General features: G+C 37.6%; 7 protein-coding genes across 9 annotated transcripts; 6 read left to right on the top strand and 1 right to left on the bottom strand.

Moving 5' to 3' along the window:
* The first annotated feature begins 3,132 nt into the window (after positions 1-3,132).
* Positions 3,133-12,738, top strand: LOC120720569. Its single transcript, XM_040010294.1, has 13 exons — positions 3,133-3,275; positions 3,461-3,778; positions 3,861-4,217; positions 4,313-4,426; positions 4,663-4,712; positions 5,088-5,202; positions 5,506-5,510; positions 10,273-10,327; positions 10,494-10,823; positions 10,904-11,260; positions 11,350-11,466; positions 11,782-11,831; positions 11,923-12,738. The coding sequence occupies exons 1-13, from the start codon at positions 3,233-3,235 to the stop codon at positions 12,037-12,039; spliced, it is 2,028 nt and encodes a 675-aa protein (XP_039866228.1). The 5' UTR covers positions 3,133-3,232; the 3' UTR covers positions 12,040-12,738.
* Positions 12,739-16,477: 3,739 nt separating this feature from the next.
* Positions 16,478-19,441, top strand: LOC120720514. Its single transcript, XM_040010244.1, has 6 exons — positions 16,478-16,544; positions 16,685-17,014; positions 17,098-17,454; positions 17,563-17,673; positions 17,881-17,924; positions 18,025-19,441. The coding sequence occupies exons 1-6, from the start codon at positions 16,499-16,501 to the stop codon at positions 18,139-18,141; spliced, it is 1,005 nt and encodes a 334-aa protein (XP_039866178.1). The 5' UTR covers positions 16,478-16,498; the 3' UTR covers positions 18,142-19,441.
* A 10,022-nt stretch (positions 19,442-29,463) lies between these two features.
* On the top strand, positions 29,464-31,511 carry LOC120720500 (signal-regulatory protein beta-2-like). The gene is made up of 5 exons (XM_040010226.1): positions 29,464-29,923; positions 30,110-30,454; positions 30,555-30,668; positions 30,934-30,980; positions 31,088-31,511. The coding sequence occupies exons 1-5, from the start codon at positions 29,464-29,466 to the stop codon at positions 31,199-31,201; spliced, it is 1,080 nt and encodes a 359-aa protein (XP_039866160.1). The 3' UTR covers positions 31,202-31,511.
* Positions 31,512-33,807: 2,296 nt separating this feature from the next.
* LOC120720568 (signal-regulatory protein beta-2-like) lies at positions 33,808-36,733 on the top strand. The gene is made up of 4 exons (XM_040010293.1): positions 33,808-33,847; positions 33,897-33,998; positions 35,852-36,175; positions 36,250-36,733. The coding sequence occupies exons 1-4, from the start codon at positions 33,808-33,810 to the stop codon at positions 36,621-36,623; spliced, it is 840 nt and encodes a 279-aa protein (XP_039866227.1). The 3' UTR covers positions 36,624-36,733.
* Positions 36,734-41,412: 4,679 nt separating this feature from the next.
* Positions 41,413-44,393, top strand: LOC120720520 (signal-regulatory protein beta-2-like). The gene is made up of 6 exons (XM_040010249.1): positions 41,413-41,451; positions 41,590-41,910; positions 41,999-42,355; positions 42,459-42,575; positions 42,857-42,906; positions 43,003-44,393. The coding sequence occupies exons 1-6, from the start codon at positions 41,424-41,426 to the stop codon at positions 43,099-43,101; spliced, it is 972 nt and encodes a 323-aa protein (XP_039866183.1). The 5' UTR covers positions 41,413-41,423; the 3' UTR covers positions 43,102-44,393.
* A 1,895-nt stretch (positions 44,394-46,288) lies between these two features.
* On the bottom strand, positions 46,289-68,429 carry LOC120720505. Of its 3 annotated transcripts, none has more exons than XM_040010234.1 (6): positions 68,342-68,429; positions 50,406-50,744; positions 49,980-50,318; positions 48,367-48,477; positions 47,032-47,105; positions 46,289-46,632 (listed from the first exon to the last, which is right to left on the bottom strand). In XM_040010234.1, exons 1-6 carry the CDS (start codon positions 68,382-68,384, stop codon positions 46,507-46,509), a joined length of 1,032 nt encoding a protein of 343 aa, XP_039866168.1. In that variant the 5' UTR covers positions 68,385-68,429; the 3' UTR covers positions 46,289-46,506. The 3 variants fall into 3 exon arrangements, with proteins under 3 accessions (XP_039866168.1, XP_039866167.1, XP_039866169.1); XM_040010233.1 differs by lacking the exon at positions 68,342-68,429 and adding an exon at positions 50,906-51,171; XM_040010235.1 differs by lacking the exon at positions 68,342-68,429 and adding an exon at positions 50,906-51,171 and having other exon boundaries at positions 46,516-46,632; positions 47,040-47,105.
* Positions 60,758-63,010, top strand: LOC120720525. Its single transcript, XM_040010256.1, has 5 exons — positions 60,758-60,900; positions 61,046-61,366; positions 61,455-62,056; positions 62,142-62,182; positions 62,290-63,010. Exons 1-3 carry the CDS (start codon positions 60,858-60,860, stop codon positions 61,865-61,867), a joined length of 777 nt encoding a protein of 258 aa, XP_039866190.1. The 5' UTR covers positions 60,758-60,857; the 3' UTR covers positions 61,868-62,056; positions 62,142-62,182; positions 62,290-63,010.
* Positions 68,430-70,143: the final 1,714 nt, after the last annotated feature.

Raw genomic sequence — 70,143 nt, 5'->3', positions numbered from 1 at the left:
CAAAGTTGATTTCAGCAAAATGTTCTGAGTCAATACAAGATGCACCATTTGTTAATCGTTTTCTACAACACTGGAAAAATCCAGGACATTAAACTATGCTGCTGTTCAGGAGAAGATTGTCACTCTTTGAGACTCAGTGACTCATCAGTGTTCACTGGTCTTAACATATTATTATCTTTGTATGTTCTTGTTTTGCTTTTTCTGTGTGAGATTAAAATAACCAAATTGATAGTATTTTATTCTTTCATAATGATTATGGTAGTAGAAAGTTAATCCCTCACCCTCTGGATGATCTTTGTCCTTCAAGCTTGACCCTAGGAGCTTGAGGCCCCTATGCAGAATCTTAGCTGTTTGCAGGACTGTGCTCATCTGGAAAAAGAACTCAGATATTGTTTCTGGAATCTACTGGAGCCACTCTCTCAGTTTGAGCATCACTGCATCGAGTGGTCCAGTTAACACGGAGACCACTGTTGCCTTCACTTCCACATTTCTCTAACTATATTTGAAGCTCTTGGTATTTCCTGAGGTTCATGTGGTCCTTTCTAATGTTGCCATCATTTGATATTGCTACATAGATCACTATAGCCCTTTCCTCTGCTTGCTTCCACTATTATGTCCCACTGGTTAGCTTTCACAAGTTTGTCTGTTTCTGGAAGTCCCACAGCTTGGTCATTCTGAACGCCTTTGGGGTGTATCCCATTTTCTAGGCCATGCTCTGCACAAATGGTCCTCTATACTATGCTGGCCCCTTGGTTATGGTGTTCCATCTATAGCCTGCCTGCAAGCATCTTGCACCCTGTTGTTATGTGCTGGATCATCTCATGGGAACAGCCTGCATCTGGTAAACCCGGGTCTCTAATGATCTTGATCTTGTGCTTAAAGTACTTAGATCTTTTGCCTAGAACTTGTTCCTGTGCTGCCGTGATTTGTATGAAGAGATTAGTTTCTTTGTCCAGCCATTGGTACGATCTTCTTTGTCATCTATTTTTTTCCACTTGCTGGTTGTCTTGCAGGATTCTGTCTTTCCACAACGGTTCCTTTTTCATGTGCCTCTTCTTTTGTTGGTTTCTGAAGCCTGAGGTATCACTTAGCACACGATCAGTTGTGACCAACTTTCTTATGTACTCATGGATCTTTCTTGTATCATCTCAGATAGTGTTTCTTTCTGACAGTCATTAATCCTCAGTGTTAGGGTGCTGGATTAGGGGTGAAACCCTCCTTGCATGTTAAGGAGCTTCCTTGTCTTGAGATCAGTTGCTTATATTTCTTTTTTCAATGGTCAGCTTATTGTCTCAACAAGGTTTTTGATGACTGGCAGGTCTTAGGTATTGATTGGCTGGATTTTGTTCATCCCATTCAGCTGAATCTTCAGAACTCACCTTACTCTCTGCAGGAATTTGACGGTTGAGTCATTCATAGTGGTCTCTTAGTAATTTCTGTTTAACTGTGGAATTCCAAGGTAATAATAGCTATTTTATCTGCAATGCCACCTTCTGTCTTCTAACTGCACAACTGAATTGGATTTCACTCAATGACCACAAAATTTGCTTTATTTTTCCTCCTTCCTGCAAGGGATCTCAAACACTGGATTAGAGATGGGAGACAAGAGCCACCTCAACAGGACAATGCTCTGCATCTAAAGGACAAAGGTCACTCTTTCCACGATGCCATTGTTCACATTTTGGACAGAGAAGATATGTCACAGCCTGGCGAGGGCAGACTGTGTGAATTGATGAGAAGGACCCAAAACGCAGACCCCAAGGAACAGGGAACAAAACTTGAATGTTAACAAAAAGCGAGCCGTTTAATGAGGCTGGTAAAAGTTACAAACAAAAGGCAAGGCAAACTGAAGCAAAATTAACACAAACCTAAACTGGGAAATCTAAACAACAATATGAAAAAAACCTGGACATGAAACCTGGAGGAAAGAACATGGCGTGAACAACAGACGACCTGACAAGGAATGAACAGAAACACACAGACTAAATACACACAAGGGTGAAGGGGGAAGTGGAAACACATGGGGAAACAGCTGACACTAGTCTGACATAACGAGACAAAGGAAGCAAAGCTGACTACACTGACATAGGACACAGACCTTCAAAATATAACAGGAAACATGTGACGCAGACAAGACAATATAAACTTGACAACATAAGACACGCAGCATGAAACACATGAAGGGCAAAGGGAAAGGGAGATTTAAATACAGCGGTAGAAAACACAAAGGGAAACTAGTAAATAACTTAGCTACCCTAAAGAACTCAAACATATCATCCAAATAAACTAAAACTCAAAACGCTGGGTCAGACCCAGGAACGTGACAGGATAGATAGTTGACTACTAACAAATTCCTGCAGAATTGCTGCTTTGCGAAGTTTTTTTTTTTCATTCGTCATTTCATTTTTTATCATGTGTTTTCTGCAACACGGGTATCTCAACAACTGCTGTGTTGTTTGCTATATAATTCGACCCACGACTTACTCATTATCTCTTTTTGTCAAGAGGCTAAATCATCTCATGCGTGCAAGAGGCATTGGTTCAGCTTTGCTCTTCAGCTCTTCTTGAATTTTGAGGTAGCGTTCTTTCTCCCCAGCGAATGATGAGTCTTAAAACTTTGTTTTCAAATGCAAAACATGATATATATCTGTACCTTGCACTACATGCCACCAATTGCAGTGCTGACTGAACTGAGTCCTGTTTGAGTGTTCAAGGTTTAAGGACAAGAATAAAAATCAAATAGAGGCAACATAAAAAAAAAAAAAAACTTAAAAAAAGTGGGGGGGGCAGGATAGCTCAGTAGGTAGAGTGGTTGCCCCGTGATCGGAAGGTCGGGGGTTCGACTCCACTGAACAGCTACCCTGAGGTACCCCTGAGCAAGGCACCGTCCCCACACGCTGCTCCCCGGGCGCTGCATTGGTGGCTGCCCACTGCTTCACTGGGTGAATGGGTTAAATGCAGAGGAGTAATTTCCCTATGGGGACTAACACATACACATTATACATTATACATTACTATACAGTGTTATTGTTTGGAAAATGGACAGTTGCAACAGAAGATGAAAGAGAGGTGATAGGTTTTGCAAAGCCCAGGATGAGGCAATTGCGACAGGAAATGTACTTTTGAATCTATTGTGTGTTAACCAATCAGATACCGTCTGACCTAAAACAACCATCTTGCCTCCTCCACTCACTGAAATACCAGTGTGGTCTCCAACAGAAGCACTGTCAAGATGATCATCTTATGGATTACATTGTTTTTAATTCACCAAGGATGTAAGTGCTTTTTTAAATTTGTCTAAAAATGTTCTTAAGAATTTACTTGTCAAACAGATGCATATAAATTGCTGTAACAATAGTTTTGCACTTATAAGTTACCTTGCACTACATGTACCTTGCATGTAGTGCAAGTTAAATATATATCAAACAAGATTTTATTTTTCTGCTTTCTCTTAATTCAGATACTGTAGTTCCAGTGAAAACTGTTCAGCTTGGTGAACCAGCGACTATAACATGTGCTATACCCAAAGAGCTCAGCAGTAGAGGAGTCCACTGGTACAAGCAGAGTTTTGGGGGAACTCTGAAGTTAATAATGACAGTATTCAAATCTACAGAACCTACTTTTGGTCCTGAATTTACTAGTTTGAAATTTGACATAGGTGATGATTTTGCCAGCCTGACCATTTTGAAAGCAGATCAAGACGATGAGGGAATCTATCACTGTGCAAACACAGAAAGGATTGGAGTTAAATGGAGTGGGACGTATTTGTTGGTAAAAGGTAAAAAACTGACATACTTTTGCAAAGTTTGAAATTGTTTTAAAACGTGTATTTTGAAAAAAAATCTTTTTTTATTACACAGGAAACACTCAGAGGACATCAAACTATACAGTGAGTCAGCTGCAGATAGAATCAAACCCAGTTCGTTCAGGAGACACGATGAATCTTCAGTGTTCAGTCTTCTCTGACTCTGACAACCAGACATGTCCAGGAGGTCTCAATATTCTCTGGTTCAGAACTGGAGCAAATCAAGCTCATCCCAACATCATCTACACTGACACAAATAGAAGTAATGACTGTGAGAAAAGTTCTGACCCTCAGGATAGATGTGTTTTTCAGTTCTCTAAGAATGTCAGCTCCTCTGATGCTGGGACCTATTACTGTGCTGTGGCCACATGTGGGGAGATATTATTTGGAAAGGGAATTACACTGGAACTTGGTATGATTTTCTATTTAAAAACTGGAAGTTCTGTTTACAAAATCAGCACGAGTGATAAAAATGTTTGAGAACTTTTTGTTTGTTTGTTTTTGTAGAATCAACTGAGTCAGTATTCATTCAGAGCACGATATTAATAGTTTGTTTGGCTGTTTCTGTGATTGGAAATGCGTTCCTCATCTTCAACCAACAAGTATGTAAATCACATAGAGGTAAGCGTTATAAAAAGTAAAACATTTATACATTTTATATACAATATCATAAGTTCTACAGAAGAACGATGAATAGAATCTGCAATAATTGAGGTGTTTATAGTGGTTAGTAATTAATCAATCTAATATATTTTATTAGAACAATGTATTTCTATGCATGCGATTTTTAGGTTCTAAGTCAAATGACACAGTTAAGTTCATTTCACTATTTATTTATTTATTATTTTTATTCTTAGGAAATGAAGGTGCTTTATCAGATATACAAACTGAAACCTCGCACCAACTTGTAAGTAATAATAATTATTGGTGTTAAAAGATGTGACAATTGTTTTTCTATCTAACTGTCTGTGAAGGTTCTCAGTCATCCAGGTCATCGTAGTCTAAGGAGCTTGGAAAGAAAAGCGTCTGGACTTCTTTGAGTTGCTTGAAGACATTTCATCTCTCATCCCCAGTGGGGGAAACTCCCACTGGGTTTAAATCTGTGACTCTCCACCATTTGACTCTTAGAACTGAAGAAGCTTCTCGGATGAGAGGTGAAACGTCTTCAAGCAACTCAAAGAACTCCAGACGCTTTTCTTTCCAAGCTCCTTAGACTATCTACCTAACTCTATCTCAATTATATAATTTTATTTTTATATAACTGTTTTTAACTACGGCACAGACTGAAGAAGCTGATGATGAACTAAACTACGCTGCACTGAATTTCTCTGAAAGAAAAACAAGAGGAAAAAGGAAGAGAGAGGGTGCTGAACACAGTGTCTACTCTCAAGTTAAACGCTGATGCCAGTAACAATGTCGTGGAAGATTGCTTTTTTTTTTTTGTATTGATCACATGTTTTAACCATATAACTTTAGTAATTGTAGAATTACATTTTCACCAGTTGTATGCATGTGCACCACAAGTGGGCCTTATGCTCTATCACACATATATACACACACAGAAAGGAGCCATTATTAGTTCATGGGAGACGTTAAACAGATGGTGAGACTCCTGCTAATCAGGGATGTAAATCTCGAGGTGACGGCTCGGCAAAAACATGTGTAATTCTTTACCTCTCTCTCTCCCTCTCTCTTTGAAGGGAAGGTATAGGCCTGTGAGATTGGGCAACATGTAGGAGTTGTGGAATGTCTTTGTCTGTTTGTATATAAGATGTAAGGGCGGCAGCCATCGTCAGAGACTGCTTAGGTATTTGACCAGAGTCTCTCCATATTGCAGTATGTTATTAAACTCACTTTAAATCATGCTCACCAAGGTGTTTGCAGGTTTATTTAAAATGTCCACGACAATCTCCTGAAATTCTATATTTGTGACCCTTTAGTCATGTTTTTTTTTTCCCTCTTCATTAAATATTAACTGTTAACAGTTTATTTGCTTCATTACTGACTGGGTCTCAAAGCTAGAAATTTAGTTTTGTCGCATTTCTCAAATCCCTGATTTTAAACTGTATTCAATGATTGTCCTACTTTTTGTAATTAAAAATATATTTTTGAGGTGTCAGTTGTTTTTTTTCTTTGTAATTAATGCAATACAGTACAAGAAAAAAATTTTTTTTATATTTTTGCTTCCAAGATATTTTATTTCTAAAAGGAACAATCCAAAACACACATTTTAGTGCTTATTTTCCTATTTTTTCTGTATTTGGACAGATTCTATACAATATTTATTGTTAAATCTCATCTACATCTTTAAAATAACAATTTAGAAAGCCTTTAATGCAAAAAAAAGTCATTATGTCAGCAATAACTTTGCTTATAGAAATATGGTTGGTATTGATTTGAGAAACAATATTACAATGCAGTTTTGTCACATCAGATGCCAGATGAGTGGACTCAAAAGGCGGATTTCACTAAACAAGTTTGAAGAGTTTATTTACTAGAAGAATACACATTTTTCCCAACACTTACATTTATTTAAATTTACTTGAGTAGGGTTATGCAGTCACGTTCTATAGGATCTTGCTAATTACTTACTAATTTTATTCAGGTGTGTTGCAGCAGAGACACATGTAAAAGAGTCAGGATACCTGGAGTTTGACACCCCTGCCATAGATCCAAAGAGGGGGGGGAGCTCATGGGCAAACAAACAGTAAACATGAAATGGTTACTCCATGCCTTGTTATTCAGAATGACACGATAAGGAACTGAAACAAACTGAGGTAACAAAAACACAAGAGGTGAGGGAAGAGTGGAGACACAATGGTAACTATACACAGGTGAAATAAATCTAAATAACAAGGCATGGAGTAAACTAAGAACAAGGCAAAGGACAAATGGGTACCAGAATCAATACTAACAGGGTGACAGAGACTTAACGAGTCACAGGGAACACAGGAGAGACAGTGTAAAGTAAAATTAGGATTACAAGCAAATTACAACTATAAACTACGGAGCCCCGCAGGGGACATGGGAGGAAAAAAAAATTAAGACGGACTTTTGCGAGATCTCGCAAAACAAACTCGGCATCTCGCAAAAGTTTTGCGAGATCTCGCAAAAGTTTTAGCCGCATTCTTCGGAGGCCGCCAGCTCGAAGCCGACCGGGAGGTCGAGGCACGATGTGCCGGGAAAGCGGTGTTCCTCCCGGCTGTAGTAGGTCTCGACCTCCCGATAGCTTCGAGATGGTGGGTGTCAGATCTCTGAAAACGTCGCAGCACTTTTGCAAATATGTGATGTCTTGTAAACCGAGCAGATGCCTGACGTTTACACAACTACATTCACGCCTCAAAATATCTTAAAAGTGTATTTTGTGACCCAGAAAGAGTAATATTACAACTAAGTAGCTGCCGCCATTGTTGGAATTCAACTTTTGCGAGATCTCGCAAAACTTTTGCGAGATCCCGAGTTAGTTTTGCGAGATCTCGCAAAAGTCTGTCTTAATTTTTTTTTCTCCCACGTCCCCTGTGGGGCTCCGTAATAAACAGATTTTAGAAGCAAAACTAAATCTAAGAAGGCCGGAGAATATAATATAGGAACATGAACCAGGTGATATCTGCTAATTGGTCAAAGATCCAGAATCATGTCAGGGATAACACAAAAATTTTCCATCCATCCATCTTCATCCGCTTTATCCGAGGCCAGGTCGCGGGGGCAGCAGCCTAAGCAAAGAGGCCCAGACCTCCCTCTCCCCAGCCACCTCCTCCAGCTTATCCGGGGGAACACCAAGGCATTCCCAGGCCAGCCGAGAGATATAATCTCTCCAGCGTGTCCTGGGTCTGCCCCGGGGCCTCCTCCCGGTGGGACATGCCTGGAACACCTCACCCAGGAGGCGCCCAGGGGGCATCCTTGTCAGATGCCCGAACCACCTCAGCTGGCTCCTTTCGATGTGGAGCAGCAGCGGCTCTACTCTGAGCCCCTCCCGGATGGCCGAACTTCTCACCCTATCTCTAAGGGAGAGGCCAGCCACCCTTCGGAGGAAGCTCATTTCTGCCGCTTGTATCCGCGATCTCGTTCTTTCGGTCACTACCCACAGCTCGTGGCCATAGGTGAGGGTAGGGACGTAGATCGACCGGTAAATTGAGAGCTTCACTTTTACACTCAGCTCCCTTTTCACCACGACGGACCGGTGCAGCGTCCGCATTACTGCAGCTGCAGCCCCAATCCGTCTGTCGATCTCCGGCTCCCTTCTCCCATCACTCGCGAACAAGACCCCGAGATACTTGAACTCCTCCACTTGGGGCAGGAACTCATCCCCGACCCGGAGTGGACACTCCACCCTTTTCCGGCTGAGAACCATGGCCTCAGATTTGGAGTAAATTTTCATTTATTGATATTTATTCCAGAGAATATGTGATTAATATAACTGACTTAGCTTTGATTTGGCTAAAAAACAACTGCTTTGGGCTGGGAGGTCAATTCCTTAATCATAATTATGCAAATTCTCATGACCATTGAGGGTTTATACTTTAAGAGCTCTTTGGAGCACACAAGTTGCAAATAGGTGGTCCACTGACGGATTGGTTAGCACTGTTTCCTCTCAGCGAGATGGCTTATAGTTCAAGTCCTTGCTGAGGCCTTTCTGTGTGGTGTATCCATGATCTCTCTGTGTGTGCATGGGTTTCCTCCAAGTACTCCAACTTCCTCCCGCAATCAAAAGACATCCAAGTTAGTTGAATTGGTAATTCTAAATTGACTGTGAATATGAGGCAAATAACGTACTTTAAGTGTATAGAATAAAATGCTATATAATGTATGATTAAAATGACATCTTCTAAAGCCCTTTAAATAAAAAACATCATAAAAACGAATGTATTGCAAAATTGAAAGCAGGTAATGAGAAGGCATCAAGGTAAAAATAGATTTTATTGACATGATCATCAAATATCTTCACAATTTTTATCTTGATACTTTGTGTTGAAATATTTTTGAAATGTGTTTCATTGATTTGTATTACCTGTTCTTGACTGGAATAGGGGGCATTTAGTTGATTCATATTGCCCAGAAGAAACTTTTAACCCTTTAAAGCCAGTTGGAGCAGGGACGCTCCATTTCAAAAAAACACTTCCTACGTCCATCAGCGCGAACTATCGCATGTCCGCCATGACCTGCCCGAAACCGGAAGTGACGTCATTTTGCGGAAATGTAGTTTTTTACCATCAGGGCCTCATGAGCCTATACTGGTGTTTTTAAAAGTTATGTTTGACTTTATGACTTTCTGTGTTGTTTCTGGGATGCTTAGGACTCATATTGCACTGCTGGAAATAGTTTATTTTGATGCACATGCTGCTTTTTTTGCAAATTTGCACTATAATATTTATTTTCGTTTTTCCTGCAGTATATAAAAATTGGTGTATTTCAAAAATAAAACTATGAAGACATTAAAAATAAATTTCCTGTGGTGGGAAACTATTTTGTGCAACTTTTTTGTATTTACAGTTTTGAGGGATAAGCCTCTTAAATTTCTCTAACTGGAAATATATGTTAAAAAAAACAAAAACGATTAAAAAATTTTTGTAGTTTATTGCACTTTTTTGCAATTTATGTAATTACTATACACTTAATGCAGACATATTATTAACCTTTGGACTATAATGGTTGTATTGATGTATATCAACTTGAAATGCTCCCAAAAATGGCTCCACAGCATGTAAAAATATAATATAAGCTCTGGCGGACTTGGTCTTAAAGGGTTAATGATGCATAAAACAATGAGTTTTCAATGAGGCAGATAAAGATGCCTGCATTTACAAATAAAGGCTTGATTTCATAATTATTATCTGAGGTTGTAGGTTTTCTCAATCCAGCTGATGCAAAGAAAAGCTTTCTATTTTGATTTAGTCAGTAAAATGCTGCAGTATAAGTTTAGCATCATTCTGGATTTACCTCTAGCTCCACCATGGGGTTAACATGTGTGATCGTTATTAAACTACTTCAGTAATGTTGGTTGATTCGCAATGAATTTTGCTGCAAATATGGCAGTTCTGATTTTGAAGAGGTTATACCATCTTCTTTAGGAGGGGATATTGGTTTAGTCAGTTCTTCAGTGCTCCTCAGGAGTAAACTGTCATTGCCAGCAAAACAGCCAACCAGGAAATTTCCTCTGAAATGCAAACCATGATGAACTAATATATTTCTAAGACTATATGGCACACATGCTTAAGATTCACTGACAAAAATAATAAATATCCAGGGATAGACGAAACTGTACAAAACAATAGCTAAAAAAGGATTACTTCAACACTAGATAAAAGAGAGGTGGCCGTTTTTTACTATGCCCAGGAGGAGGTAAATGTAACAGGAAGTGTAGATTTGAATCTTTTCAGAGTTAACCAATCAGGTGCACATTACAGTCTGACTTATTGTAATCATCTCACCTCCTTTTCACTGAAATACCAAAAAAGTCCTTAACATAGATCAGTGTAAAGATGATTGTGATGTGGATTACAATGTTCTTTCTTCATCAAGGATGTAAGTACTTTTTTCTTCTTTTGTCCAAAATTATTCTTAGTAAAAAACTTGTCATGATGATTTATATTGTGACCTGCAGGAACAGAAACCAAATAAATATAATTTTGCATTAAAAATTTTCCACATCTTACAACATTTTATTTTTCTGTGTTTTCTTTTTCTTCAGATTCTCTGGTCCCAGTGAAAACCGTTCAGCTCGGTGAAGCAGCAACATTAACATGTGCTTTGCCCATTAAAGAATTCGGCAGTATAACAGTCCACTGGTACAAGCAGAGTGCTGGAGATGGTCTTAAATTAATTGTGACATTGTCAAAATCAGCACCACCTGAATATAGTCCTGAGTTTTCTAGAAAGAGATTTAATGTGGAAAATGCTAATAATGTTTGCAACCTGACCGTTCTGAAGACAGTCCAAGAGGATGAGGGAATCTATCACTGTGGAATAGCTGAGTGGATGTATCCCATTCAGTGGAGTGAGACGTATTTGTCAGTAAAAGGTAAGACTGAGCTACTTTTACAAACTTTAAAGTCTCTACTATAAGCTTTAAAGCATCTCTGTATCTTTTGTAATACACAGGAAATACTCAGATGACATCAAACTATACTGTTGTTCAGTGGCCGCCAGTATTAGACCCCCTCCATCCAGGAGAATCAGTGACTCTGCAATGTTCGATCATCTCTGTCTTTGACAAAGCAACATGTTCAGAAGATCTTAGTGTCTTTTGGTTCAGAGCCGGATCAAATAAATCTCATCCAAACATCATCTATACTCATGGAAATACACATGATGAATGTGAGAATCGATCTGAGACTCAGAAGAGATGTGTTTATCGCTTCTCTAAGAACGTCAGCTCCTCTGATGCTGGGACTTACTACTGTGCTGTGGACATATGTGGGGAGATATTATTTGGAAATGGAACCGCATTGAAACTTGGTATGATTTTTCATTAACTGTTTTAAACAACAAACAAGATATTTTTATACCGATTTGAGTGCTAAAACTTTTTCTTTGTGTTTTTGTAGTGCAACCGGCACAATCAGTATTCACTCAAATGCTAATATTAATAGTTTGTTTGGCTATTTCGGTCATTGGAAATGTGTTCCTCATATTCAACTCAAGAGTATGTAAACCATTTAAAGGTAAGTGTTATAAAACATTACAATTGTTTAAACGTCATAAATGATCTCATTAGACTTTAATAATGGAAAGACCAATCATTCATGGATTTAAGGTACAAAATCATATAATAAGTTATTCTGTAAAATCATCAGGAGTCAATCACACCATTGTTAATAAACCTGCTTACAATGAGTGGCTGTCACTGCTTAGTGTACCAACTTATATTTTTGAATAATACATTCGTATCAGCAGGATTTTTATTAAGGATCATGCAATAAATAAAAAAGTGCACTTCACTATTATATATTTGTTTTAAACATTTTATTTATCTTTAGGAAAAGAAAGTGCTGTATCAGAATCACAAACTGACAAGTTGAACCAACCAGTAAGTAATGAAAATAAATGTTATTTAATTAAAATATTGTCTACCTGGAAAGCTCAGCATCAGTATTTTTCTTCTAATATTTAATTAACAGATTGAAGCCGATGACCAGCTAAACTACGCTGCACTGAATTTCTCTGAAAGGAAAACAAGAGGAAGAAGGAAGAGAGACATTACCGAGGACAGCGTCTACTCTCAAGTTAAAAGCTGATGCTGATATCAGTGGTGAAGAGCCCGTTAAAAATTAAATTGAACCTGAAACATGATTGCAGATCCTATTATTTGTGACAGGTCTTGTTATTTTGCTGCCTTGATTAAATACTAACTGTGAGCAGTTTATTTGCCTCATCGCTGACAAGTTTGGGCTCTCAAACTAAAACAAAGTCTTGTCACATTTTTGAAATCCCTGAATTTTTTATCTGTATAAACCTGTTTCCTTGCTTCCGTTGATTAAAAACTATTTCATTCAGTATTTTGGATTCTTTTTTATGTTTAGGGTAAGATACTACAGGGAAAAGAACTGGTCAGTTTTTTTAGATTTTGGGTGGTTTTGCTAATAGTGTGTCTTCTTTTATGTTAAAGGGGAGAAATTATTTTATTATCCCGTATCTGTTTGATATGTAAACAATCTGGGCACAGCCATTTTTTTCAGTGGTTGATTGTAAACTGTGGTAAATAATTTATACTATATATATGCAAACCATTATGAGTTATACCTTATTAATGTTAGAGAAGCCGTTTGTGTGTTTGTGCTTCATTTACTTTATACAAATGGAACTGTAGCTAAAAAAACACAGATTAGAAGAATGATTAGTCTGTTGGTTTTCATCTCAGAGAACACATTAATAGAGTAGAATAGGCTTTGCTCCCACTAATTTGAGTGTAAATTTGACAGTTGATGGAACATTAAAATCCAGTGTGATGATAAATGTGGACAGGCATTTTTTTTTAAAAAAACACACACATAAATTTGTATTTTGAACTTCAGTTGATTTTTTCTTTATTTACCTTTGATTTAACCTTACATTAAGGCTCCTCTGAACCAGTCTAGCTTAAAATCACTTCAAAAATTTGTTGCAGCATGCTTGATGTAAGCGTTTCCATGAGGTGAGTGGGAACATTTCTCCAAGTGGTAAAGATGGCCGCACAAAGGGCATCTACTGTCTGGAACTGTTGTTCTTTAAAAAAAAAAAAAAAACTTTCCTTGCCATCCATCCCCAAAGGTTTTCAACTGGATCAGGGCAACATGCAGGACTGGCCAAAATAGTGATGTTTTCTTCTGGAAGAAGATCCTTATCCTGCAGGCATTGTGTAATGTAGCGTTGTCCTGTTGAAAAACCCAGTCGTTACCACACAGACGGGGGCCCTCAGTCATGAGGGATGCTCTCGGCAACATCTGGACATAGCCATCGGCCGTTTGATGCCCCTGCACCTCCTGAAGCTCCATTGTTCCACAGAAGGAAAAAGCACCTTAGACCATTATTGCGCCCCCTCCACCGTGGGTTGTAGAAAACATCTCAGGTGGGATCTGCTTGTCATACCAGTAACATTGGAAACTATTGGAAACATCAAGTTTTTTTTCTCATTAGAGAATAAAACCTTCTTTCACCTTTCAATGTCCCATGTTTGGTGCTCTCTTGCAACTTTCAAAAGGTGAGCTTTGTGCTGTTCAAGGAGACGAGGCCTTTGAATACGTTTTTTGTTTCTGAAGCCCTTCAGTCTCAGATGCCATCTGATGGTTATGGGGCTGCAGTTAGTACCGGTAACATCCTTAATTTGGGTTCAGGATCGTCCAGTGTCTTGATGACAGCCAATGGGATCCTCCGACCCCAAAAAATCTGACCAGCACTGTCTTACTACATCCCACCTCAGCAGTGATTGCGTGCTGCAAGAGACCCTGCTTATGCAGTTTAATAACCTGAACATGTTCAAAAATGAAACATTTTTTTTTTTGCCTTTGCCATCAGAACATCATGACAATGTGACTACCTGACAGAAAATGACAATGAGTCCACATTTCTGCACAGATTTGGTCCTAAACTTTAGGTCAGCTGTAGAAGAGCCTGTTTCATTTTAAGCATTGTTCTCAATATATTGCATGCTCTAAACAAATATTCTGTCTCACTCCCATTTCTTCTTGTCGCATGTTGAAGCTCTACTTGGAACTTTGTTAAGATTTAACCTTGCAAAATAATTTTTTTTTGCCATTTTTCAAGTGGTCTTAAACTTTTGATAGGGATGTATAATGAGAACTGCATAGAAACAGTTTATTTAGGTGATATACTGTTCTGGATGCATTTACACTCATCATAGGCACGAATGTCATGGCAATTTGGAGCTTTTAATGATTTCTTTCAAGGTAGAATGATTACATAGCATAAATACAAAAATACCTAGAATAATAGGGTTTATAAGTTTTCATGTATTTTTTGCATTCTCTTCTATCTACACAAAGTCAAACGTTTATAAACAGGCTTTGATATATGCATACACCTCCAATGATATTTGGTTTTATGCTCCCAGATGCTTTTGGGTACTCTGAATGGATACTGGATCACTCCTCTTGGCAGAATTGGTAGCGCTGACTTAAATTGACTGGTTTCCTTGCACTGTCATGACTTTTCACTGTCTACAAATTTTCAATAGATTTAAGAATGTGCTTTTGCAAAGACCTTCTTGAAGCTTTATCCATTCAATAAACAGTTTTATCCACATTCAAATAATTTTTACCTACATACATTGCTAAAAACAAAACAAAAACCAACAAAACAACAACAACAAAGAAACACCTTTCAATCAGCGTATGGCATCAAATCAATTATAACTGATAGCACAATTTTTCAATTACTACTGGACACTACAGGTATTACACAGGTAGTCCAACTCCTCAAGAATAGCACATCACATATGATTGCTGTATCTCCCAGCACAGTCTCAAGAATATTAATGCTGGCTCTTTTTTAAACTCTGTCTCTCTTCCACAGCATGTCTTTTATCCTGTCTTCCTCTCTCAACCTAACCAGTTGCAGCAGATGGCCCCGCCCCTCCCTGAGCCTGGTTCTGCAGGGGGTTTCTTCCTTTTAAAAGGGAGTTTTTCCTTCCCACTGTCGCCAAAGTGCTTGCTCATAGGGGGCCATATGATTGTTGGGTTTTTCTCTGTATGTATTATTGTAGGGTCTTTACCTTACAACATAAAGTGCCTTGGGGCGACTGTTGTGATTTGGCGTTGTATTAATAAAACTGAATTGAACTGAATTGAATTAAATTGATTCTAGGAGACAGGCAGTTAATCTAGGAGAGCTGGGCAGGGTTATAGAAGGTCCTTATCCATCAGCAGGACTGGTATATACTCTTTTGTGCAAGGACGAACAGGATCCACCACTGGTGACCTGTGCTTCTTACATGTGAGAGCAGGTTCACCCTGAGCACATGTAAGAGATGGAAAAGGGTCTGGAAAAGCCATTTAAAACATTCCTGTAATATCATTTAGCATGACCAGTTTGTTGTTGGGTCACTGGTGGTCTGAGGAAGGAAATCCGTGGAAAAATTCACAGACCTCAAAGTGATAGGCAACAGTACCCTTACTGCCATTAGATGTCCTTGGATCCACTGACAGACTATGAGAATACATGGCCTCATGTTGCAAGAGTATGCAGGCAAGTCCTGGAGGATAAAGGAATTGAATGGGCCCAATGTTCAAGTGATCTATATTCATTAGAACAACTCTGAGACATTATGTTTCAGTCCATCTGACACCAGCAGGTTGCACCTCAGACTGCTCAGGAGCTCGCTGATGCCCTGATCCTGATCTGGGAGGAGATGCCTCAGGACTTTTGAGGTCTGATATGTTTTCAAAGTGCCTCTCTGAAGTTTTTGAGCAGTGTACAATTGTTGATCTTGAAATCTGCAATCTCAAAGGGGACATGAAATCAGTCCATGCTGTGCAGAGTTTGCTCAGACTAATAAAGGAAAACTGTCTCAGAACATAATGATTTGATTTCATAACTTAGGTCTATACCATATCTTTGTATAGAGGTTTTGATATTCTTTATACAGCCAGCTGATCTAAAGAAGACATGCCATTTTGATTGAGAAAGTAAAACAGTGTATACCAGCTAAGGTCTTGGAGGTAACATTATTCTGTCTTTACCTCTAGCTCCACCATGGGGTTAACATGGGTGACATTCAATGCAAGTGCTGATTGGTTTGTTATGAAAAATGCAAAAACATATAAATAAATAAAGTTGCACATTAGTTGGGCAAAAGCCTTCGCTTCATCCTGTGCGCCAGCTTTTCTCCAAGTCAAGATGTCAAATTTCATCAGAAATTCAATATGTAATGTTTTTGTGTTATTTCTTGCACTACACACCACAAACAGAAGTGGTGACTGTTCCACTGTTTATGTCCTTCAGATGAAAAGAAAAGGAAGGAATAGAATAACGAATAACCACCAAGAGAGAAGTAAAAATTAACCAAATGGATAATTACAACAGAATATCAAAGAGATGTGAAATGTTTTACAGAGCCCAGGAGGGGACCAGTGTGACGTGAAGGGTACTTTTGAATCTATATGTGTTAACCAATCAGAATCATTTTACAGCCTTACCTAACATGATCATCTTGCCTCCTTCACTCACTGAAAGACCGTGTTCTCAACAACGAGCAGTGTCATGATGATGGTGCTGTGGATTACTTTGCTCTTTCTTCATCAAGGATGTAAGTGCTCTTTAATTTTCTCCACAACTATTCTATGAAGATAAATTATGTCAAATAGAAAATATGTGTTGAAAATAAAATAAATTATTTTGCATTTGAACATTTTCACATCATTTTTTTTCTGTATTCTCTTAATTCAGATTCTCTGGTTCCAATGAAAATCGTTCAGCTTGGTGAACCAGCAACGTTAACATGTGCTTTACCCAGCAATAAAGAGCTCAGCACTTTGGAAGTCCACTGGTACAAGCAGAGTATCGGGGATGAGCTCAAACTGATTTCAACACTGTATGGAACTACACCACCTCAGTATGGTCAAGAAATAGTTAGATCAAGATACGACGCATGTAATACAAAAACATTTAGCAATCTGACCATTTTGAAGACAGTCCAAGAGGATGAAGGAATCTATCACTGTGGAATCATTGAATGGCTTAATCCTGAATGGAGTGGGACATATTTGTTAGTAAAAGGTAATAAACTGGCATACTTTCAAAAAATGTATTAGTGTGTTGGAGCATGTTTTGACGATTGTCTTTATATTTTTAATAAACAGGAAACACTCAGAGGGCATCAAACTATACTGTCGTTCAGTGGCCAGTTGTATCAGATCCAGTCAATCCAGCAGACACGACAGCTCACCAGTGTTCAGTCTTCTCTGACTCTGACAACAACACATATGCACGGGATCGTGATATGTTCTGGTTCAGAGCTGGTTCAGACAAATCTCATCCTAGCATCATCTACACTGGCAGAAAGAGAAGCAATGAATGTGAAAAACCATCTGACCTTCAGAATAGCTGTGTTTATCGCTTCTCTAAGAACATCAGCTCCTCTGATGAAGGGACTTACTATTGTGCTGTGGCCACATGTGGGGAGATATTATTTGGAAATGGAACCGATCTGAAAGCTGGTATGATTTTTTGTTTACTACTGGAAGTTATAGTCAAGGTATGTTGGCAGCATATGAGTGACTTTTTTTGGAAACTTTGATATATCTTTCTGGTTGTTTGTTTTGTAGTGGAAAAAACACAGTCGGCATTTATTCAACTGGCCTTAATAATAGTGTGTTTGGTCATTTCTGTCACTGGAAATGTTTTCCTCATCTGCAACCAAAGAATACAAAATAAAGGTAAGTGTTGTATGATGATTTCCAAAGCTAAGATTGCCCCGTTATTCAAGTAGCATTTCCATTGTTTAAATATGAATATGAATACATATTAAATGTTTTGTGTTATATATTTATATGTTAGGCAATACATTTTGAAATAGTTGCCACATCAAATGCATTTTACTATTTTGTATTTGTCATAATAATTGAATTCATCTTTATGAATAGAAAATGCTATATCGGAAGACCAAATTGACACCTCACACCAACCAGTAAGTAATGAAAATGCTTGTTATTCAATTAAAATATGACTGAAAAGCTCATTATTATTATTTCACCTGGTTGTTATTATTGCATATCTTTATTACACAGGCTGAAACTGATGGCCATGTAAACTATGTTGCACTGAACTTCAGTGAAAGAAAATCGAGAAGCACAAGGAAGAGAGACTTTGCTGAGGACAGTGTCTACTCTCAAGTTAAATCCTGATTTCAAGTGTTGTGTGTTTTCTTGAAAAAACAAAAACACAGAAAATAAAAGAAAATTAGGAAAAAATATCAAAGAAAAGAAAAATCAACACATCAACTTTAAATTTTGCAAAAGAAAAACAAAAACAAAAAAAATCCTCAAACTACTATGTGATTTAATCAGTGGATTCACACTCCTGTTGGAGAGGAGACGTGAGTCCCGCTCACTCCATAGGTAGCTTTCTGCCTTTGTAAGAGAAATTAAGTTGAGTGCTGCTGAATTAGAAGCTTTTTTTGTAAAAACAAATTGTTTTTGTTGGAGATAACTGTAGTGTGAGAAAACACTTGTGCAGACTGACAGTATCAATTCAGGAATGTGAGAGTCAGGATCAACTGTGTTGGTGAGTTTATCTGAACTGAGCCTTGCAGCCATGTTGTTTGTTACTGCAGTAGCATTGTATTGCCTGTTTGTCTTTCCTGTTAGGTGAGCTTGACTTTATATTTGCTGCTTTTAATTTTTTTTAACATTAGATAATGTAGTTTGTTTCTACCTTAAATAGTTGAATGGAAATTTGAATGTGAATTATAGCTTTCGTTGTTTTTATGCTAGGTCACCTAGTCCCATTTTAGTTTGCATGTTAGTGTTATATCATGCACAGCTGCACGGACCGCCTTGCAATGCATCATCTCTGCTAATAATCACAACAACAGCAATAATAACAACAATAATAATGACATGTATTATGATGAATATGACTTGCTTTGAGGGTCCGGAGTCTAGTGACTCCCAGTTTATGTTTATTAATATTCATTGATTTTGTTAGTTTATTAGTTATTTGTAATTATTTCCAATGTTTAGGTGTTCTCTGTGCCTCCCTTGTGTTACTTGTCTAGTGTTCTTGGTTCTATGTTCCCCTTTCCTGTTTTACTTCGGAGAGTCCTGTGCATCAGTGTATTCTGTTTTGCTTCCACCTGGTCTCATCTCGTCTGATTATTGTGAGCTGTGTTCCCTGCCTGTCTGCCATTTCCTCACTTCCCTGTGTGTAATATATAGTGTGCGCTTGCCTCTGTCAGATTGTCTGCATTTTCTCCTGTTTGTCATCCCCCGTGTTTCATCCTGCATTTCCTCCTCAAGGTTTCCATGTCTTAGGTTCCGCGTTTCCAGTTTCAGGTTTTTGGTAATGTTTTCTATGCTCCTCATGTTCTTTAATTTAGCTTTTCCCGGTTTAGATTTTTGTTTGTTTTTTCTCAGTTCCTCCGCCACCTTTTGTTTTGTAGCTTTTTGTGCAGTCAAGAATAAAGGCTTGTTTTTGTTAAAGATCCACATTCATCTCCATTGTCTGCGTTTGGGTCCAGTTTATGTTTGCATCTGGGGATGAATATCTGTGTGTTTTATGTGTCTTTGTGCCTTGTCTGTGTCATTTCATTACATTTCAGTTTCTTTTTTAAATGCTTTATAAAACAAAAATAGTCTTTACTTTCGATGAAGTCACGCAAAATACTTAACAAATAAAAACTGTCTAAATAAACATAAAATATGGAATTAGTATAAAAATGATAAAATCTCGACTACCACACTCTCAAACAATGAACTCATATCTTACATGTACAAATGTACTAAATATCTTGTTAATCACATAGACTTTCTAAATGGCACTATGAACATGCTAGTTGCTGGTAGGTCTTGGGCTACACAAGGGGTGCTTTTTGTTAATTGTTCTGTTTATAATTATATCCATAACTTTTAAGGATATAATTTTTAGCCATAGTCAAATTGTCAGAGGTTTCCAGTTCAGAGATCATGGGAATATTTTTCTTTTTAATTTATATTTTATGTGGGCTTTCTGGCTTCAACAAGTGCCCACTGATTCCTGCTGGGAAGGTTTGTTGTTAACTGGGCTCTAGTACCTCCAAGTCTGAGAGTGTGTTTACTTGTATTTATTTAGCACCAAATTACAATAACATTCAACCTGAGGCATTTTGTTTTGTAACATGAAGACCCTACAATAATAGAGAGATAACCCCAAAAATCAATCTTCCCTTTTTGAGCAAGCACTTGGTGACAGTAGGAAGGGAAAACTCCCTTTAACAGAAGAAACCTTCAGCAGAACTAGATATACTTTCATCTAAAGACAGAATAAAGAAGATACTGTGGAAGAGAGCGATAGTTTAATAATAACTAATGATTAAATGCAAAATGTTGTTTAAATACTTACATAGTGAGTAAATAGGATAAGTGAAGTCTGTCTCTTGAATCAGGAAGCTTGTTTAACAAAAACAGGGCATGAAAGCTAAAGGCTGATTCCCATTCGACTTTTAGGTAAGTAAGTGAGCCAACAGTCAGAGATCAAGCAAACCATAAAAGTAAAGTTTGTCAGTTTACTGTCAATCTACATCCAAGCAAAGACTCACAGCATTGACCAGCAGCTCGAAGCAATATAGCAGCTTTACTTCATGGAATCATCAAAGGTGTACTCTCAGTGGCCGGGGAACAATATATGAACAGCACCACCAAGGCCGTGTCCTTCCAGAGCAATACGAGAACACAACCCACAAAGGCAATGCTCAGTGGCTAGCAGTGTTGGTCAAGTTACTTGAAAAAAGTAATCAGTAACTAATTACTGATTACTTCCCCAAAAAAGTAATCCCATTACTTTACTGATTACTTATTTTCAAAAGTAATTAATTACTTAGTTACTTAGCTACTTAGTTACTTTGTAAAAACACGATTTACAACCTGAAGAGGTGATAAAGCGATAGATCTTTCAGCCCAATTCTACTTTTTCTGCATAATCCATCATACAAAATGTAATCAAATGGAAAAGTCTCTTTTTTTAACTTGTTTTATTAGTTTTAATCTTTTAACTTTATGCATCAAGCAAAAATTTAATTATCTGCAACATTCTCTGACTTGAATGAATTAGTTTAACCTTTAAACCTATTTTCTGCACATTCCAGCACATAAAATAAAATATTTTTTGTGTTTACACTCAGTCTTTCAAATAGATGCAAGTAAAACACAGCAGAAAATAAATAAAGTCAAAGACTCAGCGGTCCTGTTGCTCTATTTTCACCTGTAAAGCAGGAGTGGGGTAGGCAGAGGTTTACCCTGGTGCAGGTGTGCCGCGGTCAGTTGAAGAATCCGCGAGTTTCTCTGTGAGTTTCCCATTACGTCGTAGCTACTCGGTGCTTGCTCGGAAGTTTAGGGTTTTTTTCGCTGTAAAAAGAAGTTTTCTTCCCACGCACAGCGGACGCTAATGTTTTTGTCACTTTTTATGGAATCAAACTCAAAGTAAGGTCAGTACTTCCACGCTTTAAACGCTGCACGCTCATACTCTCTCCGCACTCGATATATGATCCATTGTTGATCTGCACACAGCTGTTGTCAGGAATGTCACACTCGCTTACGTCACTGTCATGAGACATTCTCGCAAAAAATCACGGTTTTAATAAAGCAGTAACGCAGCGTTCCTACGGGAAAGTAACGGTAATCTAATTACCGTTTTTGCAATAGTAATCCCTTACTTTACTCGTTACTTGAAAAAAGTAATCAGATTACAGTAACGCGTTACTGCCCATCTCTGGTGGCTAGTGGATCTAAGAGCAGACCACAACAACGAACCTGAACCAGTAACCACAGTGCCAGACTTTTAAGAAGGAAGCTTTTCCAGTATAAAGAGCTGGACTGTACCAGGCCCTGACATGATTCACACCTACTGGCTGAAGAAGCTGACTGCACTCCATGAGCATCTGGCAGCACAAATGAACCAGCTGCTGGTCAATGGAACACACCCAGAATGGCTAGCTCAGGGGTCGGCAACCTTCACACCCAAAGAGCCATTTCCATGTAAAAAAAAAAAAAAACACTGGGAGCCGCAAATACTTTGTGACATCTAAAATGCAGATAACACTGTATATATTGTTTTGTTGTTTTTTTACCTTTATGCTTTGTATAATCAATTATAATGTGTTGCTTATGAAATCCATGAAGAGCTACAGAGAAAATTAGATTTTATTTATGTACTAAACACATTTTGATCATCTTGAACTCTTAAAAAAATAATAACAAAAGAGAAACACGCTGAGTTCAAGGTGTCTTTCAAATGAATTAAAAAGCTGAACTTAAATTATCCATGTAGCAGACAAAAAATATTGTGAGGGGTCATCCGTATATCACCTTTGGGCTTTTGGAGCCTTGACCTGAATTAAAAAAATAAATTGGAAAAAAACAATATGTCACTAAACAATGAAAAACAAATATTTGCATAAATATTTATTTTAACTGGTTAATGGGACTTCTGTTCCTGAACCTCTGCGCACAGCGTCTGCAAATTTGGGCTGTACAAAGCAACTTTCATCTTTACGCAGAACTGTGAACTGTCATCTGTGAGGCATGAGCAGTTTTTGTTTTTAACATAGTTCATGGTGGAATAGCTAGTCACATACGTATGCGGATCAATAGGACTCCAAATGTATATTTCTTCATGTTTATGTAGGTGCTGGGGATGGCATTCCATGTTTCAAACACGAGTTTGTGATTCTGAACTTATTGGCCTGCTATTGGCAACATCCTCTGTCAAGTGTTTGAATTGGGACACCCACATATCTTTGTCAACTATGTCAGCCAGCTCGATCTCCAGATCAGGTTGACTTACACCTGCAGTCACATTTAATAGAGATGGATCGATGGTCAGAGGAGGGACAGGGAAGCATAATGTGGGTTTTTCTCTCTGAACTCACTGAATCGTTTCCCAAACAATGCTTGCATTGTGGTGATTGCAGACTGCTAATACTCAGAATTGATCAACTCATGAGCTTGTTTGCACTCCCTTACAGAGGGAAGTGAGAAAGTGTGCCTCTCTGGGCTCAAATACTAACACTGTCATGTCCACCATGAAGTGCAGCTTTTCCAGCCACTCTGGCTGTTCCAGCTCATAAAAGGTGAGCCCTTTGCTGCTCGTGAAAGTTTTCACCTCTCCCAGACATGCAGCAAAGCGTTTCAGCACCTCTCCTCTGGACAGCCACCAGAATCTGTTACAAAGCAGGAGATCAGAGTACATGTGCTCCACCTTAAACAGCAACGCCATTTCTGTGGTTCTGTCTTTGACAGTCTTCGCAGAGAGAGGCATCTCTCTTGTTTTTAAAGTCCGCGATTAGGTGAATGAATCCTTCATATATTCTCCGTCCATGGACAGCTTCCCATGCCTGACTATTTCCTGAGCTGCCACAAAACTTGCATATATAGTTGAATTTGCAGACTTCATCCACTTCTTGAATTGATTTTTACTCAGATCAGCCTTCTCCATCTGCCCAGGCATCATTAAATGTTCTATTTTCTTAGGATATTTTTCTTTTCTTACATTTCCTCATACTTGGCCTACCCGGGGTTGAAAGTCTCGATAAATGCATGGACTTTTGGCGGATATACAGGCTTCTGTGAGTGTGACACTTATTTTGAGCAATGAAAATAATAAAATATAATTTTATTTTAATATTTCAAGATCACAATAATCTTCCAAGTTAGAATTACACTTTTTAAAAAGAACTAACACTTCAGTTAAATACTTATAATGTATTTTTCCCATTCACACAGAGCTGCAGTATAAGGATGAAAGAGCCACGTGTGGCTCTGGAGCCGAGGGTTGCAGACCCCTGGGCTAGCTGAAGGCAGGACACTCCTGATCCCCAAGGACCCACAGAAGGGACTGGTCCCATCCAACTACTGGTCAGTAACCTGCCTCAGTACCACATGGAAGCTCCTGTCAGGCATCATACCCATATGGAAAAGAAATAGTAAAAACTTATATGTGATTACTCATGAAAGTGGCCACTTTCTCATTACTTTCATACATTGTTTTAGTAAGTATCCAAAACATACAAGTTTCACTATATAATTTTTCAAGGGATCTTATATCTGTTTTCACTCTTATATGCTTTTCATACAAGTTTCACACAAGACAGATACAAACTTTATAAGATTTATATATATCTTTTCCATATGGGTAGGGCCTTAGAGGAACAGGCACATGGCTCAGTATATGAGTGGGGCACAGAAACGAATTAGTAGGAATACCAGAGGAGTGAAACACCAGCTACTGGTAGACAGAGCTGTCGCCCGAGACTGCAAGACCAGACTGACCAACCTGTGGACTGCCTGGATTGACTACAAGAAGCCTATGACTCAATACCCCACACCTGAATACCTAGAACTATACAAGTTCAACAGGACCCTGAGAGCCTTCATCAGGAGCTGAATTGGGATAAGTAAGTAAAAAAGTAAGTAAATTTTTATTTATATAGCACCTATAAAGATAAAAATCCCAAAGTGCTTCACAGAAGCTTATTATGGAAATTTTAACAATGACCTGCAACACACCCAGTGAGCTTGATTTGAAGTGAGTTTAATAAACACATTGCAATGTGGAGAGAGCATCCCAGTGAAACACCAGGGCCATCTCTGAATTGTGGTCACACACACATTCACCACTGGTCACCAGTGTGTGAATGTGTGTGTGACTGGGTGGATGACTGACTGTAGTGTAAAGCGCTGTACAAATACAGACCATTTACCATTCAAGCTGCTGTCCTGCAGAACAACTTCAGCTATCAAAAAATACAACAGGTAAAGTTCTTAATGCTATAAATTTGATCGTAATTTTGAATTTTCTTTTAGCGATTTTATGTGTTTTGATATTTATAATATTTTTATTTACTCTATTATCCTAGAATATGGATACGTGGATGTCTTCTGGTGTTGTCTTTACCATGATGAAAGCTGACAGATGTACAAAAAACAACACAAAGGCAGCAAAGAGGCAGCAAATCTACATGGCTGCCAAGGCTTTTGGGCTGAATTAGGTCTACGTATCACTCCTTGGTATGTTGTTCTGTTCATGTTTTTGTCAGTGTTTAATACAGCAGCAGTTTGGTCATGAATGGCTGTTGTTTTACTCTGTCTTTTATCTCATTTACATTATTGCACAAGCACATCAAAAACTATGTACGGGATTGAAAATGGACATTACTAAAATCACATAAGAAGTCAGGATGTCTACCAAATGGGAATTTAAATATGTTCATATATATACCAGTGGAGTGTGTTAATATTTGTAACTCTGCAACAGTGAACTGTAAATAATACTTTTATTACATCATATGTAATGAAATGAATGCATTTTCACCATTTTGCTGCAGTCTTGTAATAAATTGTCTTAATAAATATTGTGTTTTCTTATTGTGTATCAGCATGTCCCACTGAAGTTTTGATAGAGCCCCAGCTCTCCCACAAAATCAGGTGAGCACCAATTTTTAGAAAACAGAAAACATTTACACAGGGAAATGGATTTCTAACATTAACCCAAACTATCTTACTGTAAATTAACACACCTTAAAAAGTAGCTCACAAGGTAGAGGTCATCATAACGGAACGATTCTTAGTTCAATCCCCTGCTGCCAGTGTATTTTGGGGCAAAACGGTGAGCCCTAAGTTGTTCTCTGATGCATTTATTGGAGTGTTAATATGTTTAAATATCAACTAGAAAGAACTTAGCCATAGAAAACATGAATGTATATCTTGCATTCTACATCACAATAAAAAATCTAGAGTTGGGTGCACAAATTTCCATTGATTTTTGATTTTTTTCTAATACACACAAGTTGAACATCTACATAGAGGCTCAAATATATATACAACCACAACTACATCTTTATTATGAACTTTAAATAAAGAATTTCCAAATTTAAACATAATAACAATAATAATAATAACAGTAATAATCCCAGCATTCCCAAGAATATAGGAAGGTTTCAAGGATGAGCTGAACTGGGAGGTATAGACCTGCGTGATGTGCTGTGGAGTTTCTTTGTCTCTGTGCTTTTTTTGTTCATACATAAGACACTATAGTGTCTTATATATATATATGTTATATATGTCTTATAGGGTGGCGGCCCATCTTCAGAGATGACTTTGGCATTTGACCAGCGCGCTCTCTCCATGTTGCGACATGTGAATAAACCATTTCGAACAAGCTCATCGGGTGTTTGCAGTTTCTTTTGAGTTTCCATGACACATCTCAAACTTTAACAGCACAAAATGCTAAAAATTGAGAAATATTTTGTAACAATAGAGTTTTCCATGTCAGAATCATTAAAGCAGACAGCAATCTGCTTTAGTCATGGAGTTTTTCTGCAAAGGGTCATCTGCAGCTTTATTTTACCCACATACGCATTTCTCTGAACAGAGAATAAGGCAACGCTGTTAAATTTACCGAGATCATCAGGACATTTTTGGAGTCAAAGTTGATCAATACCTAGGTCTGTAATCTGTTTTACAGCGTCATGGGCAACAAATCATAACTTGTGAATAGCAGTTGTGGTTAATCTTTTTGCACAGGTGTGGTTGCTCGTCTCTGTAAGCCAGTCATAGGTGCATTATTACTAGCAAAGCCAAAAAACATACATGTAATTTCTCCAGAGATGTCCTTCATAACTGCAGAATGTCAAAGCAGCCTTGGTCTGCAGCTGCATTTTATCAAGCTGAAAGGAGAGGCCGGACCTCTCACCTTTGTAGGGAATTCTAATGTCAACAACCAGGCAGGTGGAAAATGTACATTTCTAGCTGACTGTTTTCACACTGAAATAGTTGTGCTTAATGAAATGTTGGAAATAGGATGCATCCAGATCATCCCGCTATAAAATATCATCTTTAACAGAATCATGATTGTTGAAAGAGAAAGTCCATTTCTGATTTCATTGTCGATTGTGCTGTAAACTCATGATTAAGCACTTAAAATCAGAGGGCCAAGTACATTTTTATCTCCACCAGGTATAAAAAGAATTTAGCAGAGGCAGGCAATATCCAACAGATAGGGGAGAATGCGGGTTATTCAGATAATGGAATTAGAACATTTGTTAGTCTATTGATTACGTTTGTTCTTAGTTTAATAAGGACAGTCTGTAATCACTCATCTGCCTGTTTCCTCAGTATTCAGTTGGTATTCTCTTCTTTACATCTCTACTTTCCCACAGTGTCAAAATCAATAGTGACATCATTACACTAGTCCAGTCATCTCCTTGTTGGCCTTCTTTGAGCCAATCAGCCACTTTGCATCCTTTAAACTGTGGTCATTAGTGATGTGTGATACCACTGATTTCCCTTCCGATCCGATACCAAGTAAAATTCAGGGTAAATCGACACTACTGATCTGATACCGATACTCTGTACAAAAACGTAATGTTTATAATACAATATGTAATTGTATTATGAAATTGTAATAATAATATAATAATAAAGCTTCATAATGATTACAGGACATCAGACTACTTGTTCTTATCGCTTCATAATGCAGAATAATCATATAGAAATGAAAAACCTGGAGCTGTGCGCTATTTGAGCATGTTGCCTGCAGCACTAAAGGACTCAGAGATGTCTGTCTCGCCCTAGCAGCACCTGCCCCTCTCCTCCTCTTCAGTTCACCTCAACATAACCTCGTCATATTCTGTGATATGATTCACTGTGAGGTGTTTGACGAAGTTAGTGGTGTTACCACAACACCTCACTGTCTTGCCACATGTATCGCAAACCGCGTCTTGGCTGTTTGTGGAGGTAAAATACGTGCGCACATCCCTCCGTTTATACGCTCAGCCATTGTTGTGAATGCGCACGCCAGGGGCTGCGACACATTTATACAGCCGTATTTCACACATGACCATGAAAGGCAGAAGCGGAAGTAGTTCCTTCCAATTTAGACGATCTGAATGATAGTTTCTTTTCACTGTGTTCCTGTTAATGAAAAACTACAAATTTACCCCAAAGTACTAAAATATCGATATTTTAATATGAGAATCGATTCTAGAACATAAATTATGGTATCGGAAGAATCAATATTTCAATATCGATCCGCACACCACTAGTGGTCATTCTCCCTTTAAGACTCTCATTTGTGAAACCAACCTCACCCATCTCACTCAAAGTTCCATTGAAGCAATTGAATTGAAGCATTTATCATAGAGAGTACAGCATTCAGTCAACCCAGGTATTTGGCGATCCCAGCAGTGAAAACTCAAAGGTGAGCAGAAGGATGATTGGACTAGACCAGTGATTTCAGCAATGAGCTCGGCAGCATGGGAAAGTGGAGGCGATGTTGCATCATGCAGGTCATAGGAACAAAAACTACTGGTGAAAAGTATAACTTTATTACAAAAGTTGGGATTTAAAAGATAGGGAGCATATCCAGTGAAATGAAATATGCATTTTCAGATTTTATGCTTGAGTTATGAACCAGCTTAACTTCTGTGCTTCTTGTTGTTTACGCTTTGCATAGATAACAAGGAGGAAAGGCTCTGTGGGAGGTTTGCTGGTAAGCCTTTGCTGATAGCAACTTTGTCAAACCTCAAACACACTTTGATCATTTTTTTTAAAAAGTTCAGAATCAAAGGAAACAGCTGAAGATGTGGGTATCTGACACTGATGCACCTTTGACACCTTTTCGGTGAGGTGTTTTGGGAACATTGTATATAAGATAGATTCCTGACACGATTTATAAGCAGTAGAAAATAGATGTATGAATTTAATTTAATTTTTAACTTTAACTTTAATTTGAGATCTCAAAGCAGTTTGCAAGTTAAAAATAAATTATGGGCATTTAGAGTGTATTAAATACATTTAAAAACTAGAGATTAAAAGATTCAGAAATCCTTTCTGTTTTTTGTTTTTTTCCTATTTCCCATTTCTCTCTGTGACCTCTGACCTCTATCCGTGTATTTCAGTTCAGAGGAAGTTTATATGGTGCACATTTGAATTTGAAAGAGGGTTTGGTCAGTGCCCTATTAAGAAAAACTGTCTTGACAAATAATGATTTGATTTCATGGCTACTATCATTACACATGATACAAGAGTACCATTGGCTTTTAGTTTTTCTGGATCCAGCTGATGTGAAAGAAGTCTTTCTAATTTAATTGAGGAAGGATAATGACAGCTAAAATCTTGCAGTTGCCATTATCCTGTCTTTACCTCTAGCTCCACCATGGGGTAAACCTGGGTGATATTTAATGCGACTGCTGAATCGTTTGCCACGAACTTTGCCACATTAATTGGAAAAAGGACATTGGCTCTGCTTGTTCTTTTGTCCCCTTTTGTAATGCGTTTCTGTACATCTGAACAGTTGAAAGCGAAGTGATATGCTTCACAAAGCCCAGGATGAGACCAATGTGACAGGAAGTGTATTTTTCAGTCTTTTCAGTGTTAACCAATCAGATACATTTTAGCGTCTGACCTAATACAATCATGCCACCTCTTTCACTCACTAAAACACCAGTGAAGTCCTGAACGAGGTGCAGTGTCAAGATGATCATCGTATGGATGACATTGTTTGTTCTTCGGCAAGGATGTAAGGGTTTTTTTGTTATGTGGAAAAATTTGCGTGCATTGATTGTTGCAAGAAAAAGCTTTTTCCATTTTTATATATTTTTTCTTCTTTCAGATTCTCTGGTTCCAGTGAAAACAGTTCAACTTGGTGAACCAGTGACCTTAACATGTGCTTTGCCCAAAGGGCTCCAGAGTGGAGAAGTCCACTGGTACAAGCAGAATCACGGGGATACCCTAAAGTTAATTATGACATTGTTTAAATCTACACCACCGGAATATGGTCCTGCATTTTCTAGATCAAGATTTGAGGAACATAATGATAACAATTTCAGCAATGTGACTATTTTGAAGACCGTCCAAGAGGACGAGGGAATCTATCACTGTGGGCTCACAGAGTGGATTAGGACTAACTGGAGTGGCACATATTTGTTTGTAAAAGGTAAGTGTACATCCTTAATATAAGCTTTAAAAAAGCTCTTTTGCCTCTCTGTCTCCTTTTTTCGACCTGGACACATTTTGTTACATCCCCCTCATCCCCTGAACCTTTTTAGGGGAACGTAACACTCATTTACAATATTTTTCAGCTACTATGACAGCGCAATGTCTTTGCATTTTTATTACACAGGAAACAATCAGAAAGCATCAGTAGTTGTTCAACAGCTGACAGGATCAAATCCAATCCATCCAGGAGACACAGTGACTTTCCAGTGTTCAGTCTCTCACTCTGTCAACAAGACGTGTCCAGGAGGTCTCAGAGTTCTTTGGTTCAGAGACAGATCTCATGAATCTCATCCAGTCATTTACGCTGATGTAAATACACATGATGAATGTGAGAAAAGATCAGACACTCAGAAAAGATGCATTTATCGCTTCTCTAAGAACGTCAGCTCCTCCGATGCTGGGACTTACTACTGTGCTGTGGCCACATGTGGGGAGATATTATTTGGAAATGGGACGACACTCAAACTTGGTATGATTTTGTGTTCAGTACTGGTGTTTATACTTCAAATATGTTAAAATACGAGTGATGAGACATTCTGAGAACATATTATTTTGTTTGTTTTTTATAGAGCAAGCCAAAAAAATTGAGTTTCTTCAAATAGCCTTAATAGTCTGTTTGGCCATTTCTGTCTCTGGGAATATTTTCCTTGTTTGCAAACGAAGAATATGTACACCAATTAAAGGTAAGAGCTACAGGTATCTAAGATTATTCCATTACACTTAAATAATTTAAAGACTAATCATTTATATAAAATAAATCCATGGGGGAGATAGTCATTGTATGCACTGCAAATATTATTAACACTCCATGGTTATTATTCCTATGTTAATTATTGGAAAAAATTATTTCTATCACTGAATTTTATGGTTATAACAAATTCAGAAGGAAACTGCATATTAAGTGCATTTTAGTAATATGTATTTGTTACTATGATCTCATGTTTATAGCAGAAAGTGCAATAACTGAAGCACAAAATGACGCCTTACGCCAACTGGTAAGTAATAAAAATATTGGTGCTTAGTTAAAATGTCTGAAAAGTTAGTATAACCATCTAAACCAGATTAAGAAAAATTTGTTTTGTCTGTTGTACTTACAATGCAGACCGAAGCTGATGAAGAACTAAACTATGCTGCACTAAATTTCTCTGAAAGAAAAACACGAGGAAGAAAGAAGCGAGAGCCGCCTGAGGAGAGCGTCTACTCTCAAGTTAAATGATAGAACTGAAATTTCAAGTGAGCCTGACATCCTGTTACAGACCCGGTGTTTGAAACTCTTTGATTTTACTCTTTTTAACTTAAAGGTCTGTTTTTTACTTATTATATTTGGACTCTCAAAGCCCGTAACATACTTTTGTTGCACTTTCTGTCATCCCTGATTGAACTGTATGAACTTGTCATCCTTTCTGCAATAAATCAAAATTAATTCTCCTGATGCTTTTTATGTGTATTTAATGGCATCTAGTTATCAAAGGTATAATGCAGTATAATGTGGTTTCAGGTCATTTGTGAATTTAATCCAGCAGGGAGAACGAAAAATCAAAGAAAAATTTGTATACAGATCAAAGGTTGTGATGCTATGCAAAAATTGAGACTATTTTGATGTAATGAATTGCTTTCTTCAGTGACTAAGTAAGTAACATACTATATTACTTTTAAGAAAAGTAGTAATAAAAGTAGTAATGTGTAATACATTCACTTTTTTTGCATGACAATCCCAACACTGACACAAGCATTGTGTGCTATGAACTCATAAAATCCTTACTAAGTAAGCTTGCAAGCTTTGGCTTGTAATTTTGTGCTCTGTGTTCCAAATATGATTGCTTTTAGCTCGAGAAGACTAGTATGGCAGAGGCCAAAATGCTAAGATTGAGGTTTTAAAGCACCACAAACCAATTATGGATGACTACATGCATTATTTATATAGTTTCATGTACTTTCACGTACTCTTTCATGATCACTGGTGATGGCAGGGATGTAGTTTGAACAAGTTGACATCTTTGCGCTCAGACTCCTGATCACCACAACAGACCAGCTAGGAACCATGGCCTCAAACTTGGAGTTGCCAATTCTCCATGGTTATTTGGACATTTAACATAATGATTGGGCAAGTTACTTTAAAAAAGTAATCGGTTAAAGTTACTAGTTACTTCTTCAAAACACTAATTGTAAATTAATTAATTACTAGGAAAAGTAATTATTGCGTTACTTAAAAAAAAATGTTTAAATAACAGACAGGCTGATCACATGACTGTCAACATGTGAGTTAATCAACACATTGCGTGCTGGACTGCAGGGTGGCAACCAGAGGAGGACCTGCCCCTGCAGCAGATTGTGTGATTAATATTGATTTTAGTTCTTGCTGTTAAGCCGACCTAAACATACCATTTAATAGGTTTAGAGGGCAGTTACTTTGGGCCTGGTAGGTTTGGACAGATTTTTTTCTTTAATAAATAAAATCATGATTACAAATTTTGTGTTTACTCTGGTTGTCTTTGTCCAGTTTCAAAATGTGCCCCTGTCTTTATTAAGGCTTTCATTGTTAATATACTAGAAATGTCCTAGAAAAGTTATTAAAAGTTTATTTACACTGCACTCCTCTACATGTTAGCAAAGCTGATTAGTGAGGGAAAACTTACCTGCTCTATTTCCCTGCCTCTGTTTATGCAGACATCTGGAAATGTCTATAACAATTTAACAATATCATAATTGATATAAGAGGAGTGAAAACAGAGCCAGAGGCAGCTTGACTACCAGCCTAATCTCTCTTCAGTGTCCCACAGGGAGCATGTTTATTCACAATGTATATCATCATCAGAATCAGAATACTAAAAGGAAATTATGTGGTTACAGTTGCTCCAAGACAATAGCTGTAACAGACTGGATTAAATTAAATAACACAATATATTACAAAGTTAAGAAATATAAGAAATAACTCTAATATATACAAATAGCTCAATCATAAATATCCAGTATATTATAGAGGTGAAATATACATGGTTGACAACTGTAAAACTTTGTTAATTTTACTACAGAGCATGTGCAAAAATGTGTAACTATTGCACTGTGAACTGTGCATTAGATGGAGGAGTTGTACAGGGAGATTAGTGGTGCATTTGGTTAATCTCAGCCTCTCACTGAACATGTTCCTGTGACCTGCCAGCACATAGTGGAGTGGGTGGGAGGTATTGTCCAGCATTTTTTTGGACTACATCCGCCTCTCCTACACCACCTTAGGGGAGTCCAGCTCCATACTCACAACATTACTGGCCTTGTAGATCAGTTTATTGACTCTGTTGGTATCTGCCACCCACAACTCGCCACAACAGACTCATAAAAAATATTGGGCATTGTCATGTGTACTCCGAGGTATTTGTAGTCCACCACAGTGTCCACATCGACTCCCTGGATTGAAACCGGCGTCACAGGTTTGGTCCTCTTAAAGTCTAATTTCAAGTCTTTGGTCTTTGTCACGTTGAGTTGCAGATGATTTTGCTTGCACCATTTACAAAGGCTTGAACCGCAGCCAGGTACTCCATCTCATCGCCCTCACTGATGTATACAACCACCACAGAGTCATCAGAAAACTTCTGAGGATGGCAGGTCTCTGTGCAGTGGCTGAAGTCTGTGGTGTAGAGGTTGAAGAGGAAAGGGGAGAGGACAGTCCCTTGTGGTGTGCCTGTGTTGCTGCTAACCTTGTCAGACACATAATGTTGAAGACACACATGTTGTGGTCCACCTGCATTGCTGTGGGCTTATCACCCAGGAGGGTTGGCCTGATGTTATTGAAAACATGACCCTCACTGTGCTCGCTGGCTGGTCCAGATGGGCATAGAGCAGGCAGACAATGGCGTCCTCAGCTCTGGTAAGCTGGTAAGAGAACTGAAGGGGATGCTGATGTGGCCTGACAATAGGTTGGAAGCTGGTCAAGAATGACTCTTTCCAGGGTCTTCATGACGTGGAAAGTCAGTGCCACAGGCTCGAAACCCTGGAGCCAATGGGACGTGGCATCTTTGGTACAGGAACGAGGCATGATGTCGTCCACCTCAATGGGACCCTCTGCAGACTCAGGCTCAACATGAACAGTTTATTAAAGAATCCATAAGGCTGGGCTGCACAGGCCTTGAGGACACGGGGACTCATCCTGTCTGGCCAGCAGACTTGCCTGAGTGGAGTCTTCTCATTTGTCTTTGCATCTGGTCGTGAGTAAAAGTAATCGGTGGGAGAGGGGTGTCACGGCACTCCACACCACTCTCATGCGCTTCTGCTGGAGTTTTCACTCCAGCTTTCTCCTGTAATTTTCTTTAGCCTCTCTGATCTTTCCCTTTAATAACGCCATAGACCCATTCTCACCTCCTCTCTATTGCCTGCTCGGAAGGCCCTCCTCTTGTCTTTGAGGAGTGCTTTGGTGTCTGTTAGCATTGATTTGAGCTATTGCCCTGTAAAATCTGTCATTGAGTCTGTTTGTCCGCCACCTCAGCAAACTGAATCTAGTGCCAGACAGCAGCAGCTTAACACCCGGTGTCCTGCAATCCTGCAGGATGCTGCGTGCCCACTTGAGACAGTGAGTGCTGTACAGGTCATAGAGGGAGGGAAGAGGATGTCCGATGATATTTTGGGCCATATTAATGACCCTCTGAAGTGCCTTTTTGTGTGCCATGGTGCAGCTGGAGAACCATAGACAGATGCAGTATGTCAGCACACTTTCAATGAAGCAACAGTAGAAGACAATCAGCAGCCCCCACTTCAGGTCCACTTTTCTGAGGATTCTCAGTAAGTGGAGAAGCTGTTGGGTGTTCTTTACAACCGCCAAGGTATTTGAGCTCCATTGGAGGTCTATGTCTATGTGCACAGCCAGGGACTTGAAACTGGACAACCTTTCCACGCACTCCCCATTGATGCTGATGGGCTGTAGCACAGACTTCCTCCTTGCTGTCTCAGGTGGAGCAACTCTTGTTTGGAAGTGGAGAAGACAAACAAATGGACTGGGGTGAGCCTTAGTCAGTCTTAAAGATACACCACAGTACTCCCCCAGAAAAAAATTGGAGGTAAGGAACCTGATGGTAGTTTGAGCCGGGGATGAAAAAGAAAACCTTTTGACAAAAAAATTGATTTCATAACTACAATCATGATACCCATGATCTCTGAATAAGGGTGTACCTGGAGCTAACTAATAGAAAAAGAGCTTGCATATTGTGATTATCAAAAAAAAATCACAAATAAAATCTTGCACTTATTATTCTGTTAGTTCAGTCTGCTCTTCAACTCTTCCAAGGAAGAAATTTCATGACCTTCCCACCAAAGAAACATTGCAAATTTACTCGAAACTGTTACAAAGTGTTACAAAGTGTTACATATCTGGGGTATATCTTGTTGTATGTACCAATAATTATTATCCATGGAGCCATGCTTATTGCTTGAGAAGATGAATTACAATCACAAACTCGAATATAAATATGAAAACTGAACAATCTGAACAACTGCAATAGAAGATGAAAAAGAAAAACCTCTGGTTGAGATCAATGTGACAGGAAGTGTACTTTTGAATCTATTAAGTTTTAACCAATCAGAGCTATCATATGCATAGATGGTCTTACCCAGTCACTCATCTCACTTCCTTCTCTCACAGAAATAGCAATGAGGTTCCTAAAAAGGAGTAGTATCAAGATGGTGGGGTTATGGATGACATGGCTATTTCTTCATCAAGGACGTAAGGGATACTTTTCTCTGTTCATAAATCTGATATACGTTGTTATTGTAAAATATATATGTGTAGAGTTATAGATAATAACAATAATGTTTTTGAAATGATAACAATTTAAAAATTTTCAAGAAAAATTTTGTTTTTCTGTGTTTTGTTTCAACTCAGACTCTCTGGTGCCAGTGAACATAGTTCAACTTGGTGAAGCGGCAACCTTAACATGTGCTTTACCGAAAGAGCTGAGCAGTAAAGCAATCTACTGGTACAAGCAGAACATTGGAGAAACTCTTAAATTGATATTGGCACTGTATAAAAATACACCACCGGAATATGGTCCTGAATTTTCAAATTCAAGATTTAATGTAAATAATGATAAAAATTTTAGCAACTTGATGATTCTGAAGACAATCCAAGAGGATGAGGGAATCTATCACTGTGGAATCACAGAGTGGATTGATGCTGAATGGAGTGGGACATACCTGTTAGTGAAAGGTAATTTTGCACCCTAATTTATCAAATATCTTCTGAGCATGCTTTGAAGAATGTTTGTGTTTTGTATTATAAAGGAAACATTCAGAGGACATCAAACTACTCTGTTGTCCAGCAGCCGACAGAATCAAAACCGGACCGTACAGGAGACACAGTGACTCTTGAGTGTTCAGTCCTCTCTGAGTCTCAGAATGAGGCATGTCCAGGAGATTATAATGTCTTTTGGTTCAGAGCAGGATCACACAAATCTCACCCAAACATCATCTACTCTGATGGAAATAGAAAAAACGAATGTGAGAAAAGATCAGAGACTCAGAAAAACTGTGTTTATCACTTCTCTAAAAATATCAGCGCTTTTGATGCTGGGACTTACTACTGCGCTGTGGCCACATGTGGAGAGATTATATTTGGAAATGGATCTTCAGTGGAACTTGGTATGATTATGAATTAAGTACTGGAATTAATACACAATAACATGTTATTCTAAAATGAGGCACAAGACTTTTTGAGAAGATTTATTTGTTTTTATTTTCCAGAACAAACAACACAATCAATATCTATCCAAATGACCTTATTAGTGCTCTTGTCCATTTCTGTCATTGGAAATGTTTTCCTCATCTTCTACCAAAGATTATGGAAACCATATAAAGGTAAGTTTTATAGAAGTTATAGTCTTTCTTAAAGGCAAAAATGATCTCATTGCACTTGGAAAATGAAAAATAAATATATATTCTATATGTACATGTCAGACAAATTCAGGAACGAATGCCACATCAAGTGCATTTTTGACCTACTGTCATATTTACAGGAACAGAAAGTGCTATATCAGGAGCACAAAACGACAAATTGCACCAAGCTGTAAGTAATAACAAATATTGTTAGTTAAAATATTGTTTTACCAGTTCTTTATTACAGTTTTTGCTCATGGTTTTAATTATCAAGCAGGGTGAAGCTGATGAAGAGCTAAACTACGCCTCAATTAATTTCTCTGAAAGAAAAACAAGAGGAAGGCGGAAGAGAGAGTTTGCTGAGGACAGCGTCTACTCTCAAGTTAAATGTTGAACTTCATGACAATGTTGAGCATTTCCTGAATTTTAAAAGGAACCTCATATTCTGTTATTGACCTTATATTTGAGACTTGGCAATTTGTTTGTTCCACCATTTGGGCTCTCAAAGCCTGTAACTTAGATTTATTGCATATCTGAGGGCAAAATTTGAAACTGTACGTAGTCCTTGTTTTTTTTTTTAATTTTGAATTAATAAATGTTTCTTTAATTCCTCCAATGCTTTATATGTTTGGTCAACGGTATCTATTTGTTTCTGCTATTTTGTGACTTCAAACAACAGAAGGAAAAACAGGTTAAAGCTCTTTTTTGTGCAAATTTAAAATTCTGATGTGGAAATTGAGACTGTGTTTGAGAAACATTTGACAGAATATAAAAACATAAGAAAATATCTGCATACACGCAACAAATACTTTATTACATACACCTAACCAGTAGTGGGTCAAATGCAATAGTTCATTATGACATAGCCAGTGTTGGGGACTGTATTCCGTTACAGTTACCATTTAAAAAAGCGGTACTCAGGATACAGTTACTTTGCTGAAGTAAATGGATTACATGGTGGTCTTTTCCTGTTTTATATGTTAGGCTATGCCCTCTGGAAACCCAAACAAAACAGGCAATAAGAGGCTCTAATGCAGGGGTGGGCAATTCCAGGCCCCGAGGGCCGGTGTCCCTGCAGGTTTTAGATGTGTCCTTGAACCAACACAGCTGATTTAAATGGCTAAATTAGCTCCTCAACATGTCTTGAAGTTCTCCAGAGGCCTGGTAACGAACTAATCATGTGATTCAGGTGTGGTGACCCAGGGTGAGATCTAAAACCTGCAGGGACACCGGCCCTCGGGGCCTGGAATTGCCCACCCCTGCTCTAATGCCTGGGTCTCAATCTCGCGGACGATGTCACCTCTACTTGCGGCCCACATAATGACGTGAAGAAATATTTTTTAAAATTATCATTGAAAAAATGATTTAATATGAAGGCAATAGACAGAGGGTTACAGGCATAGCCCTAAAGAATGCAGCCTCATGGGCAGTGTAGTCCGTGCTGCAGGGAGAATGGACTGCCATACCCGTTATGTGTCTGTGAGCGTGAGGGAGAGAGAAAAAGAAGAGTCATAAAGTAAGAGTTATCACTGACCAGAAATGGGAGAAGCATGTAAATATAATAATAACCACTGCAGCCAAAAAGAGTACCTGACGAGCCCAGTTGTAAGTAAGCTATTAAGCTATTACTAATTTGGAGCAGCCTTTTGACGCCTCTCTCTGTCTCTGTTGACCCTGACAGCAAAGTAAAAAACTATAGTTTTCAGCTACGAGCCCAACACGAACCCGACGTATTAGCCAGAGGTCCCTTTACTACAGTTTGGAGCAGCGGACTTGTTTTATATACACATGGAATAGTTTTCTACACGAGGTGGCTGCAAAAAGTGCAGCCTTACCTAATGTCCACCTACTGTTACTCATTTTATATTAAGATTTAAAAATCTAGTAGGTATTGGTATGGTGAGTAACTTTCAGTAATAGTAATAAATCACGCAGCAATAGTACATCATGTAGTTTTAAAATGCATGATAATATATAATATAAGTAGTCCAAAGTATTCATAATACATTACTCTCATTGAGTAACGCAACGTAATACGCTACAAAATACATTTTGGGCCATGTACTCTGTAATCTGTAATCTACATTTTAAAAGTGACCTTCCCAACACTGGACATAGCTTTAACAAGGTGCTGGAAACTTTCCTCTGTGATCTTGGTGCATATTAATGGTCCATATTAAGATGATAACATCATGAAGCTGCTGAAAATCAGCTGCAACGCTTAAATGCAACTCTCCCATTCCACCACATCCCAAGGTGCTGTATTAGAATGAGATCTGGTTTAATTGCAGGTTGACTTCACTGAGTGCAGGGACATTGTGACATTGTGTGCGCTTCCTAATCAAAGTAGTCATCAGAAAATGGAAACGCTGTTGTCATAAAGGGACTGTGGCATTTTAAACTATATTTAATTGGTACTAAGCCCTAGAGTTTGCCAGGGAAATATCCCCACATCAACATGCTACCAACAGGCTGGATTGTTGAAACAAGGCAGAATAGAGCAATACTCTTGTGTTATGTACAGCAAATTAAGACTGCCAGCTGAATGTTGAAGTGGAAATTGAGATTACTCTGACTGGGCAATGTTTTAGAATCTGTTATCATCAGATTTTGATAATTCTGTGAAACTCTTGTTCGTACCTGACAGGAAGGGCACCTACCGTGGTATTCTGTTGCTGTACCCCATCTATTTCAATGTGGCATCAGGAAGGCATTGTTTCCCACAGAACTGCTTCTCACTAGATATTAGGCATGGTTGTGCAGGAAAAATCTAGTAGATCAGCAGTTTCTTCAAAACACAAACCAGCCCACGTGGCATCAATAACCATCCCACATTCAAAGCAATTTAAATCATTTTTATGATTTCAATACAGCTGAGATAACCTGCCATGTGATCGGCTGTGTCAAATGCTATAACCTTTGGGTGTGGGTGCGGGTTCTGACTATCATCTGTACTCTTTCATTAAACATGACTTCATAGTACTTGGCCTGGGTTGGGTGCATTGAGAATGTGTGATATCAAGACAGTTTTCGGGCCAGATCATTCACAGCTCCCCTTCTGTCAATGAGTGTTTTCATAATTTTAAGGACATAATTTCTAAAGGCAGACAAGAGGAAGAAGGTTTTTGTTTTTGCAGATGATGTGGCTTCTTATACCTTCATCAAGCAGTGACCTCCGGCTCACACTGGGGCTGTTTGTAGCCAAGTGCAAAGAGGCAAAGAGAAAGATGCTCAATCACTTTTTAAGTGATTTCTCATATCTACTAATGTGAAAATGTTGTCCCAAGACACTGATGACATTGATTTTGTTTTATTTTCAAACTCAACAGCGTAGGAGTCGAATGTCCCCTTTTGATGATTTGAATCCTTTTCATAAATGTTTCAATCAAAGTTTTATTCACAATAAAGTCTGGATCTTCTACACTGCCTAAGGTGATTAGTAAAGAAAACCTATGTGCTCAGATGATCAACTGCAGGATAATTTGCTCCTATACTGGCTTCTGCTGCCTGTGTTTCCACATAATATACACATGCATATAATAATGATCCGCATAAGTAATTTCACAGTGGTGAGAGGAGGGTCAGCTTTATAAGCATCTCAGTCTCTTGTGAGTCTGCTCACAGATGCACACCGACCCCCAGTGCTCAGCCTTGATATATGCTGGGACGTATGCTTAGTATTTTTGTGCATCATTTCCTTATTACTACCCTGTCTTGAAATAATAAAGTCTGCTTATTTTGAATGAGACAATCCTCAGATTGGGGTGGCAGCGGCTCAGGAAAAAATTCATTCCCCAGCTAATCTATTTTGCATGTTGAAGTATTTTTCATGAAGATGCTGCCCCTCTGGTTTCTCCCAATGTGGATGTGTCCACAAATGTTCATCATGGTGTTTAGGTGTTGGGAAAAGAGCTTGTATGAATGTTTGCATGACTGCACGGATTGGATTGGCTTGCAGTAAAAAAGCACTTTGATTGCACTTTGACTACTTTCAGTCCACTGACAGTCACAACTAAAATGTTGCTCTTATTCTGGACATGTGGTTAATGTGTGTGACTTTTGGTGGAATATCTGCTTCTAGGTAGTTCCCTATATGAATAAATAAAATACTAATTTGTTCTGTTTTCTGAACCATGCAGCATTGTTTCAGGTTGCTGTTCACGTCGTCTGAAAAACAAGATGTTATGACCTCTTAGCAATGAAACATTCTGCTTTCAAATTTCCTCTGAAGTGCAGAGTTTGATGTATTTGAGGTATTTCTTGCAGTGCATATCGCAACCAAGACAACCAAGAGCAGAATTGCCATTTGCTGTTTCTGTGCTTAAGATTTAAAATTAAAATCAAACAGAGACAGTCAAACATAAAAAGTGAACAAGGTGAAACCTTGCAACAGAAGATGAAAAGAGAAGATGTGTTTTTAAAAAGCTCAAAATGAGACCAGTGTGACAGGAAGTTTACTTTTGAGTCTCTTCCGTGTTAACCAATCAGATTTCTTTTATGGCCCAACCCAACATGCTCCTTTCACCAACTTAACTTACTGAAAAACCCCGAGAAGGAGCAGTGTCAAGATGGTGGTGTTATGGATGATATTACTTCTTCTTCATCATGGGAGTAAGTGCTAATTTCTTCTGTCATTTGTCATTTACGTTGAATAGATTTGTCAGGATTAATCAATAATTATGTTAATAATAATTTTAAGATATTCGTCTAAAACAAAATTTTGTTTTTCTTCATTTTGTTTTAACTCAGATGCTCTGGTTCCAGTGAAAATGGTTCAGCTTGGTGAACCAGCAACCTTAAAGTGTGATATATCCAAAGACATCAGCAGTAAAGTATACTGGTACAGGCAGAGTGTTGGGGATACACTTAAATTAATTGTGACACTATATCGAGATACAGAACCTGTGTATGCTTCTCCGTTTTTGAAATCAAGATTTCCTGCAAAGAATGCAAACAATTTTAGCAAACTGACTATTCTGGAGACAATCCAAGAGGATGAGGGAATTTATCATTGTGGAATGACAGCATGGCATAATCTTGAATGGAGTGGGACATATTTGTTAGTTAAAGGTAATAAACAGACCAACTTTTACAGACTTTTTAATCTTTCAGAGTATTTTTTGAAGAATGTCTTTGTAATACATTTTATATTATCCAGGAAAAACTGAAAGGACATCAAACTATATTTTTGTACAGCAGCCAATAGAATCAAATCCACTGCGTCCAGGAGACACAGCAACTCTTCAGTGTTCGGTTCTCTCTGATTCTGAGAACAAGACGTGTCCAGGAGTTAATAATGTTTTCTGGTTCAGAGCTGGATCTAATAAATCCCATCCAAACATCATTTACACTGATGGAAATAGAACTGATCAATGTGAGAAAAGATCTGACCATCAGAAAAGATGTTTTTATCAGCTTTCTAAGAACGTCAGCTCCTCTGATGCTGGGACTTACTACTGTGCTGTGGCCACATGTGGGGAGATATTATTGGGAAACGGAACTACAGTTGAACTTGGTATGATTTTGTTTTATTTGCTGGCATTTATACTAAACTATGTTAATATCAAGATAAGTTATAAGACTTTTTAAGAATGTAATTTTTGTGTTCTTTTTTGTAGAGCGAACAACACAACTCGTGTTTAATCAAATGGCAATATTAATAAGCTGTTTGGCCATTTCAGTCATTGGAAATGTTTTCCTCGTCTGCAGACAAAGCATATGTAAGAAAAGTAAAGGTAAGTGTTATCTGAAGGTAAAGAGTCATGCTTTTTACAAACAAAATCTTTAAATGAGTTTTCCTATAACACCATAAGGTAAACTTTTGTTAATTAATTGTTAATGAATCTGTACGACACCTCCTTCCCCACAGTGACTGCCTTTACTTTGTGTACCTGAATTTGTTTAATGCATGTATCTATGTCTATGAGTGAGATTTTTGTGACAATAAATTCACAAGGTAATATCACATTTAGTGCATTTCACTATTATAATTTATTGTTACAATGTATATTTTAAGGACACGAAAGCGCTATGACAGAAGTCCAAACCGACAATTTGTTCCAATCAGTAAGTAATAGAAATTACAGCTGTTCAGTTCACATATGTCTAAAGAGTTCCTCATCACAATCTAAACTATGTTTGTGTATTCTTATTATAACACAGACTGAAGCTGATATAAACTACGCTGCACTGAATTTCTCTGAACGAAAAACCAGAGGAAGAAGGAAGAGGGAGTTTACCGAGACTAGTGTCTACTCCTAAATGTTGATGAAGTATCAACATATTGAGTATGTCCTTGAAAATAAACCTGACATCCTTTTACAGAGTCTATGTTTGTGACTTTTTGGTATTGTTAGTTTCAGTCTTTGTCATAAATTTGCTTCATCACTAATGCAATTTGTGCTGTCAGTATTTGTTGTACTTGTGACATCAGTAGCTTTTTATCTGTGAAAAATGGTTGCCTTGGTTTTCACATTTAGAAGAAGATTACATTTAGTCCCTATGGGGGGAGAGTGGGGGTCAGTTTTATTTTAAGGGCTGGGGCTGGTGTTGGGATGTTTAATTACTTTGCACAAGAGTTCTTTCAGAATAAATACACATCTATGTGCTTATTTCACCTTCTGTCACTGTCCTGGATCTTCACTCAACTGTTTTGAGTTGCACTTTCTTGTTCTTAGTTAAGCGTATCCTGAGTTTCCTCAGATCTTTGTCATGTCCAGTGTGTGAATGTGCGTGTGAATGTGTGTGTGAATGGGTGGATGACTGAATGGAGTGTAAAGCACTTTGGGGTCCATAGGGACTAAGTAAAGTGCTATACAAATACAGGCCATTTACCATTTACCATGCCGTCGTCATATCCTTCATGTTGCATACGCTCTATCAGTCAGCGTTAGCATTTCAGACAGCCTACTCCAGTTAACTGTGCTTTATGTTTTGTCATGTTTGCCAGTGCTCCCTTTTGAGTTCATGTTTGTTTGCAAAGTTCTGCATTTGGGTCCACTCTCTACCTGCCACACAGCATCCCTTGATTGAATGACGTAACAAAGAACAGGGGGAAATGGAGTACTTAAATACACACATGAGGCAATTACAAATATGGAACATAGCTGGGAAAAGCAAAGCACGGCTAAACAAAGTCAGACTAATGACAGGGGAAGCAAAACTGAATGTAACACATGCAGGACAAGAGACTTTCAAACTAAAACAGGAAACTAACACAGCGTGAGACATACAGACTTGACAAAGGCAAAAAGAGAATAAACAGAGACATAACCGACTACAGAGACAAGGCACAGAGGTACCAAACAGATGGAGACATGCCTGGCGAAACAGACTGAGAAAAAACAATGAAAACCACTATTAGAAAACCTCAGCCAATTGATGCAGTCAGACTAAAATTCAGTCTCATTAATTTATTTCCGTGAAGAAAGCAACAACACACAAGAAATATTCAGTTGCAATTACAAGCTGAGTAGCCTCGTTCTCTTAGCATTGAGCCTAAACCTTGGACTCATGATATTATGATGGTTTCCAATGTTCAGCCAGTCCGAGAGTATGGGATTCACATGTTACTTCATTTCAGTGTTTCTTTATATTATCATTTTATAAATGTGTTGTAAGTTATTTCATCAACAGTTTGATAAAATGCACATTTTGCACACTGCTATCTGCTTGCTTGCCTTGCAACCAACATGCACTAGATAGTGCTAACAAAGCTATCTGTTAACCCTTTAAGACCTACCATAGAACCAAGTCCGCCAGAGCTTATATTACATTTTTACATGCTGTAGTGCCATTTTTGGGAGCATTTCAAGTTGCTATACATCAATACAACCATTATAGCCCAGATTTTAATAATATGTATTCATTAAGTGCATAGTAATTACATAAATTGCAAAAAAGTGCAATAAACTACAAAAAAATTGAAAATCGTTTTTGCTTTTTTAACATATATTTCTAGTTAGAGAAATTTAAGAGGTTTATCCCTCAAAACTGTAAATACAAAAAAGTTTCCTACCACAGGAAATTTATTTTGAGTGTCTTCATAGTTTTATTTTTGAAATACACCAATTTTTATACACTGCAGGAAAAACAAAAATAAATATTATAGTGCAAATTTGCAAAAAAGCAGCATATGCATCAAAATAAACTATTTCCAGCAGAGCAATATGAGTCCTAAGCATCCCAGAAAAGACACAGAAAGTCATAAAGTCAAAGATAACTTTTAAAAACACCAGTATAGGCTCATGAGGCCCTGATGGTAAAAAAAAAACTACATTTCCGCGAAAATGACGTCACTTCCGGTTTCGGGCAGGTAATGGCGGACATGCAAAAGTTCGCGCTGACGTCTATTCCAACGTAGGAAGTGTTATGAACAGCTGATCGGATCGGCAAAGCGTGTTTCTGGAATATTATGTTTTTGTTGCTGCAAGTGCTTTTTATGCAGTTTTTGCAAAGCTATATGTGGAAGGAAACTGTGACCTAGGACAAGCTGATGGCATAAGATGTAAGTACAACTCCTCTGGTTTCATATGCAAAAAAATTATTGCGCTAGCTTACGTGGTTGCAGAGCTACCGGGATTTAAAAATAGTTACGCAAAACAGAGCGTGCCCGCTCCGACCGGCTCTAAAGGGTTAATAGGTACAGAGTCTGCCAGAATATTAAATAAGGACCAAGCAATCATCAGTCTGCAGAATCTGATTGTTGTTTATGTTTTGAAACAACAAACTTTACATTATCTTAATAAGCTGTCATGTTTTCATCTTATGAGGCAGCACGGTGGCACGGTGGTTAGCACTGTTGCCTCACAGCAAGAAGGTCCTGAGTTCAATTCCAACATCAGGGCGGGGTCTTTCTGTATGGAGTTTGCATGTTCTCCCCGTGTTTGCGTGGGTTCTCTCCGGAAACTCCGGCTTCCTCCCACCGTCCAAAGACATGCAGCTTGTGGGGATAGGTTAATTGGATAATCCAAATTGTCAATAGGTGTGAATGTGAGTGCGAATGGTTGTCTGTCCCTGTGTGTTGGGCCTGCGACAGACTGGCGACCTGTCCGGGGTGTACCCCGCCTCTCGCCCTATGACAGCTGGGATAGGCTCCAGCGCCCCTGAAAAAGGATAAGCGGAAGCGAATGGATGGTTTTCATCTTACATCGAAGCTGCAATCCCTATTAAGGATACGTCAAACTTAAATTTAGTATCACTTCATAATCAGTGTCAAGGTACAGTTTAGGTTCAATAATAAATTTGAAAAGAGAACCTTCAGCATTTGCCACCATCATTCTGCAGAATCCTGTAAGCAACACCCTACAAGTTGTCACACCATCTAGCTAAGTCTTGGTTTTAATCTAAAGCATATCCTCTTGTGGAATGTCATGTTCTTGTCAATTTTATGTATATTTAAAGTGTCTCATGAAACATAAAGGAGAATATAAAATTCACTAACACTAAATTATGATTGATATTTATTTCAGTTTGATTTACTCAACTCAAATCTGATAATACATAATATAAAGATCCACATAATCTTAACATATATATTTTTGATTTAAATAGCCAGCATTACAAAACATATGTCCCATCTCTAGCCTAATCTATTTTGCAGTGCTACTAACAATAATATATCAGCAGAAAAACTGTTAAATATTCATTCTTGATGAGGAGAGCATTTTACTGGTAGTCTATCATGCCAGAATATATGCTGTCATCTGGTAGCTCCCACTTATTCTTCCATTTTTTAGCTTTTCTTGAGGGGAAGTCCAGCGCCGCATAGTTGACTCCTACTTCTTCACCGTCCTACAGATTATTAACAGAAATTAGAAGACAGAAAACAGAATTGGAATTTAATAACCATTTTAAAACAGTTTTACAATTTATATTAAACACACAGAACATAGTCATAGTTTGAAGTTGAACGTGAAGTGTGATACTGAGGCCCAATCAAACTCTTTTCATGTCTAAACTTTACTAAATCTCCCACAGTTTACTTTTAGCAACTTTTTGAAAGGATGTGAGGTAAAGTCGATTACTACCCTGTAGTTTTGCCTGTATCTCAGTATGTCTCGGTTTTCTCATAGAAAATGCTAGCTGTGTGTTTCAGCCCTAAGAATCTGCATTGACTTTGCCACATGGCATCTGTCCAGTGTAGGATGCTAACATTATGATCATGCTTTTTGCAGTATTTACAATATGTACCACATTACTCAGTTGATCTGCAGTTGATCTATCCTGGTCATTGATTGGAGGCTGAGTGGAGACGGTTTCTCCTCCTGTTCAGAAAAAGAAAACATTAAGAGTGATTCATTTTTAAAGCCTTTTAGGTCAGATCCAAGAAGCTAATTATCAAGATTATAGTAATACTGCATAGGGCATCCATTTGCTCTAAAAACAGCTTCATTCATGGAAACATTCATTTGAGAGTTTAGTCTTTCCTAAATGAAGCTTATAAGGAAGCTCTGTAGTCACACTTATGTTTGCTTCCTGGGTATTTGCTGGTTAATTTATGCTTTACATCACTTCCACTTTCCCACGCTACCATTGTTCCAATGCTGACATCACTGGTCTGGTCCAATCATCTTTCTGTCCACCTTCTTCAGGCCATTCAGCCTCCACTCCGCATACATTAAATCTCACTGTTAATCTGTCATCCTGCCTTGCAAACACCTTTGTGAAACCCACCTCCTCCCTATCCCTGCCTCTCTCATGTTACTCAGGTTCCAGCCAACTTTCCATCTTCATCTCCACCACCAGCGTTGCATTCTGCTGCAATGGGGCATCAGAGTCCAATCTCCAAATAGTTTAAGTGAATTCTGCATATCAATAAATCATTTTCAATTCCTTATTGAGCTTGTACCTGAAGATTCATACTGTTAAACTCTTGCTTTACCACTTCTGAAATAGACTATTAGATTAAAATCTGTCTGCTGAAATGACTGCTTAGGTCAAGTGGAGTCATTGTCATGCTAATGAAAGCAGTTTGAAAGCACTTGTGCTTAACGTTTGAGTAATCTACGTTTTTGACTCATCCAGAAAGTCGCCACTTAAAGTTTGGTGACATAGATATGTAAGGACTCACACGGCAGGTCTGATCGATCCATGCAGTTGATAATAATTCTAATTCTGACCGAAATGTATCACGCCATGCATTACTGGGTGCAGAGCACAGGACTGCAGTTCAACATGGTGGCTGTTAGATTTTGTTCCAAGTTACAGCTTTCCTACAAAGAACCAACTCTATTTTAAGATATTTTGTTTAATACATAGCTATGTCCTGGTTTTAGTAGCATTTCTTAATGCTTTATCATGTGATTCGTTAGTAATTTTCTCCTATCAGCTAAGATAAGGAAACTTACAGTTCAGTAGCAAAGCTTTGTTGAGTCCAAAGCTGTGTTGAATTTCTGATGTGAAACATTATGGCAGTTCTAAAGGCAACCGGTACTAGCAAGGTAACTATTACTGTATACTAATGTTATACTATTAATGTGTATACACACAAATGTGGTGTAATGGAAATGTGATGCACCACTGTACCTTTGGACTGTTCACAAGTTGGCTTCTTTTTTCTGGAGACAATCAGACCAAAATTTACAAGCACAGAGAAGATCAGCAGCGTCACAAGCACAGCACTGAGCGGGAACTCATCTGGAACGAGAAAACATCCCAGCAGACACTTTACATCCCATTTATGTAATTGTGTAATAGCGCACATCTACATGACTCACTGTTAGACCCAATTAAATTTCATGCAGATGGCTTTTATTGATTTATATTAATTACTAATATTTTACTCATTACCAAGTTAATAACAATGAATAAATAAAATCATTCTCTCCTCGTAGTTTATGGAAAATTGCCTACAGACAATGTTTTTTCTCATCAACCTCAGCTGCACTTTTTTTTAACTACACAACAGAGTGTATTGCAATCCAAGGTTCATGGATAATGAATTATGTTGAGCTGAAAGTAAAAGTTTTCAGCATCAGTAAGGGAGATGTCTTTGGACTTGACTTTATCACCACGGTAACATACGATGAACACACAATCTTGTCTGTAGCAGGTTATATTAGTTTCATTTTGCTGAAAGTCCAATATTTTAGCTAATTATTTTTAGTGAAAGTAAGCTTTAAGAGCGATAAGGATTATCGACTGAAGGAAAACATTTTATACTTGTTAGGCCGTATCATAATAACACCACCATATGAAACTGAAGTTAAAGTAGTACTACTTGTGTGACATATATGACTTATTTTTATGTTTTGTCTTAATGCTTCTAGGTGTTTTTACATAGCTGCAATTAGAGCTAATAGAGCTCAAGTAAAAGAAAATTATCAGTTACATTTGTTAAGTACTACATTCCTTTTCCCCCCATTCCTCTAATAATGTTCTGATTGGACTATTTTTTTTAATTGTGTCCCCTTTGTGTAATTGTGCAGAGGTTAAATCTAGGTTAACAGAAAAAGCTGAACATGATACCTGTTATCTCTGACTAGATTTTAGGTTTTCTCAAATCCAGCTACCACAAAGAAGGCCTGGCTATGTTCAGCTTGCTTCATAGTGCAACCCTCTACTGAACATCAACACATTATTATTTAGCTGTTCCAAGTATGGCTTCACAGATCTTTGATGGGGTTAAAAAAAAACCCAAAACTAATACTAACTTGTCTGTATTCTTTATGTGGCATTTTATTATGAAGCGTTGTATTTTGAGATTGTATTGCATCCTAAGTGTTTGTGACTTCTAGCTTGACATACTTACAATAAAACCATCTAAACTAAATGCATATAACAATATGGACAGCTAAGATGCAGAGGCCTTTAGGTGACACAGAACGCTGCAGGAAATGAGTGGAAAACATTCACATAAAAGAACAGAAAAAGAACAAAGACAGCAAAGGCAACAAAGGCAGCAAAATGGCACCTGCAATATGACAAACACAAACAGGCTGCGGGCTGTAAGCCTTGAGAACATTATATGTTTATATAATGTATTTAGAATTGTCAGAACCTCAAGCTGATCTAGGTAGAGTTGCTTTATTAGAGGCCTGAAACTAGCATGTGAAGACTTCCAGTATATATTCACAGAAATACAGGCAACAATGATCACTATAAATAATAATATTTTAAATAAAACTTTAAATACATACCTATCTCCACTTTTGTTCCTTCACCAAACAGGATCTCACTGCATGTCACAACAGCACAGTAGTACGTCCCAGCATCAGATGAGTTTGTTACAGTTTTGGACAGACTGTAGTCACATCTCCCGTCCTCTTTATTTCTGAGACTGCCGTGGTAAATGACGTCTGGGTGGGATTCTGATCCACCTTTGAACCAGTGCACTTTGTCTTCATCTGGACACTGATCTGTGTCATTCTCGTTCTTGGAGAGGAGCGAACACTGCAGAGTCATTGTATCTCCCAGCTTGACTGACTCCATGTCTGGAGTTTGTTTCACGGTGACAAATTTATGTTGAGTTTTAGGATCTGTGTGATTCACAATAAGACATGTCTGTATTTGTTTTGATTTTGACACAGATTTAGAAAGAAAACAATAAAATAAATATACTTTACCTTTCACTGCCAAAATTGTGCCATTTATAAATTCCGTTTCATATACCGATCCTGCATGACAGAGGTAAGTTGCTTCATCTTCTTTGCTTACATTTCTTATGATAAGAGAATACACATGACCTACTTTTGTGGCATTGAATCTTGAGTTGTTAAATTGTCCACTGAGGGATATTCTTCCATAAGTTCCTATAGCAACTGTTTCAAGCATGTATCCAAAATTCAACTTATACCAGTAAGAAAACTCTGCATTATTTTTCACACATGTCAGATTCACATCATCTCCAAGTTTAGCCACATGTAAAGACATCTGCTGAGGAATCTCACTCATTTCAATCAAAGCTGAAGAAAAGAAACCAACAGTAGCAGTTAGAACATGACAGGACAAAATACTTAAAAATATGTATAATCATCATGCAGTTTAAAATATTACAGAGCCTTATACAATTTGTCTTATATGATTTACAATGCTACATCCCACAGTACAGAAAAAGTAAACTCACACAATGTACTTAGAAGAATCAAAGGAACCAGTCTTCCGATCATTGTGGTACCTCAGCCTTCTCTTGCACAACTGATGTCTTCCCACTCAAAGGAAGATTAAGTCACAAGAGGATCAAGGTTTAGAAAGTCGAAATCACAGTGATTGGCTGAAACACAGAAAATGCACTTCCTGTAATATTTTACAAGCCCTTTACAGTGAATATAGGCTGTTCTGTTTGTTTTCAAAGATAATTCTCCAGGAAGAGTAACATAATCTGCATTTGAAAACCTGAATTATATATACATGGAAATACAGTTGTATTCAAAACAAAATTGTGTTTTAGTTTGTTTATGATGAACAATCCACACAGGATAACCACAAAAAATCTTGAGCAGATAGTTTTACCAATCATTTGAACAAAGATTTAGCAGACTATGATTATCCTCATACCCTCAAACACCAATGAACAACAACTGACAGTTTTTTTATTAAAATAATATTTTGTATTATTTTATTATATCTCATCTCACACCCTGAAGTTGACCTTACACTTTCCATAATTTACATACCAGCCATGCAAGCAAAACCATCCTTATACCCAAATTACAGATTTTGGATTTAAATTTAGTATCCAGACTTAAAAAATGCAGAGAGCCACGACTAAATAAATAATGATCAATCAAACAAAGTTAGGTTGGTTGTGCCCAACAGCAGATCCTCTTTGCATTTGCTGTGACTGACAAACTCAACTGGATAGTTGCTTTCAGATGTAGCTACAATACTGCACATGTAAGATGTAAATACCCTATTAGAAGGTTTGTTCCCTAAAAAGATTAACTTTGTTTTAGTCATTTTTTATGTTTTGTTTGAGCGTCTGAAACAACAGCAAAGCCTGAGTTGTCTATCTGTAATCAAAAAAATCAGCACTCCCCTCATTGACCAAAGCAGTACAAGAGATCTATAATGCCTTACATTTGTTTTTGCAGGGGATCAGAATGAGTGTAAGCAAAACTTATCTCAACTTTTATCTGCAGTGCAGCTGTTTGCTTCCTGCAACTCTCCGTCTCAGTCACACAGCCCAGCCCAACGTTTTCTGTCCGTTATATGCGTGAATTAATAATCTTGCTATCAGTTGTGCAAAGAAAGTATAATATTATAGCAAACCTACATTTTATTTCCCTCTATGCTGGCGTTGTCTCATGGCAATCCATGTGACAGTAATTTTTTCATGCATTCAGTAAGCTAACCGTTAACTTCGGTCTCAAGAAATAACTTCTCATACACAGCATGTTCTGATCTTTCTCTAAGCAGCTTTTGTTTTATTCATTGTTTTCTAAACCCACTCAAATAAAGCAAAGCTTAATATTAAAGCAGTATAAATGGAGGTGTAATTCATTATTTACATGACTGAGTTTAACTGCCAACTCTTGTCCAAGAACATAAATCATTGGATTAAATTTCGTATAATACTAAGTGCTGCGACTTTGTTTTCAGTGCAGTTGTCTACTGACGCTACTGGACTCCCACTCAAAAACAAATATGTAATGAAGTAAAATACTGGTGTTTGTCTTTGGTTTTGTTAGGTTTCGGGTGGTTTAGGGTATAATTTCAGTATTTTCAAGAATCCTGTTAATTCTTGTAACTTAGCTTTTGTATGTGAAATTAATAAATTTTGTTCCTTTTTACCCTTTCAAGCTATGTGTGGATGTTAGTTTGATTTTAATTTATAAACTTTTGTGATTTTTCAAAACCTGCACCACATATTGACTAAAATATTTCCATAGTGCAAATCAATTGCTTTATGGCTGAAATGAAAGATGAAACTTTGAATGAAACTGAAATAAAGAGTGAGAAATAAACGCGGCTTATGATATTAAAGTTCTTCTTTGGAGCAAAAGGAGATCAATTAACTAAACTCATGTTTTGATGGTTAAAGTTCACTGTACGCATGCTGGTTGGTGGGCCTTACCACTTCAGAGCAGAATGGTAATCCTCTAATCTCAGGAAATGAGACATGAGACACTACAGGTTACATAAATAAATAATGAAACCCCAGTGTTTGAGTTTTATTGTATTTTGCTTTCCACTTGTGTTCTAGTTTCAGTTTAATTGACCTTATTAAGTGCTACGATGCCTAGGTTGCTGTGTTAGTCCTTTGCTTTGTGGATCTTTTTGTGTCTTCTCCCCTGTTCTAAGTCTCCCTGCTTCATGTCTACCTGTCATGTTTCATGTCTCTGTGGTCAAATTCCTGTCATGTCTCATAATGTTTCCTGTTTATTTTTGGAAGTCTTGTTTCCATGTTCTATGTACTTAGTTTTCACTTCCACTGTGGCATCATTATGTTCATCCTAGTCAGCTGTTTCCTCATGTGTCTCCACTTCCCCTGGTCACCTCATGTATGTATTTAAGCCCACAATCTTCCTGCGTTCAGTGTGGTGTCGTCTGTGTTCCCTCCCCCATGTCTAGTTTTAGACTTCATAGTGTCCCTTCATGTTTCATAGTATTATCAGTCTTCATAGCTTTCATTGTCTCTCTAGTCTTGTCACAGTTTATTCATAGTTGTCTCAGTTTGGTCTCAGCCTGTTTGCTTTATTTTTGTATGCTTAAGTATCAGCCCCCAAAAAAGGCTCATTTTTCGTTAAAGTTAATTCCGTCTCCTCGTCAGTGTCCGCACTTGGGTCCTCCACTCATTCTTTACTCGGTCTGCCTCCCGCAGACCGTGACCACAAATTCCTATTTTATTTAAATAAACATGTACTGAGAAAATGTAAGGTTTAAGTAATACATGGATTTTGAATGTATGTAAAAATAAAACATGATGATTAAAATGTGGAAGTGAGTGAGAGAGAGTGAGTGGACTGAAAGGGTAGGCTTTAGGATATTTGCTTTTTCTCCAATTGAGTTTCTGAATTTCTGAGTGAACTTCCTGAAAACCATCAGTCTTTTAGACCACATCCCCACAAGACTGAAAAGGAAGTCATACCACTGATCAATGCGTTAATCTCTATTTATCAGCTATGTACCACAGGCCTTCAATATGGCAGTGGTTAAAATTTCACTTACATGTCATTACTTGACACTGTGGTCGCAGCCACTTACAGCCCAATCTCAAACCTTACCTCTTATCTCAAAAATTCTTGAAAGGGTAGCTAACTGATCATCTGGTGAGGGATGGTTTGTTTGAAGATTTTCAATCAAGTTTCAGAGCTCATCACCGTAACAAAACAGAATTTGTGAACGTTACAAATGATCTTCTTATGGCCTGTGACAGTCGATTCATCTCTGCGCTCATCCTGTTGACGATAATATTTTACTTCAGCAATTATAGCATGCTGTAGATATTAAAGGTTCTGCACTGCAGTGGTTTGAATCACATCTATCTAATAGACTCAGGATCAGTTGAAGACATAACATACGGCCGAAAAATGGCCGAAAAGGCAGAACTGAACCCAAATGCAGAAACCCAAAGCGGAGGTGGCACAGTGTTTAACAATGTTTATTGATCTAGCACTGGTTGAACTTGACAGTAGCTGGAAACAGTGGGAGAGCTATGGTATAAGAAAACAAGGTAAGTAAAGCATGTCACAACAAGAACATGGAGCATGGAGAGCCGATTACAAACTTGGAGTAGTTGACAAACTGCCAGTGAAGGAACGTCAGCGTAGAGCTTAAATCTCTCCAGCCTGATCGCCTCAGATCAGCTTCAGGTGAGTGGAACTGCTGAAGAGATGACAGCCCTGCCAAGGAAACTCAAGAACCTGGTGGGAATTTCCAGCCAATCATATCGTGACAGCATATATATTCACTGCTACGTGGATAGCACCCAAATGAATCTACCCATGAAGCCAGATAACACACACCAATTGGTTGAACTGCAGTGTACTGCAGGAACGTCTTCGAGACATAAAGATCTTGAACCGCCACTAGGCGCATAAGCACAGACGGCGGTCAGGACCCGTTCCCCGACCCGGAGGCGCAGGTAACAAACCCACATGTTGACTGGGAGAAACCCCAACATACAGGCAGCAAGCAGGGGGGATACCAGGATACCCACGCGAGACTCTGAGACAGAGTCCACCCCCTCTCCAGGAGACAGGTTCCAGAGCCCAAGCCGTGTGTTGAGGTGTCCGCCTAAACAGTGGGGAAGCCCTCCATGGATGCGTTGTCGTTGGGAATATGACCCCCTATGAGCAAGCACTTTGGGGACAGGAGGAAGAAACCTCCTGCAGAACGGGGCTCAGGGAGGGGAGGCCGTCGGCTGTGGCTGGTTGGGGCAAGAGAAGGAAGACAGGATAAAAGACGTACTGTGGAAGAGAGCATGAGATTAATAACAAGTATGATTCAATGCATAGAGGTCTACTTACAAAGTGCTCTAGTGCGAAGTGCTCTAATAGGGTGATATGGTACTACAAGGTCATTAAGATAAGATGGGGCCTGATTATTTAAGACCTTGTATATGAGGAGCAGGATTTTGAATTCAATTCTTGATTTAATGGGGAGCCAATCTGCTCTCTCTTTCTAGTCCCTGTCAGGACTCTGGCTGCAGCATTTTGGATTAACTGAAGGCTTTTCAGGGAGTTTTTAGGACTTCCTGATAATAATGAATTACACTCGTCCAGCCTGGAAGTAATATTTGCATGAACTAGTTTTTCAGTGTGACTCTGAGACATGAAATGTTCTTATTTTAGAGATATTGTGCAAATGGAAGAAAGCAGTCCTATATATTTGTTTAATATGTGCATTGAAGGACAACTGAAGTGAAAGGTACAGTGGGTAGATTAACCACAGAACCCAGTCACTCAATTAAGCAACCAGGCTGGTGACTCACCTGTAAGGTCACGATTTGCCTCCAATCATTCTGATGCACAGATAAATATACGTGACACTAATTAAGGACAAAGACACATAGTGAAATTAAATGCAAAACAGAGGAGACTTTTAACTACAAAATGAATTAAAAAGTAATTCAAATTGGAAACATCTCAGAGAGACTTGACAAAAAGACAACACAAAGCAGGCCGATCTAATAAATACTGGAAAATGAGTTAGTAGAAAGCAGAATACAGACATATGAACAGAACTCAGAATGCAAAAACATAGAAACAATAAAAAAATCATCTTTAGATAACAATGAGAAACATCCAGTGTGTGAATGTGCGTGTGAATGACTGAATGTAGTGTAAAGTGCTTTGGGGTCAATAGGGACTAAGCAAAGCGCTATACAAATACAGGCCATTTACCATTTACCATAAAACTCTAAGTAACCCAACAAAAACCCACAGTATGACATGTACAGGTGCAATTCTGAAGAGTGTGAACCCTGTTGCACAGATAAAGGAATCATTCAGATGTTGCAAATGTTTTATCGTTGCTTAATCAGGACTCTGCAGAATTCACAAATTTTTGCATGACTGGTGCATAGACAGGAATTTTTTATGTGTGGAGAATATTGCTCTCGCTTGATGCATGTAAACTAGTTAACAATGACCAATGCACATGCAACTGTGCAGATACAGTTTGACAAAATCAACAAGGCTCTTGTACTTTCATTTCAAAGCACTGTGGTAGAGGTACGTCAGCGTCTGTGAGAGAACAAGCAAAGCCACATGTGGCGGCTGAACTGTGCGATGCAGGCTGTGGCTGGCTACTTCTCTGCTTCCGACACCCCGCCAAAACCTGTTTACTCAGAACGCATATGAATTTTGGTATCAACAGGATATGTAGCTCACTGAAAACAAGCCTCGGCAAGCTATTTTTAGCTGTAACTGTTAACCTGATAGTTTTCAGATCTGCTGTACTGGACATTGTTTAATTAATGCATTAATGCAGAGGAGTACAAAAAGAACTGCTTTCAATCACAAACTCCACAGAAGTACAGCTGTGCTAAAGATCGAAATAAAAATAATTTCAGTCAGGTTTTGAGAGTTAAAATGTGATGATGTTAAATATGTAACATATAAAGTTTAATCGATCAAAGGTTTGCAGACCACCAGGTTAACTTGGGTGTGATTGGGGAGAAAGTGAAGACAGATATTAGAAACCACAATGATTGCTGTCTGGTTTCTTATGAGGTGGGTCAGGGGATCAAAATATTTGCAGACCCACCAACCACAGTTTGGTTAAAAGTGAACAACCTTTGAGTTTTAAACACTGTTCAAGTTTAGTTCATTTACCACAACAGGCTTCATAATATGTACAACATACTCTATGCTTTGAGAGTCTTGGTTTTGAAAAGCAAAAGGCTTTTGGCAAAAGCCTTTAACCCAATTCATACTGAGTAAAGGAAACTCATATAATCAGTATGAATTTGGAACCAACTGAATGACTCAGAAATGATAGCTTAACCTTTGAACTCTGTATGATGTTGTCAGGTACCAGCTGTGTTTTCCTGTTGTGTGCAATGTGTTCTTTAGCACTGGTGCTCTGACCCTCCAGTCGTGGCCACTGATAACAGCCACATTTACCAAACCTGCAACGTCCTCATTAGGAAACTGGAGGGGAGGTGGTTAGGGTTATTTCTGTTAAGAATTTGTGTTTCACTTCAACTTCCAGATAAATTATAGACACTATATGCAGCTAAATTAAAGTTAGTGAAATATTATAGTTTGAGTTAAAACACGTGCAACTGCCCTCCCTCACATATGCCATAGCAAATGGGCCATTTTAGTAGCTTTGACAAATACTAATTGGCACCCCAGAGATAAGAATAAGATATAGCTAGTATTAAGGGACTATAATATCAGATAGCGATTTGCAGAACTGATGGCTTCCTGTCTGTTGGCATCTCAAAACTTCAAGATAGGCACTAATCAGTTATTTAATATACTAATGTTTGTGGACGCTGTGCATAACATAGCTTACAACATAACTATGTTGCGTGACTAAGCAGTGCATTGCTTTTTCTAAACAAGTTATGAAGGAAACCACATTGCTGCAATGGAAATTCTTACAGAACAGTCGTCATATCACATGTCAAGTGCTAACGTGATGTGCTACGAGTTGCTAGTGCACAAAATATTTGCTTTAACTTTAGTTGCCTTGCGGAAACAGGTTTAAAGTTAGCCCCTGCACAGGAACTAAAAATAGAAAGCAAGAGAGAAAAAAAATACCCCCTGTGGATTCACAACACGCAACCACATTACTGCTGATTTTTCCACTCACTGCCTGTGAAGCATCAGCTAAAGTATTGTGAATAAATTACCTATTCTAAGTTAGTTGTTTATGTTTTTTTACATAAAATGAACTCAATGCAAACAGATTGAAAATAAAACTCTGTATTCTTTTTTTTTTTTGTTAATAAAAGGAAGCTGGTATTATATGGATATGATGCAACAGAATTCACTCAAAGCAACAACATAACATGTATAAGACAGCCGACCAGCTCTCTGCAATGTTGATTTTTCAACTGAACACAAATTTGTTTGGCCTTTTTTTCATTATAAATGTTTTAAGTTATTAAGGTCAATTGTATAAATTATTTTAGAAATAAATTTGAAATATATTTTATTTCTATCTTCTTGATAGGGATAAAAGGCCATAATTAGTCATGTTACTACAATAAAAACTGTTGTTACATTAGCTCTCATTATTGAGTAAAATGAGTGTATAACAGTAATGATGACTGCTCTTATTTGCTGCTGTCTTAAAGGATGACTGAGCTGAGGTCACTGCAGGCCCAACATGTTGACTAAGTTGTGACAAATGCTCTGTTGCCATCTGCTGGTGACTTATTGGTAATTTTACTTAAATATTTCTACGTTGTACAAGTATTATTTAAAAAATCAATACAACTATTATTTTAAACTATTAAATATACTATACTGAAATATAAGTTAAATGTAACTAATAAAAGAAGAGATTTTGGCTGAATAAAAAGGAAATACAGAGGTTTTGAAGTAAGTGTTTTTTAACTTTTTACTGTTTTATTTGCTCTAAGGTCAGCTACTAAAATTGAGTCCATTAAAGGTTTTTGTCTAGATGTTTGTTGCTGCCTGTTTTTTAATGGAGCAGTTACCTCATGTCATCTTTCATGGCAATGGCAAAGAAACGTTGTAGAAGCCTACTTGACATCAGTGTGAAATCAATAAACCACCAGCCATTTCTCTCCATGTGGGCCATTTTTATTGCACTCGTTTTTAATGCATTTTCTAACAAATTTAACTCCACATTTTAAAAACACTTCCCAGTTTCTTCCTTGAGGTTACAGCCAGCATTCATCCATATTAGGAGACGATTTGGAGAAAATTAAATGATTGCAGAAAATGGCTGTCAGATATGGATGATTTATTGTCATGTACAGTTGCTTGCACAATGAAATTAGGTAGCAAAACCACAAAGTTGTGAAAGTAAAGAAAGCAATATACAAGAAAGAAGAAGAAAACCAATATAAGAATAAAGTTGAATATATCAAATATTCATGCATTGCTAAATGTCTTGATGCATGCTCACACGTCCAGGTTAGGAAATCCCAAATAGTTGATTCCGTCAACTGCTGTGGAACTTTGGAAAAGAAAGTTTCCACACGGAGTCTTGACACTGTGCAAACACTGATTGTATCTTTTTTTTTACCCAGTTTTGCACTGGTGCAGCGTGTTATGAAATCCTGTCCTTAATTTCATGATTATCATCATAATGACACAAATTATTTCTCATTTTAAGATTTGTGGTTAGACATTTCATGAACGAAATAAAACAATCATAGCTAAAATCTTTTACTTGCCATTATTCTTGGTTTTCTTCTAGCTCTACCATGGGGTTGATGTGGGTTGTTTTTAGTGGAAAATCTGCTGCTGGATGGTTTCCTATGTAATTTGCATCACAAATTACACATTAGTTCTGGTTTTTGAAGAAGCAAAATCATGCAACATGGGTTCAACCTGTGCTTCAAGTTACTAATTACTTAGTACATATTGTTTTTAAAAATCTTATCTAATTACTGTGTCAGAAAAGTAACTTAATTACTCAATAAGTAATTTAACTAAATACTTTTTAAAATCCCTATAAACCTTGAGTGGGCAAACAATAGAAATTAAAGTCTTTAAATAATGAATACATTTTTTTAAAGACGGAGACTCTACAGTACGCAGCGGTAGCATCTCTTCCACAATATAGGCTGCAATCATTTTTTAAGCTCACCTTCAGACGCTTTCTGTGCTGCTGAAGTAAAATCAAGTTTTGCCTGAACAAGGATCACTCAGAAGTGTTCGTCTATGCTCTCGTGTCAGGCGCTTCAGTAGATTACTCGTGCTATTAACAGCAGCTGATAGTTTTTTCTCCCAGGACATAGCTTACATATTACTGTAATATTCTTGTCTGCTTGTTTCAGAAAAGTGAAGAGACGGGAATATGTCCATTTCAAAAAACAGCCACTCGCTTCAGCCGAGTTCAACATCTTCTGCTTTAGAATACGACTGTGCAGCAAACTGGCGCGAAATGACGCGCAGCTGCACTACAGCGATGTTAAAGCGGCAGAGTTTACTTCTACGTTTAGAAGACAAATTATTGAAATTAAATAACGATATTCAGTGAGTTTAATTATTTTACAATGTAACACAAGTACATTGTAAGTAACTGTGATTAAAATACCTAAAATGAACAGTAATTAGCTACTCTACTTTTTCAGTGGAAAAGTGATTTAATTACAGTAACGCATTACACCCAACACTGGCCTCAACACTGCTAAAGAACAAAATGCCCCTAAACTCAACATTCCTCTAAAGTGCAGAGCTTGAGGTATTTGATGCATTTCTTGCAATACTAAACCAGACATAGACAATCAAAAATGAAAAGTGAACAAAGAGAATAAAAAGATAATATGCTTTAGAAACAGATGAGATTAGGGAGTGTACACAGGGAGCGTACTTTTGAGTGTCTTCTGTGTTAACCAATCAAATTCCTTTCATGATCTAACCCAACACGCTCAGTTCACCAACTTAACTTGCTGAAAACCCCCAAGAAGGAGCAGTGTCAAGATGGTGGTGATATGGGTGATGTTGCTTCTTCTTCATCAAGGAGGTAAGTACAAATTTATTCTGTCCATAAATCTGAAACTGGATTATTTTTGTCAAATACATCTGTGAGCATTTATTGATAATATTTTTATAATAATATTTTGAAAACATTTTAACCTAATACGAAATGCTGTTGTGTTTTAACTCAGATGCTCTGGTTCCAGTGAAAATGGTTCAACTTGGTGAACCAGCAACCTTAAAGTGTGATATATCCAAAGACATCAGCAGTAAAGTATACTGGTACAGGCAGAGTGTTGGGGATACACTTAAATTAATTGTGACACTATATCGAGATACAGAACCTGTGTATGCTTCTCCGTTTTTGAAATCAAGATTTCCTGCAAAGAATGCAAACAATTTTAGCAAACTGACTATTCTGGAGACAATCCAAGAGGATGAGGGAATTTATCATTGTGGAACCACAACATGGTGTGATCTTGAATGGAGTGGGACATATTTGTTAGTTAAAGGTAATAAACAGACCAACTTTTACAAACTTTTTAATCTTTCAGAGTATTTTTTGAAGAATGTCATTGTAATACATTTTATATTATGCAGGAAACACTAAAAGGACATCAAACAATATTGTTGTACAGCAGCCAATAGAATCAAATCCACTGCGTCCAGGAGACACAGCAACTCTACAGTGTTCGGTTCTCTCTGATTCTGAGAACAAGACGTGTCCAGGAGTGAATAATGTTTTCTGGTTCAGAGCTGGATCTAATAAATCCCATCCAAACTTCCTCTACACTCATGAAAATAGAACTGATCAATGTGAGAAAAGATCTGACCATCAGGATAGATGTGTTTATCGCTTCTCTAAGAACGTCAGCTCCTCTGATGCTGGGACTTACTACTGTGCTGTGGCCACATGTGGGGAGATATTATTGGGAATTGGAACTAAACTGAATATCCAAGGTATCCCAATGATTCTGAAGTTAATGCATATAATATTTCTCATCAGGATGTGATATCTCTTACTTTTTGCCAATCCTAACTTTATTTTCTCACTACTTTTATTATTGTTCCAGAAAGCAGAGCATTGTCACAGACAGCCAGTGCAATTGTTTTTCTGCTCTGTGCTGTCATGGGTATAAGTCTCTTTGTTATTGCTGTCCTCATTTACATAACCAAGAAAAACAACAGTGATCATCACAAAGGTAATTGAAGTTACTCACCATTTGCTATAAACAAAAATAAATAATTATTAGACATTTAATTCTTAATTAAATGTTATCTTTCTAGACTATCAGCAAGCTCCTGTTAATGATCAGAAAACACAACAGGTACTTAATGTTAACATTATTCTGATAAATATGAACTTAAACAAATTAAAGGTTAAAAGTTTTGATATTTTCTAATATTTTCCAATTTTATAATATTTTTTATTTAGGACATTTCCCGGATTAAGGACGCACAGATGTTTTCTGCTGTTATCTTTGCTGTGACGAAAATTGATATTTGCACAACAAAGGTTGTGAATGCAGCAGAGGAGCAGCAGATCTACACGGCTGTCAAGGCTTTTGGGCTGGATTAGAGCTACTTTATGGGATTTTTTCATCTTATAGATAATACGCTTTTATGTTTTAAAGTTCTGTTGTAGTTCTGTACATATACATTTGCACACACATCTAATGTGTATGTCTGTTGCTTATTTACATTATTATTATTATTATGTGCTGCCTTTAATGAAGTAAAAGAAAAACTCCTCCAAACAAATTAAGTAATCATGTTAAAAATTCCTTTCTTTCCTCACATTTCCTATTACCAAGTGTTTTCCTTAACATTTCAGCAAAATAGTGCAAGGTTGTTTTAAAGTGTTAATTTAAGTAATATACCATTTTCAGGGTGATATCAACTCACATTGAAAATGTTTACCCAGTAAACACCCCACAGATTTGACTGAAGGGTAATTTCATCTCAGACCAGCACATTTTTTTAGACTGTCTCTGATAGTGTAGCAGATAGTCTGATAGTGTCTGCAGAAACGTTTTTGAACTTGATACACATAGCGTTCTGTGTTGTGTTAGAATCAAGAGCAGCCTAAAAAAACCTTGTATTTACTCTGAATATTATGTAGAAAAAGTATTTAAACATATTTATTCTTTCAAGGTTGAAAAAAACAACAACAACAACATTAAAATACCTGCATAGAGACTATAATAATATAAAACTATGCTTGAAATCACAGAATTTTATCATGAATTCTGTGATTTCAAGCATAAATTCTTTATGTACTATAATCAGTGTTTATGTTCACGCTGGAGAGATTATATCTCTCGGCTGGCCTGGGAACACCTTGGTGTTCCCCTGGACAAGACAGAGGACGTGGCTGAGGAGAGGAAGGTTTGGGCGTCTCTGTTTAGGCTGCTGCCCCAGCGACCCGGACCCGGATAAGCAGAAGAAGATGGATGGATAAAAAAATAAAAATTGTTGGAAGCAAATCTGATTGTGTTACACTGCATATCCTTGCAAGATGAGAGAAAATCTTGGGTTTTTTTATGCTAAAACGTGTTAACCAAACTTGACCCTTCCCTCTTTAACGTTATACAACACCTGTAAAATCGACAGTTTTCCTCGTCTGTTGATTAAAAAGGTGAACAAACCACTGTTTGGCTTAACATATTGATCCTCCATCACATCAGCGTTCTGAAGGCTTTTATTGTGAAAAATTGTTGCTCATTAATTGTGCTGACAACACCACCTGTTGGCCGATTGTGCTTCCTGTGATGTTCACTTAGTTGTCTGGAGTTTCAGCTGGACTACCTGCTGATCATGTTTACTTGTCTGTTAAATAAAATTCTCTTCAAAATTTCTCATTCTTTTATTTCCATGCTGAATGGAAGAGGACACATTTAATTATAGACTGAGCAGCTTTTTTCAACTTTGATTCAAAATCATGGTTTTCAGTGTCCAGCCAGTTTAAGTTTAGGTCAGACATCACTTTCTGCATCTATTTAAATTTGAATTTGCACCACTTTAGTAACAATTAAAAAAAATTTCTCTCACACTACAGTTTATGATGAAAGACTGCTGAGAACATTTTCTCTAATCAACCTCAACTACACTTTGTTCATTACACAACAGAGGGACATAATCTGAATAAAGATTAATGAGTTATGTTACAAAATACTTTGAGCTTGAAGTCACAGTTTTCAGTGTCACAAAGGTGGCTCTCCTATTACATGGTTATATGGCCATGGTGACTCATCAAAATCCATACATGATCAATAATTATATCATTTTTTAATATTATTTATTAATTTGTTTATTTTAATTTATATTCAGTAATCTTTGAGAGCCAGAAAGATTACATACTAAAAGAATATTAATTTTATAAGTTATTAAGCTGTACCTTACTAACACTATCGACCGAAGCCCAGCTGTACAGCAGCACAAACTGTATGTGTCACATTCAGTTGGTGATGCAGAAATGTATAAACGTTTTTATGTTTGATTCTAATACTACTAAATTTCTTTTAAAAATGACAAGAATTAAATGATGTGACAGAGCCTGAAATAGAAAGTCTGAGTTAGCAGAGAAAGTTGATAACTGTAATCAACCACACATTATCTGTGACAACAACAGCAACAACAATCACCATCTAAACTGTGCAAGACAACATGAGCAGCTAAAAAGCAGGTGCCTCTATGTGCCACCACAGGAAATGAGGAGAAAACACAAACAAAGAAAAGTACAGAGGAAAAAACAGACCAAAGCTGACAGAGGAAGCAAAAAGGCGCATATGAAACAACCAAAAAACTGTAGTCTGTAAATTGAAGAAGTAGTATGTAAGTTTCCAACCACTGTGACACTTCGGGCTGTGAACACATTAAGCTGATCTAACTCAAATAACCTTTAAAAGCCTGAACCTACCATGTGAAGACTTCTATTCACAGAAATCAATACAGCAGTAATCAGTACAGATAAACAAAGATAAAAATAAGAATTTAAAAATATATTAATTCCAATTTCAGTTTTTTTCACCAAACAGGATTTCTCCATATGTGAGCAAAGCACAGTATTATGGTTTTAGCATTAGATGATTTGGAAAGACTGTAGTCACATGTCTCGTCCTCTTTATTTCTGATACTGTCATAGGGCCTGGAAGGGACTCTGGCCCATCTCTAAAAGAGACAGAAAACCATTCACACTCAGATTCACACCTATTCAATTTAGAAATATCAGTTAACTTCTCCCCACTAACTGCATGTCTTTGGACTGTGGGAGGAAGCTGGAGTACCCGTGTAGCAGCCACGCAAACATGGGGATAACATGCAAATTCAGCACAATTTGTTCCTGTGAGGCGACAGTGCTAATGACTACACCACTCTGCTCCCTGTATGTGCTGTGTGAGCTCTATTTATTTATTTTCATTCTCATTCTTTTTTATTCTTTCTCTATTTCTATGCAAGTACAATACTGTTGTGATTATTCTTAGTTTATCTTATTTCTGTATATATGTATATTTGATTTTTTTCCTTTTTTTTTTTTACAGTTTTCACCTTTGAGGATGATATTTTGTCCCACTGTATACTTGATGGGTTGACAATAAAACACTTTACTTGCTGTGTTAGGGTTAGGTCTCATTCCAAAATGAATTAAATCAATTTTTCACATCAAAATTCTACACACAGCACCCCCATAATGACAAAATGAAAAAAAAAAAGGTTTGCTTGAAATTTTTGCTAATTTATTAAAAATAAAATACAGAAATATAACATGTATGAGGAGTAGTAAGTAGAAAGTAAGTAGTAGTAGTAAAGACTGGTGTTCAAAATGGCAGAAGAAAACTGATTTGTAGCGCTGCATGATCTTTCATATACAATAATAACAATAAAGACAGACATTGGTGCAAAAGTACAATAACAATAAACACAAAAATAAAGGTAATAGTGCTATTCACTTTGCAGGGTGCAAACATACAGTGTTGTTTGACAAGAACAGACAGGTAGACTTTTATAATTTGGATAGACTTTATTCATCAAAGGAGATGTAGCTGTTGGCATGATGACATTGTATATAATTTGTATTATTTTTTTATCTTGTCAAGATCCATGTCATGATTGTAAATTGTTTAAGCTGTACATTACTTTGTTTGTTTTTTGTAGTCAACGTTTTGGTGCTTTTATTTTTAAAGTCAAGTTCGCTTACAAGTTGCACTAGTTTCCTCTTCGGGTAAAAAGAAGAAAAACACCTGTAAGCGCGCAGAAAGGATGGTTTTTATTGAAAGACATGTTAAGTGGACTTTAACTACACACGGTTAAACGGTTAAAGAAACCTCAGAAGAACGGCGGCTAATTCCCTTTTTGCAGCATGCAGCCAACGAGGTATTTATTTATTTATCGTGTTTGTTGTACAGTGTTTTTACTGCTGTGTCTTACACTGAGTTTTATTTTGTTAATGCTGTATAGTTTTCACGGTGGCTTTGGAGAGAAGTCTTCAAATAAACCAGTGACAGAAAACCACTTGCGTCTGCCTGTGCTTCGAGGGAATTATAGGAGATGTAACACAGAATATAGCATAGAATAACTAAATGCATTAACAATATGACACAATGTTTTTTATGACCAAATTCATTCAAATCAATTCAATTTTAATTGAAAATTTTTGGTGCTAAATAAAAAAACAACAGCTGATTCAAGGAGTTTTGCGAGAGTTGTCATTTTGTATGTTACAGTTAGTCAAATATCCTACTGTTAGTCTCACAGCTACAGTGAGTAAACAAAAACCAGTCCACCAGACGTATTATGCTATGACATGGGCCTTTTATATGTTGTCATTAATGAAGCATGCCGATATGAGTATAAAAGGAATAATTTCACAGTCAGTTTTATTAATTCAATACAACAGCCCTTGGATTAAACTTTGTTGTCTGCAATGTTTTCTTTGATATTCTGGGACCAAAAATCATGGATGTTCTAAATTTAAGAAAGCAAAGAAAGAAAAACCTTTAGTGTCTGGATAAAATAAGAACTACAATCACAATCACACAGAGAGCCAACAGTATCCCGAGCACAATGACAACTGGGTCCCACTTTTGTCCTAAAATCAGAAAACAAAATACACTAAATTCTTTGATTCTCATTTATAGTTTGCAAACAACAAATATTTTCAAATGTCATGAAAGAAACACTGAATAGTTTTTACCAAAAGTGCATTTCACTTGTTAATAACATTTTAAGTCCGTCTCTGTGAGTCATGAAATGCTTTATGATAAATGTGGAAAGAATTAAGGAACTAATTCTGGGCTTTTTATTAGGTTTAGAAGTTTAAGAGTTGTATGCCATTTAAGTCCACAAGTCCACAGGTAACAGTAGCAAATCAAATATTACATTTACATTAATGCATAATATAAGAATTACAGATATTTTTTAAAGTCCTATCAAATGATTCCCTGAAACATAAAAACAGTTTCAGTGAAGTGAATTAACATGTAGGAAAAAAATCAGGAAAAGATTTTAGACAATTATAAGTGTGACCATTTAAGATCTCTATATAATTAAACAAAGTAATTTAAAAAAATATACATACCTATCTCAACCACAGTTCCTCTACCAAACAGGATCTGTCCACATGTCACCATGGCACAGTAGTACGTCCCAGCATCAGATGAGTTTGTTACAGTTTTGGACAGACTGTAGTCACATCTCCCGTCCTCTTTATTTCTGAGACTGCCGTGGTAAATGACGCCTGGATGGGATTCTGATGCACCTTTAAACCAGTGCACTTTGTCTTCATCTGGACACTGATCTGTGTCATCTTTGTTCTCAGAGAGGAGCGAACACTGCAGAGTCATTGTATCTCCCAAATGTACTGACTCCACGTCTGAAGTTTGTTTCACGGTGACAGATTTCTGCAGCGTTTTTGTATCTGTGTGAATTACAAAAAGACACAAAATAGCATTAACTGTAATTATTTGGGTTTAGAAGCAGATATGACAAAAACAGTCAAATTAAAATACGTTACCATCCACGACCAAAAGCGTGCTATTAAAAAATTTCATTATGTATGCCGTTCCTGCTTGGCATAAGTACGTTGCTTCATCTTCTTTGGTTGCATTTGTTATGGCAAGAGAATAAATATCACCCACTTTTGTGGCACTGAATCTTGAGTTGTTAAATGGTCCCTTTCGTGATATTTTGTCAAAACTTCCTTCAGCAATTGTTTCAATCATGTTTCCAAATTTCAGCTTATACCAGTAAGACAACCCAACATCATCCCTAGGGATTTTACATGTCAGAGTCACATTATCTCCAAGTTTAGTCACAGTTACAGAGCTCTGGAAAGGACCCTCATCCCCTTTGGTCAAAGCTAAAAAAAAAAATAAAAAAAAATACGGTATCAGTTAGATTCGAACATGACAGGACAAAGCACCTTAAATTTAACAAATATTACTCAACCCTATATCACAGTGTCACATGTTTCAGTGAAGTAAACTTACACAATGTACTTAGAAGAATCAAAGAAACCAGCCTTCTGATCATTGTGGTACCTCAGCCTTCTCTTGCACAACTGATGTCTTCCAACTCAAAGGAAGACTTGCTCACAAGATAAGCAAGGGTTACAAAGTGTAAATCACAGTGATTGGCTGAGACACAGAAAATGCACTTCCTGTAAAGTTTTACAAACCATTTTAATGAAACTTAGCTGTACAGTTTGTTTTCACTGATTATTCTCCAGCATAATCTGTATTTTAAAACCTAAATTGTACATAGATATAGGTTAAAAATATATATACATTGAGATTAATGTTTTATCATTAAAGCAAAGCAATAGCTACTAATTCCTACAGTTATAGATTTGGCATTGAGGATTGTAATTACTCCAAAAATTGTAACGCAATGCATGATTTCATGATAGTCTATTCTCCACTAAATCTCTTGATTTCTTCCTCTCGTAAAAATTGCAAAAGTGATCTGAATACTTTGATTTTGGTAGTGAGAAAGAAAAACCTTGTATTCTTAGTCTGTTTTTAAAGACCATCTTCTCATCTAGACCACCATCAAATTCAGTATTTGAAAATGACAGGTGGGCAAGAAGTTTTATCAATTCTTTGATCAGAGGTTTTAAAGGCTGAAATCAATCCGAGACCCTCAAAACATCAATGACAAACAACTGACAATGTTTTGTTTTTTTTCATCTAACATTGCATTGCAGACAGGTACGTGCATTAGAAGAAGCCTTAGCTTATTGAGCAATTCTCAATAAGAGCCCGCCACACAAGTGGTGTCCTCTTTTACGCTCATCAACCACAACATTAACGGCACTGACACTGAAACCAGGCCACATACATACCAGCCAACTACAAACTGCTATAGCCCAAGCAAACCCCTCATGGCAAAGGCAGTCAACAATTGCAGCAGCCTCATCTAGAAGATGCACTAGCCCCAGTTTATTTAGCACTACCACAAAAACTGCTCAACAACATTTTGCCCAGCATTCAAACTCAAGCATTCACAGAATGCACTGGAAAAAGCCTGATCCACAAATAACCCATTCTGGATCCGAGACAAGTTGCTGCCCCAAGTGGAGAAGTTTAAAATATTGAGTTCATGAGTAAAGGGATAATGGAGCAGGAGATTGAGAGATAAACCAGGGCCACATATTCAGCGATGCAGAAACTATATTAGTCTGTTGTGGTGAGGACAAAGCTCAGTGTGAAAGCGAAGCTGTAAATTTACTGGTCAGTCTATGTTGCTGCCCTCGTATGTTCACAAGCTCCAAATGAATGAGATTGTAGATAGGGTCAGGACCAAACCATTTAGGAGGGGCTTCGAGTAGAGCTGCCAATGTTCTACATCAAAAAGAGCCTGATGAGGTAGTTCAGGCATCTGACTTCACTCCCTCTTTAACACCTCCTGGGTGAGATGTTTCAGGGATTTCCTACTGGGAGGACACCGTGGGCAAGATTTGGGACTCTGAAACTCTGGAGAGATTTTTCTCTTTCAATTGGTTTAGGAATGCATCTGTGTCCTCCTGATGAGCTGGAGGACTTGGCTGAGGAGAGGGAGCACTGCTTGTCTCTATTTAGACTGCTTCTATGCAATCCAAACCTGGATAAGTGGCATAAAAAACTTAGTTACACTTATTTACAAGCCAAACCAGTAATTACTTTTTAGAAATAGGGAGTAGCACATGGTAGGGAGGAAAATCACTTGCACCTGGGTGTCACTGGCTTATTGTTGCATATGTTTGTTTGTTTTTTTTTATTGCTCAATCAAGAATCTACAAAAATTCAAAGAA

Source organism: Simochromis diagramma, unplaced genomic scaffold (assembly GCF_900408965.1).
Source record: "Simochromis diagramma unplaced genomic scaffold, fSimDia1.1 OVJJ01000585.1, whole genome shotgun sequence".
NCBI classification, from domain to species: Eukaryota; Metazoa; Chordata; class Actinopteri; order Cichliformes; family Cichlidae; genus Simochromis; species Simochromis diagramma.
The sequence above is the reverse complement of the archived record's forward strand: the minus strand, read 5'-3'. Positions and strand labels throughout refer to the sequence as shown.

What these genes read in the sequence shown, in the direction of transcription:
- LOC120720505 (XM_040010234.1), bottom strand. Translation starts at nt 68,384, where the DNA reads ATGATCAGAAGGCTGGTTTCTTTGATTCTTCTAAGTACATTGT. An exon ending in GATTCTTCTAAGTACATTGT is followed by an intron (nt 50,745 to 68,341) that starts GTAAGTTTACTT and finishes TCTTTTCTTCAG; the next exon opens with CTTTGATTGAAATGAGTGAG. An exon ending in AGGAACAAAAGTGGAGATAG is followed by an intron (nt 48,478 to 49,979) that starts GTATGTATTTAA and finishes TTCTCGTTCCAG; the next exon opens with ATGAGTTCCCGCTCAGTGCT.
- LOC120720514 (XM_040010244.1), top strand. Translation starts at nt 16,499, where the DNA reads ATGATGATGGTGCTGTGGATTACTTTGCTCTTTCTTCATCAAGGAT. An exon ending in GCTCTTTCTTCATCAAGGAT is followed by an intron (nt 16,545 to 16,684) that starts GTAAGTGCTCTT and finishes CTCTTAATTCAG; the next exon opens with ATTCTCTGGTTCCAATGAAA. An exon ending in CCAAAGAATACAAAATAAAG is followed by an intron (nt 17,674 to 17,880) that starts GTAAGTGTTGTA and finishes CTTTATGAATAG; the next exon opens with AAAATGCTATATCGGAAGAC.
- LOC120720520 (XM_040010249.1), top strand. Translation starts at nt 41,424, where the DNA reads ATGATATTACTTCTTCTTCATCATGGGA. An exon ending in ACTTCTTCTTCATCATGGGA is followed by an intron (nt 41,452 to 41,589) that starts GTAAGTGCTAAT and finishes GTTTTAACTCAG; the next exon opens with ATGCTCTGGTTCCAGTGAAA. An exon ending in CGGAACTACAGTTGAACTTG is followed by an intron (nt 42,356 to 42,458) that starts GTATGATTTTGT and finishes TCTTTTTTGTAG; the next exon opens with AGCGAACAACACAACTCGTG.
- LOC120720569 (XM_040010294.1), top strand. Translation starts at nt 3,233, where the DNA reads ATGATCATCTTATGGATTACATTGTTTTTAATTCACCAAGGAT. An exon ending in GGGAATTACACTGGAACTTG is followed by an intron (nt 4,218 to 4,312) that starts GTATGATTTTCT and finishes TTGTTTTTGTAG; the next exon opens with AATCAACTGAGTCAGTATTC. An exon ending in AGTATGTAAATCACATAGAG is followed by an intron (nt 4,427 to 4,662) that starts GTAAGCGTTATA and finishes TTTTATTCTTAG; the next exon opens with GAAATGAAGGTGCTTTATCA.
- LOC120720500 (XM_040010226.1), top strand. Translation starts at nt 29,464, where the DNA reads ATGATCATCGTATGGATGACATTGTTTGTTCTTCGGCAAGGATGTAAG. An exon ending in CACATATTTGTTTGTAAAAG is followed by an intron (nt 29,924 to 30,109) that starts GTAAGTGTACAT and finishes TTTATTACACAG; the next exon opens with GAAACAATCAGAAAGCATCA. An exon ending in AATATGTACACCAATTAAAG is followed by an intron (nt 30,669 to 30,933) that starts GTAAGAGCTACA and finishes TCATGTTTATAG; the next exon opens with CAGAAAGTGCAATAACTGAA.
- LOC120720525 (XM_040010256.1), top strand. Translation starts at nt 60,858, where the DNA reads ATGGTGGTGATATGGGTGATGTTGCTTCTTCTTCATCAAGGAG. An exon ending in GCTTCTTCTTCATCAAGGAG is followed by an intron (nt 60,901 to 61,045) that starts GTAAGTACAAAT and finishes GTTTTAACTCAG; the next exon opens with ATGCTCTGGTTCCAGTGAAA. An exon ending in GACATATTTGTTAGTTAAAG is followed by an intron (nt 61,367 to 61,454) that starts GTAATAAACAGA and finishes TATATTATGCAG; the next exon opens with GAAACACTAAAAGGACATCA.
- LOC120720568 (XM_040010293.1), top strand. Translation starts at nt 33,808, where the DNA reads ATGGGCATAGAGCAGGCAGACAATGGCGTCCTCAGCTCTG. An exon ending in CAATGGCGTCCTCAGCTCTG is followed by an intron (nt 33,848 to 33,896) that starts GTAAGCTGGTAA and finishes GCCTGACAATAG; the next exon opens with GTTGGAAGCTGGTCAAGAAT. An exon ending in AATGGGACGTGGCATCTTTG is followed by an intron (nt 33,999 to 35,851) that starts GTACAGGAACGA and finishes GTTTCAACTCAG; the next exon opens with ACTCTCTGGTGCCAGTGAAC.